General features: G+C 40.4%; 1 protein-coding gene across 1 annotated transcript; it reads right to left on the bottom strand.

The window, feature by feature from the left end:
- Positions 1-29,423: 29,423 nt before the first annotated feature.
- Positions 29,424-33,983, bottom strand: LOC128652324 (methyl-CpG-binding domain protein 5-like). The gene is given in 3 exon segments (XM_053705260.1): positions 29,424-32,255; positions 32,258-32,668; positions 32,670-33,983. Coding segments are annotated over 3 exon segments (3,939 nt in total). The 5' UTR covers positions 33,366-33,983.
- Between the last annotated feature and the right edge of the window lie 38,106 nt (positions 33,984-72,089).

Here is a 72,089-nt window from a genome sequence, read left to right as displayed (position 1 = left end):
TGCTAGAAGTACGTCCTCAGCTCTCAGCTGCTCTCGTGCGATTGGAGGAATCTTGGCCCACGGCTTGCGGCTTGTAGATCGATGGGGTCCATCCTGCAGTGTGTATGTCAGGGATCCAAGAAGAGGAGCAATCTCCTCTCTCAGTGCTCATGCCAATAGGTCAGCGAATAGGCAGGAAAAAGGAGAAGCGGAGCACTGAGAATTTATATAAATATTCTGAATTTTATTAAATCACTTAAAAATACGAATATCAATTAGGATAAGGGTGCTATTCCTCTCATAGGAGTCAGCTCAAACAGCTGCTGACATGTTTCGGCATTCCGCCGTTATCAAAGCTGCTTTGATAACGGCGGAATGCCGAAACATGTCAGCAGCTGTTTGAGCTGACTCCTATGAGAGGAATAGCACCCTTATCCTAATTGATGTTTGTATTTTTAAGTGATTTAATAAAATTCTGAATATTTTTATAAATTCTCAGTGCTCCGCTTCTCCTTTTCCCTGCATCCTCTGCATAAAGCACAGGCACAGATTTCGCCTCAGGTCAGCCGACATCCACATCACGTAACATACTAGTTATATTGCTGCAAAGGAGATAGTAAAAAGCAAGCCTCCTGGACCATTAAAATGTGGTGAAGCTGCCTTGGTGATATCTGTACCCATGGGCTGGGACGCAGTAGGCATTTAGCCCGCAGCTAAATCACAACCAAACGCAATTAACTTGTTTTGAGACATTCTAAGCCTTTTTCTGCTCTATTCTCTAGCGAGCAGTTTTCTACAAGATCTAATTTTGTGCTGTACACTGCTCACTTATAACTGCAGAACCCAGGCAATAGTCCACCCCATAGATAAGTAATGCGTTGCAGCCCTTTGGTATTTAAGGTGCTAATACATTTTGTTTGTTCATGAAGCGTAAATTATATGCAGTTATACCTTTTTATAGGTGCATTGTATTGATTAAATATGTTATGTAGTGCATAAACAAGTCAGACTCACACCAGTCTCCACAATGCTTCAGCTGGAACTGAGCCAGGAGAGTAAGGCATTAACAGCCAGCGACTTAAGCAATATATGGAAATTCATACTATATTCCCAAGCAGTATCCCATAGCAGACTGGAATTTGATTTCAACGATTAATACGTTGGCTGCTAGGAAGAGATGTAATGCATCTCTACAGCAGCCAAGGGGTTAAACATACCAGTTAACACACTTTTGGTACTTTGCTGTATCAAAGTTGGCCGGGCTGGAGGGGGCGGGGCTGGAGGGGGACGGGGCTGGGCCGGTCTATACAAAATTCCAGGGCCGGTCTGATTTCCCAGGCCGGCCCTGACGGGATATGGGATTCCTAGGGGCGGATGGCTCTGCGGACTCTAAGTTCCCTGTTTAGGTAATCTACACTGTGGAAGAGGAACATGGCCCTTCAAGTGTGACAGATAGTAGCCTCGCTTCTGACATGGACTTGAGTGAAGAAAGCAGGCATCAAAACTTATCAACGCTGATTGCTAAGGAGCTGTTAACATGAGTCGGGATGGTTTTGCAGAAAGACTCTTCCTGCATCTCCAGACTCTAACCTTCATCCATGCTCTCACTGAGAGACTGACAGGACTACTTAACACTACAGTCCCATTTCAAAGAGTACTACCCTCCATAAGAGACTATCTTTAATCTTCCAAAATTTCTCTGCCAACCTCCTGTGACGAAAGGCAAAGAATGACTGGGGGATGAGGAAGGTGGGGGAGGTATTTAAGCCTTTGGCTGGGGTGTCTTTGCCTCCTCCTGGTGGCCAGGTTCTGAATTCCTAAAAGTAATGAATGCTGCTGAGGACTCTCCTCGTTTAAGAAGAAAACATGTTTATTTTATTGCATGAAAAATAGGTTAAATTGAAACTGTGTTTATTATGATTTTGCATGTTTATGCAGTAGTGCGCCATAGAATAGAATTCCACACTATTAAAACTATAATACATTTTAAATTGATGCAACAAATTTATATATATACAGGGAGTGCAGAATTATTAGGCAAATGAGTATTTTGACCACATCATCCTCTTTATGCATGTTGTCTTACTCCAAGCTGTATAGGCTCGAAAGCCTACTACCAATTAAGCATATTAGGTGATGTGCATCTCTGTAATGAGAAGGGGTGTGGTCTAATGACATCAACACCCTATATCAGGTGTGCATAATTATTAGGCAACTTCCTTTCCTTTGGCAAAATGGGTCAAAAGAAGGACTTGACAGGCTCAGAAAAGTCAAAAATAGTGAGATATCTTGCAGAGGGATGCAGCACTCTTAAAATTGCAAAGCTTCTGAAGCGTGATCATCGAACAATCAAGCGTTTCATTCAAAATAGTCAACAGGGTCGCAAGAAGCGTGTGGAAAAACCAAGGCGCAAAATAACTGCCCATGAACTGAGAAAAGTCAAGCGTGCAGCTGCCAAGATGCCACTTGCCACCAGTTTGGCCATATTTCAGAGCTGCAACATCACTGGAGTGCCCAAAAGCACAAGTTGTGCAATACTCAGAGACATGGCCAAGGTAAGAAAGGCTGAAAGACGACCACCACTGAACAAGACACACAAGCTGAAACGTCAAGACTGGGCCAAGAAATATCTCAAGACTGATTTTTCTAAGGTTTTATGGACTGATGAAATGAGAGTGAGTCTTGATGGGCCAGATGGATGGGCCCGTGGCTGGATTGGTAGAGAGCTTCAGTCCGACTCAGACGCCAGCAAGGTGGAGGTGGAGTACTGGTTTGGGCTGATATCATCAAAGATGAGCTTGTGGGGCCTTTTCAGGTTGAGGATGGAGTCAAGCTCAACTCCCAGTCCTACTGCCAGTTTCTGGAAGACACCTTCTTCAAGCAGTGGTACAGGAAGAAGTCTGCATCCTTCAAGAAAAACATGATTTTCATGCAGGACAATGCTCCATCACACGCGTCCAAGTACTCCACAGCGTGGCTGGCAAGAAAGGGTATAAAAGAAGAAAATCTAATGACATGGCCTCCTTGTTAACCTGATCTGAACCCCATTGAGAACCTGTGGTCCATCATCAAATGTGAGATTTACAAGGAGGGAAAACAGTACACCTCTCTGAACAGTGTCTGGGAGGCTGTGGTTGCTGCTGCAGCCAATGTTGATGGTGAACAGATCAAAACACTGACAGAATCCATGGATGGCAGGCTTTTGAGTATCCTTGCAAAGAAAGGTGGCTATATTGGTCACTGATTTGTTTTTGTTTTGTTTTTGAATGTCAGAAATGTATATTTGTGAATGTTGAGATGTTATATTGGTTTCACTGGTAAAAATAAATAATTGAAATGGGTATATATTTGTTTTTTGTTAAGTTGCCTAATAATTATGCACAGTAATAGTCACCTGCACACACAGATATCCCCCTAAAATAGCTATAACTAAAAACAAACTAAAAACTACTTCCAAAACTATTCATCTTTGATATTAATGAGTTTTTTGGGTTCTTTGAGAACATGGTTGTTGTTCAATAATAAAATTAATCCTCAAAAATACAACTTGCCTAATAATTCTGCACTCCCTGTATATATATATTTTAATGTCATACAAAACTGATTAATGATGTATAGCCAGAAATGCATACTATGTTTAGTAAGTCTAAACGTCAATTGAATAAATATTTCTCTTGTAAGGTGTATCCAGTCCACGGATCATCCATTACTTATGGGATATTCTCATTCCCAACAGGAAGTTGCAAGAGGACACCCACAGCAGAGCTGTTATATAGCTCCTCCCCTAACTGCCATATCCAGTCATACTCTTGCAACTCTCAACACGCATGGAGGTAGTAAGAGAGAGTGGTGAAATATAGTTAGTTTTTTATCTTCAATCAAAAGTTTGTTATTTTAAATGGTACCAGAGTTGTACTATTTTATCCCAGGCAGTAAATAGAACAAGAATCTGCCTGAGTTTTCTATGATCTTAGCAGGTTGTAACTAAGATCCATTGCTGTTCTCACATATGTCTGAGGAGAGAGGTAACTTCAGCGGGAGAATGGCGTGCAGGTTACTCTGCTATGAGGTATGTGCAGTTACAATTTTTTCTAGAAATGGAAAATGCTAGAAAATGCTGCTGATACCGGATTCATGTAAGTTAAGCCTGAATACAGTGATTTAATAGTGACTGGTGTCATGCTTACTCTCAGGGGTAATACCCTTATAAAATTGCAATATAAAACGTTTGCTGGCATGTTTAATCGTTTTTATATATGCTTTGGTGATAAAACTTTATTGGGGCCTAGTTTTTTCCACATGGCTGGCTTAAATTTTGCCTAGAAACAGTTTCCTGAGGCTTTCCACTGTTGTAGTATGAGTGGGAGGGGCCTATTTTAGCGCTTTTTTGTGCAGTTAAAATTACAGACTGAGAAATCCAGCTTCACTCAGAAGTCCCCTGAATGCTATAGGACATCTCTAAAGGACTCAAAGGCTTTCCAAAGTCCTTTATTGGGGAAGGTAGGGCCACAGCAGAGCTGTGGCAGTTGGTTATGATCCGTTTTTTGAACTAAGGGGTTAGTCATCCATTTGTAAGTGGGTGCAATGCTCTGTTAGATTATTACATACACTGTAAAAATTTCGTTTGATTTACTGCCTTTTTTCACTGTTTTTCAAATTTTGACAAAATTTGTTTCTCTTAAATTTGTTTCTTTTTATATTTGCTTGTTAACTTGATTTAAAGTGTTTTCCAAGCTTGCTAGTTTCATTGCTAGTCTGTACAAACATGTCTGACATAGAGGAAACTCCTTGTTCATTATGTTTAAAAGCCATGGTGGAACCCCCTCTTAGAATGTGTACCAAATGTACTGATTTCACTTTAAGCAATAAAGATCATATTTTGTCTTTAAAAAATTTATCACCAGAGGAATCTGACGAGGGGGATGTTATGCCGACTAACTCTCCCCACGTGTCAGATCCTTTGACTCCCGCTCAAGGGACTCACGCTCAAATGGCGCCAAGTACATCTAGGGCACCCATAGCGATTACTTTACAAGACATGGCGGCAGTCATGGATAATACACTGTCAGCGGTATTAGCCAGACTACCTGAATTTAGAGATAAGCGAGATAGCTCTGGGGTTAGAAGAAATGCAGAGCATACTGACGCTTTAAGAACCATGTCTGATACTGCCTCACAATATGCAGAAGATGAGGAAGGAGAGCTTCAGTCTGTGGGTGATGTTTCTGACTCAGGAAAGATGCCTGATTCTGATATTTCTACATTTAAATTTAAGCTTGAACACCTACGTGTGTTGCTCAGGGAGGTTTTAGCTGCTCTGAATGACTGTGATACAATTGCAGTGCCAGAGAAATTGTGTAGACTGGATAAATACTATGCAGTGCTGGTGTGTACTGATGTTTTTCCAATACCTAAAAGGTTTACAGAAATTATTAATAAGGAATGGGATAGACCAGGTGTGCCGTTCTCTCCCCCTCCTATTTTTAGAAAAATGTTTCCAATAGACGCCACCACACGGGACTTATGGCAGACAGTCCCTAAGGTGGAGGGAGCAGTTTCTACTCTAGCAAAGCGTACTACTACCCCTGCCGAGGACAGTTGTGCTTTTTTAGATCCAATGAATAAAAAATTAGAAGGTTACCTTAAGAAAATGTTTATTCAACAAGGTTTTATCCTACAGCCCCTTGCATGCATTGCTCCTGTCACTGCTGCTGCGGCGTTCTGGTTTGAGTCTCTGGAAGAGGCTTTACAGGTAGCGACTCCATTGGATGACATACTTGGCAAGCTTAGAGCACTTAAGCTAGCCAATTCTTTTGTTTCTGATGCCATTGTTCATGTGACTAAACTAACGGCTAAGAATTCTGGTTTTGCTATACAGGCGTGCAGGGCGCTATGGCTTAAATCATGGTCAGCTGACGTGACTTCAAAATCTAAGCTACTTAACATTCCCTTCAAGGGGCAGACCCTATTCGGGCCTGGTTTGAAGGAGATTATTGCTGATATCACTGGAGGAAAAGGTCATGCCCTTCCTCAGGACAGGTCCAAATCAAGGGCCAAACAGTCTAATTTTCGTGCCTTTCAAAACTTCAAGGCAGGTGCGGCATCAACTTCCTCTAATGCAAAACAAGAGGGAACTTTTGCTCAGTCCAAGACGGTCTGGAGACCAAATCAGACCTGGAACAAAGGTAAGCAGGCCAAAAAGCCTGCTGCTGCCTTTAAGACAGCATGAAGGAACGGCCCCCTATCCGGTAACGGATCTAGTAGGGGGCAGACTTTCACTCTTTGCCCAGGCATGGGCAAGAGATGTCCAGGATCCCTGGGCGTTGGAAATTATATCCCAGGGATATCTTCTGGACTTCAAAGCTTCCCCCCCAAAAGGGAGATTTCACCTTTCACAATTATCTGCAAACCAGATAAAGAGAGAGGCATTCTTACACTGTGTACGAGACCTCCTAGTTATGGGAGTGATCCATCCAGTTCCAAAGGAGGAACAGGGACAGGGTTTTTACTCAAATCTGTTTGTGGTTCCCAAAAAAGAGGGAACCTTCAGACCAATTTTGGATCTAAAGATCTTAAACAAATTCCTCAGAGTTCCATCATTCAAGATGGAAACTATTCGTACCATCCTACCTATGATCCAGGAGGGTCAATATATGACTACAGTGGATTTAAAGGATGCTTATCTTCACATTCCGATACACAAAGATCATCATCGGTTTCTCAGGTTTGCCTTTCTAGACAGACATTACCAGTTTGTAGATCTTCCCTTTGGATTAGCTACAGCCCCAAGAATCTTTACGAAGGTTCTGGGGTCGCTTATGGCGGTCCTAAGGCCGCGGGGCATAGCACTGGCCCCTTATTTAGACGACATCCTGATACAGGCGTCAAACTTCCAAATTGCCAAGTCTCATACGGACGTAGTACTGGCATTTCTGAGATCGCATGGGTGGAAAGTGAACGAGGAAAAGAGTTCTCTATCCCCACTCACAAGAGTTTCCTTCCTAGGGACTCTGATAGATTCTGTAGAAATGAAAATTTACCTGACGGAGTCCAGGTTATCAAAGCTTCTAAATTCCTGCCGTGTTCTTCATTCCATTCCGCGCCCTTCAGTGGCTCAGTGCATGGAAGTAATCGGCTTAATGGTAGCGGCAATGGACATAGTGCTGTTTGCACGCCTACATCTCAGACCTCTGCAACTATGCATGCTCAGTCAGTGGAACGGGGATTACACAGATTTGTCCGCTCTACTAAATCTGGATCAAGAGACCAGGGATTCTCTTCTCTGGTGGCTATCTCGGGTCCATATGTCCAAAGGTATGACCTTTCGCAGGCCAGATTGGACAATTGTAACCACAGATGCCAGCCTTCTAGGTTGGGGTGCAGTCTGGAACTCCCTGAAGGCTCAGGGATCGTGGACTCAGGAGGAGCGATATTCAATGCTCTTCAGGCTTGGCCTCAGTTAGCAACTCTGAGGTACATCAGATTTCAGTCGGACATCACGACTGTGGCTTACATCAACCATCAAGGGGGAACAAGAAGTTCCCTAGTGATGTTAGAAGTCTCAAAGATAATTCGCTGGGCAGAGACTCACTCTTGCCACCTATCAGCTATCCATATCCCAGGTGTAGAGAACTGGGAGGCGGATTTTCTAAGTCGTCAGACTTTTCATCCGGGAGAGTGGGAACTCCATCCGGAGGTGTTTGCACAATTGATTCATCGTTGGGACAAACCAGAACTGGATCTCATGGCGTCTCGCCAGAACGCCAAGCTTCCTTGTTACAGATCCAGGGATCCCAAGGTGACGCTGATAGATGCTCTAGCAGCGCCCTGGTCTTTTAACCTGGCTTATGTGTTTCCACCGTTTCCTCTGCTCCCTCGACTGATTGCCAAGGTCAAGCAGGAGAGAGCATCTGACCTGTTATGCAGATCTGGTGGACATGTCATCCTTTCCACCATGGAATCTGCCTCTGAGACAGGACCTTCTACTTCAGGGTCCTTTCAACCATCCAAATCTAATTTCTCTGAGACTGACTGCCTGGAGATTGAACGCTTGATTTTATCAAAGCGTGGCTTCTCCGAGTCAGTCATTGATACCTTAATACAGGCACGAAAGCCTGTCACCAGGAAAATTTACCATAAAATATGGCGTAAATATCTTTATTGGTGTGAATCCAAGGGTTACTCATGGAGTAAGGTCAGGATTCCCAGGATATTATCTTTTCTCCAAGATGGTTTGGCAAAAGGATTGTCAGCTAGTTCCTTAAAAGGACAGATTTCTGCTCTGTCTATTCTTTTGCACAAGCGTCTGGCAGATGTTCCAGACGTTCAGGCATTTTGTCAGGCTTTGGTTAGAATCAAGCCTGTGTTTAAACCATGGAGCTTAAATTTGGTTCTTAAGGTTCTTCATGGAGTTCCGTTTGAACCTCTTCATTCCATAGATATCAAACTTTTATCTTGGAAAGTTCTTTTTTTGGTAGCTATTTCCTCGGCTCGTAGAGTCTCCGAGTTATCTGCTTTACAATGTGATTCTCCTTATCTGATCTTCCATACGGATAAGGTAGTCCTGCGTACCAAACCTGGGTTTTTACCTAAGGTGGTATCTAACAAGAATATCAATCAAGAGATTGTTGTTCCATCCTTGTGTCCTAATCCTTCTTCAAAGAAGGAACGTCTATTACACAATCTTGACGTGGTTCGTGCTTTAAAGTTTTACTTACAAGCTACTAAAGATTTTCGTCAAACATCTGCTTTGTTTGTTGTCTACTCTGGACAGAGGAGAGGTCAAAAGGCTTCGGCAACCTCTCTTTCTTTTTGGCTAAGAAGCATAATCCGTTTAGCCTATGAGACTGCTGGCCAGCAGCCTCCTGAAAGGATTACAGCTCATTCTACTAGAGCTGTGCCTTCCACTTGGGCCTTTAAAAATGAGGCTTCTGTTGAACAGATTTGCAAGGCGGCGACTTGGTCTTCACTTCATACTTTTTCAAAATTCTACAAATTTGATACTTTTGCTATTTTTGGGAGAAAGGTTTTACAGGCAGTGGTACCTTCCGTTTAAGTACCTGCCTTTTCCCACCCTTCATCCTTGTACTTTAGCTTTGGTATTGGTATCCCACAAGTAATGGATGATACGTGGACTGGATACACCTTACAAGAGAAAACACAATTTATGCTTACCTGATAAATTTATTTCTCTTGTGGTGTATCCAGTCCACGGCCCGCCCTGTCATTTTAAGGCAGGTAATTTTTTCATTTAAACTACAGTCACCACAACACCCTATGGTTTCTCCTTTCTCTGCGTGTTTTCGGTCGAATGACTGGATATGGCAGTTAGGGGAGGAGCTATATAACAGCTCTGCTGTGGGTGTCCTCTTGCAACTTCCTGTTGGGAATGAGAATATCCCACAAGTAATGGATGATCCGTGGACTGGATACACCACAAGAGAAATAAATTTATCAGGTAAGCATAAATTGTGTTTTTTCACATTTTTGGTGCTGCAATTTGTCTGTGACTATAAAAAATAATTACATTATACATATATTTAAAGAGAGAAGAAAAAAAAGGAAAGATTTCCCTGTTTGCACAATGTTTCCCCTACTGCAGTTCACTTACTTTCTTCTCCAGCTCACACACACAACCATCTCCCCTTATGCAACATGTAGAACACCTCTAGTCAGTGGACATATTCCTAATATATCTATGTGGATTCAATATATCTGTTTCTGGTTCAATACCTACCTGCTGATGTGTAGCACTTACTACATATGCTATAAATGTTGGTCATCTCTTGGTTTACATAGAAATAAATGTTTGATTAATGCAAAAAATAAAAAAGTGTCCCTTTGTTTCCAAAGGATAGAGACCCCTGGATAAGTTTATCAAGTAAGAGTATTATATACAGATTGATGGCTGTTTTGTGGGAAGAATTGCTCTGAAACACAGAAAAATTGGGTTTGATAGCAGATATACCCGAAGACACAAAATTTTCTTCAGAAACCTTCTTATGATAGCCATATGCGTATCCCAGGCAATCCCTTATATAATGAGTCCCTATCATCTCTATTGGAAGTCTATTCTATGAATCAACCAACCTTTTTGTAAAGAGGTTCTTATGCAAATTATTCCTGATCCTTCTACCCTTCAATTTTAGATCTTGACCCCTTCTTTTGGTTTTGCTCTTTTTGTAAAAAATGCTTTAGTTCCCAGCTTTGTTAAATCACTTAAACATACATTAAACACAAAGGGCTAGATTACAAGTGGTGCGAAAACTTTCATGCACAAGCGATATTGAAACATCACAGGGCGTGTTAATTTGCACACGTTTTATAAATTGAAAGTAAAGACTTCAGTTGAGTGCAATAGAACTTAAAGTGTGTTGGGTTAGCGCGACTGAAGACCTCACATAAAGGGTTAGGGATAAAATAAAAGTTGAACCAAGCACAATATAAATACTTTAACCCTTTAATGACCACAGCACTTTTCCATTTTCTGTCCGTTTGGGACCAAGGCTATTTTTAAATTTTTGCGGTGTTTGTGTTTAGCTGTAATTTTTCTCTTACTCATTTACTGTACCTACACATATTATATACCATTTTTCTCGCCATGAAATGGACTTTCTAAAGATACCATTATTTTCATCATATCTTATAATTTACTATAAAAAAAATTATAAAATATGAGGAAAAAATGGAAAAAAAAAACACACTTTTTTTTTTTTAACTTTGACCCCCAAAATCTGTTACACATCTACAACCACCAAAAAAAAACCATGCTAAATAGTTTCTAAATTTTGTCCAGAGTTTAGAAATACCCAATGTTTACATGTTCTATGCTTTTTTTGCAAGTTATAGGGCCATAAATACAAGTAGCACTTTGCTATTTCCAAACCACTTTTTTTCAAAATTAGCGCTAGTTTCATTGGAACACTAATATCTTTCAGGAATCCCTGAATATCCATTGACATGTATATATATATTTTTTTTAGAAGACATCCCAAAGTATTGATCTAGGCCAATTTTGGTATAATTCATGCCACCATTTCACCGCCAAATGCGATCAAATAAAAAAAATCGTTCACTTTTTCACAAATTTTTTCACAAACTTTCGGTTTCTCACTGAAATTATTTACAAACAGCTTGTGCAATTATGGCATAAATGGTTGTAAATTCTTCTCTGGGATCCCCTTTGTTCAGAAATAGAAGACACATATGGCTTTGGCGTTGCTTTTTGGTAATTAGAAGGCCGCTAAATGCCACTGTGCACCACACGTGTATTATGCCCAGCAGTGAAGGGGTTAATTAGGGAGCATGTAGGGAGCTTTTTGGGTAATTTTAGCTTTAGTGTAGGGTAGTAGACAACCCCAAGTATTGATCTAGGCCCATTTTGGTATATTTCATGCCACCATTTCACCGCCAAATGCGATCAAATAAAAAAAAACGTTAAATTTTTCACAATTTTAGGTTTCTCACTGAAATCATTTACAAACAGCTTGTGCAATTATGGCACAAATAGTTGTAAATGCTTCTCTGGGATCCCCTTTGTTCAGAAATAGCATACATATATGACTTTGGCGTTGCTTTCTGGTGCCGCTAAATGCTGCTGCGCATCACACGTGTATTATGGCTAGCAGTTATGGCTAGCAGTGAAGGGGTTAATTAGGTAGTTTGTAGGGAGCTTGCAGGGCTCATTTTAGCTTTAGTGTAGTGATCAGCCACCCACCTGACACATCAGACCCCCTGATCCCTCCCAAACAGCTCCCTTCCCTCCCCCACCCCACAATTGTCCCTGCCATCTTAAGTACTGGCAGAAAGTCTGCCAGTACTAAAATAAGTTTTTTTTTTAATTTTTAAGCATATTTACATATGCTGCAGTGTAGCATCCCCCCTTAGCCCCCAACCTCCCTGTTCCCCCCAAAACAGCTGTCTAGCCCTCCCCATCTGCCTTATTGGGAGCCATCTTGGGTACTGGCAGCTGTCTGCCAGTACCCAGTTTGCCAAAAAAAATGGCTTTTTTTGTTAGTTTTTTCTTTTTCTGTAGTGTAGCTTCCCCCCACACACACAGACAAACCCCGACCACCTCACTGATCGTTTTTGTTTTACTTATATTCCCTGGCTCTCTCTGCATCGGATGGCTACCAAATGTTATTGCAGGATACCTCCATATCGAGGCATCACTGCAATAATCGGAAAGCAGCTGGAAGCGAGCAGGATCGCTTCCAGCTGCTTTCTACACCGAGGACGTGCAGGTACATCCTCAGGCGTTAACTGCCTTTTTTTGAGGACGTACCCTGCACGTCCTCGGTCGTTAAGGGGTTAAGATAAACTGTTGCACTCATACACTATCTAATAACAATATTAATATAAATATTAATATTTTTTTTATAAGGTTGCAAAGGTATATGGTATATGTCCATGTATTTTACTGCAAAAGTCTATAATATAAATTGTGTCTCAATAATAATTCTAAAATATTTTTTTTTTTTTTTTTTAAATAAAGTTTTTTTATTGAGGTTTTCAAGATAGACAATGGCAAATAAGGCTTTAGGAACATTAGTGCATAAAAGACATGTCTCTTCAAAACATTATGTAAGGCTAGGTGTCCATCTGAGCTTAAACTGAGAACAGTCGTGGAATAGTTACACAAACAAAGGTACAACCATCATCACATCACATAGAGATAAATGACAAAAACATGGTGCGTAGGCTAATATAAGCATGAAAGTAAAAAGAGACAGTCTATAATACAGCTAAGCCTGTGCTAATTGAACCTCGTTTTCTATATTATACGTTATGTTAGGGTAACTACTGTCTAGGCCTCTTATGGACCCGCTAGCTTAGAGCAATGATATATATTGATAGTTACCCAGGCACCAACTAATGGTCTGAGACATATATATAGGCGTCAGCTTGAAACATCATAATCATTATATGGTGATCTGAAGTATCAACTGGGGTATGGGGTGGGGGGATACAGTGGGCAAGAGCCACTTTGGAAGGGTTATTAGATTATGGTCCTAGGAGAACTGCTAGAAGCTGGCACTTTCAGACAATGAATCAGCTGACTAGAAGGTTTATATCAGAGCTGCTATATTGTACAATAGATCTACAGGTGTGGCTTATTATCTATAAAGAGAGTGTAGCTCCAATGGGGCAGGAATGTAAGTCTTTCTTTAAGTGGGGTTTTTAAGTATGTTGGCATAGGGTACATAAGAGAGTCACTTTACACGGCTATATATGAGATTTTCAGGATCCCCAGGATGTACTCCTCCCTCATTGTGTATTGAGCATTTAATATACTTCCCTCCTCATCCGTTAGATAGAATGCTGCCCCGGCCGCTGACAACACCCCATCCATAATAGCTTGCGTTAAAGTAAGGATGAGGGACTAGGAGGGACCTACAATCAATATATATTATATGGGTACCTGAAAAAGAGCTCAGAGGGGAAAGATTATGTAATTATATGCTAGTCCTGTAGTGACCCTGGGGGTCAAAAATTTATTTTACTCGGTCAGTGAAGAGTGCCCTGTAGTTGCTTTAGTTGAGTATAAACAATTAAAATAGGACATTTTAAACATTGAAAATCTTTGCAAGACAAAGGCATTATATAAACCTTGGAAGTAATTGAACAAAACGCTTTCCCTGTTAACCAACGCTTGAACTGGAAAGGTCTAAAAACACATCTGAAACATAAACATGTTATAAACATTAATCAGCAGGGATTAGGTGAGTAAGAGGACAAGTCCTAAAATATGCAGGTGACCAAATAGCGAGAAGGGAGCAGCAATAAAACTGAGAGTCACTAGTCCTGTAAAAAAAAGACATTCTAGCCAATTCCAGATTCAATCAAGGTCCAATAAAAGGAAATTGAGCTATTGCAGACTCTGTACTGCTTTAGAGTCCGGTGCTGGGGTAGTGAAGAGTTAATCATGGTCGTAATGGAGGAGGATCGCAACCTCCGTGTAACTACTGTGAGGATGAGGCGCCAGTGTGGAGGATTCACTTGTACATTTAGCGTACCTGCTAGTTGGAGATCAGTCCTTAGGCTGCTACGAGAGGTGTTCTCAATCTGACAGGTAGAAACTTGCCCGGCCCTTTGTCTCTTGCTGCAAATGTAAGATGGTTTAGGAATCGGGTGAAAAGATTCATTATCCAGTGTGTCTTCCTCTCTATTTACAGAGTAGTCTGTATTTGTTGATAGGGGAGCTCCATCGCTCCCGCGCCATGGTTCGCGTTGTGAGGGCTGAAGGCTTTGCTGGGCATCACGCTGTGAAGGCTGAAGATACTGCTGGGCGTGGTTTAGTACCGCAAGTAGGCCTCGTTTGAGATCCAAATAACTGGCGTCCATATTTCGGATGATAAGAATCTCCTGAGTGTCTGAGTGTTCCATAGTTTTGAGCACTTGAGAGAGGTGCAGTTAATGGGCAGCAATCCGAGTGGGTTAAAGGGTCCAGCTTCTATTACTATTACTGTCCGTCGCTATAATCTGTTCTCTAGGCAAAATAATAAATAAAAAGAAGTGGGGGGGGAAGGGGGGTTTTCTGCGGCCCTGCCTTGTTACAAAAAGGGAACCAAGTGCATAACACGCCGCTGTGGGATTTGGCTCAAATGATCAATGCGTGTATGCCCGGTTCTATCGGAGGGCTGTCCATCTTATTTCCCCTCTCTGAGGGACACGAGTATGTCAACAGTAGTCACTTACTGCCTTTTCTAAAGCAGGGCCGCGTCATATAGGAGCGTTGCATCACAGTTCCCCTTTCTCAAAGCTGTTTAAATTCTCAATCTCTCACATCTCAAGTGTTTCCAGCTGAAGTGGAAGCATTTTGGTGTAAAACATTTGGGTGATTATTCATGGAATGGAGATATAATGTGAGAGTAAGCGGGAGCTTCTGAATGCTGTGTCTGCTCTTCTCGATGGCTAGCTCCGCCCCCCCTAAAATATTATTTAATAATGTTTTACTGTATATTTACCGTAAATATTTAGCATTCCAATATTTTTTACTTGGGGAAAACTGTCCTTTGTATTTTTAAATTGACGTTTTTATAGATCTCTGTATTTATCTATACCTGTATATATTCATATAGATTTATATTTTACATTAACATTTTCATATATATATATTGAAATATATATTTAAAAATAAAAAAATATATATTTTTTCTATGAGTAGAATATTGGAATGTAAAACACGCGCAACGCACTACACGTGCAATTTAGGTCTAACACAGTTTTGGGTTAGCGCACGTGAAGAATTTATCTTAGGGCATATTATGTAAATATTAAATGTAAAATATTGTAATAATATTAATAATACAGTTACTGTAATCTATTTATATATATTAAATATATTATACATATTTATTAAATATAAAATATTGAAAAATAATAACAATCTAAATAATTATTATAGATGTACTAAATTATTCTAAAGAAATCCATTGAATATATATATATATATATATATATATATATATATATATATATATATACACAGTATATTTTACACTAACTATAACTATTAATAATTATTAATATTTTTTACAATATTTTATATTTACATAACGTGCGTTAATGTGACAGTAAAGTCAAAATTAAACTTTCATGATTCGTTCTCTTGGTATCTTTTATTGAGGAGTAAAACTAGGTAGGTTGATAAGCGCTCAGGATTGTGCACGTGTCTTTAGTACTCTATAGCAGCAGTGATTTGCAACATTATTTGTAGCTTTGTTATGCAAAACACTGCTGCCATAGAGTACTAAAGACACGTTCACACTCCTGAGCTCTTATAAGCCTACCTAGTTTTACTCTTTAATAAAAGATATCAAGAGAATGAAGCAAATTCGATAACAGAAGTTAATTTGAAAGTTGTCTAAAATTGCATGCTCAGCCTGAATCATGAAAGTTTAATTTTTGCTTTACTGTCCCTTTAACATAACATTTTTTTCATGTGCACAAATCTGACACCGCGTTAGACCAAAAACACCCAACCCGAAGCATATTACGCATATTTAACATTCCTATGTTCTTTTTATTTTTTAATATATATTTCTATATATATCTAATCAAGTTCATGAAAATATATATATATATATATACAGATATATCTATTTGAATAGATATATAGAAATATTTATTTAAGGTGTTAAGTTTAGTTATCCTGCGCTCTCCTTTAAAGTCTATGAGGAGAAGAAGTCCTGAAGTCCTGAAGTAAGCAGAAGTTGGGTTTTGCTCAGGTATAAAATGTTTGCATTCAGCTTGTAATGTGTGCGCTAATCTGCACAAAATGTTTATTACTGACAATGTGTTAATGCTCAAACAAAATCGCTAAATAGTGCACCACTTGTAATCTGGCTCTAAATGAATTTTATAAGCATATTGTTGAGGTAATCTTCCCCCCATGGGTGCATACATGTTGAAATCTAGATTTTACTGCAATCCAGTGTTGATGCGTTTGCACATGTGTAACAACTCTCCTTCCGATACTTACAGTGTACCTTAGGTTCCAAAATGGCAGCACTCATAATTATAAGGGGATGCAGGAAATGTGTTTCATGTTTATTCAATAAACTTGAAGGTTTACATCATACCACTCTCTCCCCTCTCTCTTCATATTCATATGTCAGTTAGTATTCCCTTGTTATTTTATTAGATTGTATATCATTTTATCTCTGCAACACTTTCTTGTTCATTTATAGCCTTTTTTCCAGCAGGGTACAAAACATTTTTTTCATTCATTTGCAAAATTAATCATTTTAATTATTTGTCCAAAATTAGATAATTAAATAAACAAATAATTTGTTTATTCTTTCATTTCATTTGAAATATTTCGCCTGTAAAATGTATTTATTCATTGATGAATCCAATAATACATTAATTAATACGTTCATTTAGTTAATGAATGAATTTTAGACAAAATGTTTCAATTTCATTATTCATTTTTCAAAAAAGTAACAAAAAAATTGATGCTTCCACATTTCTAGATTCCAGAATGGTATACAATAAACATGAGGCCTAACTATTATGATCTATAAAGTGACATCACTTTTTCAGCTGCTAATAACTCTTCCTACACAAGCAAGTATCCTACTGGCCTTACCTGCTGCGCTGCTGCATTGTTATGCTAAATAATAGCCCCTTAGTCCTGTTACTCTTTTGTTACTGTCATAAAAACCAGTCTGTAATTAACCTTTTTTCATTCTAAACATACAACTGTACTTTGTGCTTTTACATTTTAGATCCCACACATCCTTGTTTTTTTTTCAACATCACTACTCATTTATTCACAAATCTTGTACAAAACTGCTTTTGGCACGTTCTAATTTACTTCTATTAGCAATGTTTCTTTGTTCTCTTGGTATCTTTTGTTGAAAAGCAGGGACTTATTATTAGGACCTGGCCTATTTCTGGAGCACTAAATGGCAGCAGTTTTGCAAGAATGTTATCCATTTACAAGAGCACTAGATAGAAACACTATTTCCTGTCATGTAGCACTCCAGATGCCTACCTAGGTATCTCTTCAACACAGAATAATCATTGGAACAACAAAGCAAACTTAATATTAGAAGTGAAATGGAGACTTTTTAAACATGGTATGTTCTGTCTGAAATACAAAAGAAAATGTTTGGGGTTCGTATCCCTTCAACTGAACTGCACATTCTGTTTGGCATTGTATTAATATTCTAATGAGTATCAAACTTGCTGAAGTCACACTGCAATCTTACTCACCTTCCACAGCTAACAAGTGAGAGTTTTGAGCTTTAAACACTTGCCTTGTAGCCTCTCTTTCCCATGCTTTGCTGCAGTAAAGCCCTTCTCTTTTTCTTCATCTCAACAGCAATCAGGTTAGAGATCAAGCTGATGTCAAGGGTCAGGAATTCAGCTGTTCTCATCCTTTGACATTATTTAGATGATGGGACTAATGCTTTGCTAGCGACCTCTGACCTCACAGTAAGCCTGCTAAAGTCAATGTTTGTCTTCAGTAGCACAAGTAGCAATCACATAGTAAAGGACCCCTTTGATTTTTACCTGAATAAAATGACTGAAATGCTCCATCCACAAAACAATTTAAGATAAACGTTAGGCTCTGTTGCTTTTTCACTGTGATCCAGTTGCATAGTAATTTAGTATTCTATCTAAATGATGTCATCAGAAACTGCATATAACTTTATCAAATTCGTTTTTACTCTAGGCACCTGCTGCTGTGATAAATATCAACTTAAAAATACAGTATTTAGTAATGTGGCTATAGCGTTTTCATTTTTTTACATTTTTTTGAGGAAGCAGGGTGATGCTACAGTGTATTTTTTTATTAATTCATTACATTTCTTTTATACATCACTGTAGTGTTTGTATACACAATCAAATGGGTGGATAAATAGCAAATCATACATTAGGTAAATGTTAGGTAATGCTAGTTATTTTTTACCTTTATTGAAGAAACAGTACACAAAATGTAATTCCCTGTAAAATGTTTTAAGTGCAAAAGTACATAAACGTGTAAAAATGCTCTAAAATGTAAGAAGATTTTATTATTGCTCTCTTGCTTACAAAATGGTTAAACACATAGTTAAAGTCAGCTCCATAGCGGCAATGCATTACTAGTAGGTAGCTGAATACCTCTGGTGATCCCAATACAGTGTGTAGCCAACAATTACAACTATCTCCCAGTAACACACTACTGCTCCTAAACCTACCTTTGTATGCTTTTCAACAAATGATAACAAGAGAATAAAGTAAATTTGAGAACAGAGGTAAAATTAAAAGTCTATTAACATTGCATAATAATGAAAGTTTAATTTTGATTTTCATGCCCCTTATAGAAATGTAATGTACTTTTGTTAACTATTTCTGCTTGTTCTAGTAATTTATGAGTGAAAATTGTTGTTTTACACAACATTGACACATTAAATCAAATTAAATAAAATTGAAAAAAAAAATCTCTCTTAAAGAGACAGTAAAATTAAAGTTAAACTTCAGAAGAACATGCAATTTAAAAAACAACTTTCCAACGTATTTCTATTATCTAATTTGCTTCTTCCTCTTGGTATCCTTTGTTGAAAAGCATGCCTAGGTAGACTCAGGAGCAACAATGCACTAATGGAACCTAGCTTCTGATTGGTGGCTGCACATATATGCCTCTTAGCTCCCAGTAATGCATCACTACTCCCTCAACAAAGGATACCAAGATAATGAAGCAAACTTAATAGTTGAAGTAAATTGGAAAGTTGTATGTAATTGTATCCTCTATCTGATTCATAAAATAAATATTTTGGATTTCATGTCCCTTTAATTTAATGGATATTTTATGGGGCAGTTACACGTAAAGAGCTATAGTCTGGCAGTAAAAACAGACTCCAGAGGGTGTGCATACAAAATTGTCTGCAAGTTACCCTATTATAAACATATTTAAATTGCATTATACATTATTTTTCTGAGGTCAATTTTTATTAAAGGGACACTGTACCCAATTTTTTTCTTTTGTGATTCAGATTGAGCATGAAATTTTAAGAAACTTTCTTATTTACTCCTATTATCAAATTTTCTTCATTCTCTTGGTATCTTTATTTGAAATGCACGAATGTAAGTTTAGATGCCGGCCCATTTTTGGTGAACAACCTGGGTTGTCCTTGCTGATTGGTGGATAAATTAATCCACCAATAAAAAAGTGCTGTCCAGAGTACTGAAACCAAAAAAAGCTTAGATGCCTTCTTTTTCAAATAAAGATAGCAAGAGAATGAAGAAAAATTGATAATAGGAGCAAATTAGAAAGTTACTTAAAATTGCATGCTCTTTCTGAATTACAAAAGAAAAAAATTGGGTTCAGTATCCCTTTAAGGAAGAGAACACTTTTGCAAATAAATTGGCAAACACATTTGTAGGATACAATGTTTCCTTTTTCAAGCAAATATTGGCACAAATAATTAGATTTTTTTTATGTATTACATTTACTGATGCTTGTTTAATTATTGGGATTCTGTTATCACATTTCAGTGTCTGCCACAGAAAATGTCACCAACCGGAGGGCATTAAGAAGTAGCCAGATGCGGGCAGATTAATACTTTGAAATATTATAACATTTTTCTGTATTTTATAACTCTTACTTAATCTAGCCAAAGTAGAAAATAATTGCATAATTTAACATAAATTGGTTTAATGACGGTTTGTGTAACAAACACTGAAAAAAAAGTATAATTTGCTAAATTTAGCTTAAAGAGACACTGAACCCAATTTTTTTCTTTCGTGATTTAGATAGAGCATGTAATTTTAAGCGACTTTCTAATTTACTCCTTTTATCAATTTGTCTTCGTTCTCTTGCTATCTTTATTTGAAAAAGAAGGCATCTAAGTTTTTTTTTTTATTCAGTACTCTAGACAGCACTTTTTTATTGGTGGATGAATGTATCCACCAATCATCAAGGACAACCCAGGTTGTTCACCAAAAATGGGCCGGCATCTAAACTTACATTCTTGCATTTCAAATAAAGATACCAAGAGAATGAAGAACATTTGATAATAGGAGTAAATTAGAAAGTTGCTTAAAATTTCATTCTCTATCTGAATCACGAAAGAAATAATTTGGGTTCAGTGTCCCTTTAATCTTGAGTGGCCAGTAAAGGGCCAGATTATAAGTGGAGAGCATTTGCGCTAACTCGACATGAAAATATATATAAATATATATATATATATATATATACACATAATTATATATATATATATATATATTTATATTTATTTATGTAGCCCTCTAACGGTTCTCAGCTGTTGTTAAATGGCTTTTTGTTGTCTGTCTGTTACTAATAGGAATGTTTTCAGAAGTAAACGAGCAAGCCTTACAACATGTTGCTTCTTTCAGGATGGTATATTTCCCTTGTAGAAAAATGTACCCTTTCTACAGGAATGAATTTATACACTCCATCACAGGGCCATTACATTTGACATTTCAACAATGCATGCAATGTTTCATTACTGCAAGTAGTTTTTACAGCCTATTGCTATAAAATTCATCTACAAATTGTGCTTGTTTGACTTTCTCCCAGGGAGGCTTGGGTTAATACTTTTATGAAATTTATGTAAGCTTTTGTTTACTTTTCTCTCCCTCCTTAAAGGGACAGTCTAGGCCAAAATAAACTTTCATGATTCAGATAGAGCATGTCATTTTAAACCATTTTCCAATTTACTTTTATCACCAATTTTGCTTTGTTCTCTTGGTATTCTTAGTTGAAAGCTTAACCTAGGATGTTCATATGCTAATTTCTTAGACCTTGAAGCCCACCTCTTTTCAGATTGCATTTTAACAGTTTTTCACCACTAGAGGGTGTTAGTTTACATATTTCATATAGATAACACTGTGCTCGTGCACGTGAAGTTATCTGGGAGCAGGCACTGATTGGCTAGATTGCAAGTCTGTCAAAAGAACTGAAAAAATGGGCAGTTTGCAGAGGCTTTGATGCAAGATAATCACAGAAGTTAAAAGTATATTATTATAACTGTGTTGGTTATGCAAAACTGGGGAATGGGTAATAAAGGGATTATCTATCTTTTAAAACAATAAAAATTCTGGTGTAGACTGTCCCTTTAAGCTTTTATGGTGTCAAAAGATGGATTACCAGTTTTGCATCAACAATTATGATTGGAAAATCATTCTTTGCAATAGTAAACTATGTTGAATCAATATGAAGAGAAAGGAAAAGGCTCCCATATGGTGTAGTATTGTAATGAAATTCATTAGATATTTGTAGATAAAATATTACACACAAGTCTTCTAGCACTACCAAAGTGCTATATACACATTCTGGATCTTATAGCCGTCCAGCAAGCTCACTCCTCGATATGCTTTAAAATGTTGATTGTGTATCCTCTGTGTGAATCCTCCGGCACTGTAGGATCTCACTAGATAAATGCTTAGTTATTAACCTCTTAAGGACATATGACGGAATTTTTCCGTCATAAAACAATTGAGCAAACTGAAAGCTGTGTCCTTAAAGGGTTAATCTCAAAGTGGTGTTAACTGAGAAATCATAAAGGTGCTCCCATGAACCTAAAAACCGTATACCGAGATAAATAGGAACAAGGGATATGTGCAGCCAGATTCCAATATAACAAACCACAAGACCGAGATATAATTGTAACAACACTGTATTAAAAAACATACAATTAAAATCACAACACTTTTCTCAGTATCAGTAGCTACAGTGCTGTTACAATTATATCTCGGTCTTGTGGTTTGTTATATTGGAATCTGGCTGCACATATCCCTTGTTCCTATTTATCTCGGTATACGGTTTTTAGGTTCATCGGAGCACCTTTATGATTTCTCAGTTAACATCACTTTGAGATTAATAACTAAGCACTTATCTAGTGAGATCCTACAGTGCCGGAGGATTCACACAGAGGATACACAATCAACATTTTAAAGCATATCGAGGGTGAGCTTGCTGGATGGCTATAAGATCCAGAATGTGTATATAGCACTTTGGTAGTGCTAGAAGACTTGTGAGTAATATTTTATCTACAGATATCTAACTAATTTTATTACAATACTACACAATATGGGCGCCTTTTCCTTTCTCTTCATATAGATCTTCGTTTGTGGATGTGACGCCACAACCCTTTTGGAAACTAGGCTGCCGGACGACCCCCCACTTTATTTGGGACGGACTGTCTGTGTAGTATAATGCCAAGAGACGTTAACTTTGTCCTGATTTGATTATTCCCCAGCTGGGAGCGCACCTATAACAAACTTTTTGAGCTTGTACCTTGTTTGTAGTATGTTGAATCAATGCTACACCTCCTTAATGGAATAAAAGTGAGCACGCTACCCCAATATGCACACGTGAAAACAGAGTTTGGGCTATATCTGAATATTAGTTTGTGATTGGTAAGCAGGGGTTCTTTTGTTCTGGGGGACAAGGAAATCAGTGAAACGGATGAACATAAAACAATATACTCATTTGACAAAATAAAGCTGCAGTTTTCATTGCAAAATATTCTTATATATGAAGGTTCATAATCAAGTAGTTTACAGTTTTTGTTTAATGTCCATTTAAAGGGCTATTATGATCAAAAAATAAAATGCTATAATCCATTAGAGCATATAATTTAAGACTATCGACCCTAGACTATTGTGTGTTTAACCCCTACAAATACCGCTCAGGACTCGTAGAGTCCTGCTGGTCAGCAGCGCTAGTTCCACATTTGAGTTGTGTGAATAGTGCTGCTGAATAGATCAGCTGTATTTTCCGCTTGGACTAGCAGTGCTCTGCGAGTCCCTAGCAGTTGCTGGGGTAAAATACACAGTAGTCTTGGGTCAATAGTTTTAAAATTACATGCTCTAAAGGATTTGAGCCTGACTAAAATGGCCCTTTAAGGTTGCTACAATGTTTGTTAATGCTTTCCCTATGTTTAGTGGAATTATTTTTGGTGTGAGAACCAATGGTTGGCCCTGTGCCTTTGATCAACGAGAAAATTAAGGTGTATTGTGGTTATGATATTGTTATATTGGCCTACATACAATAAAGTCGGTTTGTGAAACTATTATCTTATGGAAAAATCCAACCAAAAATTTGACAGTTTTCACCTTTCAGCCCATAGAATGAGGTCCACTATGAAGGATACAGACATATACCTGTGAGGAAAATCTTACATAACAAGCAAATTAAATTGCGGAAAAAACACCCTCAATGAAACAGTACACTCTAATATATGCAAAATGAAATAATAAAAGCCAAAAATATTAAAGACAACTTTATCATAAATGAGATACCTTATTGGGCAAAACAGTCTTTATTAATTCCTTATGCTTGGCATTAGTATATATGAAAAATACCAACCACTCCCCTAGGACACTAACAGTCAGCCCCTGCTCTGTGTCTGCCAGGTCTCTGAGACACTGCTTTATCCAGCAAAACTACTGTTGTATAACAATGTAAATATTTGACACTTACAATTATATTTACACAGTGGCATGTCCAGAAATTACTTAAAGGGGGGCACTTCCCAGAGGCCCTCCTGCATTTTGTGGTTGTGGCTGTGATGAAAAGGATGGGAAGGGGCAGCATGTGGGGGGCGCCAGATAATCAGTTTGTCCGGCGTGGCGTTTGCCACGTAGTGGGCAGACGGGGCTGAGGAGCCTGCACAGATTGTTAGTGGCAAAACAAGGGAAAATCACAGCTGGAGGGGGCACATGGAAGGGTTAGCCGTTATGCTGGGGGGCTAGCCCCCCTCACCCCTGGAGACTCCACTGCATTTGCAGAATGTTTTCAAAGTTGTTTTAACTGATTAGCAATATGTTCTCATTTCATGTACATTTTATGTATTAGGCACCTCAAACAATTAATGCATAGCTTAATTTCTGTATGCACCTAATAATGTCCAGAAAACATTCATAGAGACATTAATTCCCCCATTCTCTTCCATCCACTTCTCTATCCTTTTTCTCCCTCTCTCCTTTTTTTTTTTCTTCTCTATCATCCCCTTAGGATTGGATTTACTGGTGTATAAAGCACTTGCTTGAAGAGATTTCTGTCCAACTTGCTTCACAACCTGACATAACAAAATCGACCAAAAAACAGCCTGGTTTAGACCCATGTGAAGCAAGATTTCTATTAGGAGAAATGTTGCACTATGGTATTGATAATATGCTGTATCTTTTTTTTTTATGGGGGGACTGCAATAATGCAGTACATTTTTTTTACCATCATTTCCTTATTGTACCAAAATGTTATGGCTTTTATAGTTATTTTTGTTGTGTAAAAATTCTAATGTATAACCTTACCCAAGACCAACCTGTACTATATCTGTTACAAAAAAAAAAATTAAAGGGACATAAAACTCAATTTTTTTCTTTTGTGATTAAGAAAGAGCATGCAATTTTAAACAACTTTCCAATTTACTTCTATAATCTAATTTGCTTCATTCCCTTGATACCTTTGTTGAAAAGCGTATCCAAATATGCTCAGTAGCTGCTGATTGGTGGCTGCACATAGATGCCTCGTGTGATTGACTCACCTATGTGCATTGCTATTTATTTAACAAAGGATATCTAAAGAATGAAGCAAAATAGATAATAGAAGTAAATTTGAATATTGTTTAAAATTGTATTCTCAATCTTAATCATGACAGAAAAAAATTGGGTTTCATGTCCGTTTAAGTAGACATGATATATTTTTTTTAAAAAAAAGACAGATTAAATTATTTTTCTTTTGTGGCTTTCCACTTTATATTTGTCTTTCTCTTACAGTAATTTATATGCAGCAAGGTCTAATTTATGCAAAAACATCTCAACTAATCTATATTATAATTGCGTTTGTAATGTCCGTCGCCGTCTGCAGTTGCGCACGCATCCTCAATGGAATGTTGGCAGTGCGAGGTCAAAAGAATCCACCGGGATGCAGGGAAGGCAAACGGAGCATTACAAAAAAAAAACTAGCCGCCCACAATAAATATATATATAAAAAAAACCTAACCGCCCACAATAAGTATATAAAAAAAAACTAACCGCTCGCAATAAGTATTTACATTTTTTTAACCGCCCGCACATAAAAATAATAAAATTATTAACCCCTAAATCCACCAACCCTAACATCGCAAACTACCATATACATCTATTAACCACTAAACCGCCATCCACCACAACTCAATAAACGAATTTAACTATTAACTCCTACACCGCCAACCCCAGAATGCAAATAAATAAGTTAAAGACTAAACCTCTTAACCTATTATTATTATTAATATTATCAGGTATTTGTAGACCGCCAACAGATTCCTAACAACCCCTTAATTAACCCCTTCATTATATAAAATAATAAAAAACTACCACCTAGATTACGAGTCTTGCGTTAGCCTTAAAAAGCAGCATTGAGAGGTCCCAACGCTGCTTTTTTCCTCCCGCTGGTATTACGAGTCTTGCAGGTACAGGTGTACTGCTCACTTTTTTGGTCAGACTCGAAAATACCGCAAATCCACTTATGTCAATTGCGTATCCTATATTTTCAAAGGGACTTGCATAACGCCGGTATTAAAGGTTAAAGGGCCATAATATCCAAATGTTTAAACACTTGAAAGTGATGCAGTATAGCTGTAAAAAGCTGACTAGAAAATATCACCTGAACATCTCTATGTAAAAAAAAAAAGATATTTTACCTCAAAAGTTCCTCAGTAGCCACCTCCCATTGTAAAGGATTTCTAAGCAGCCGAAGGGATGAGCCTCGTGCACTCTCATGTTATTTCCCTATTCAGTGTAAGGAAGTTTAAATGAAATCTCATGAGAGTTAAGTCAAATCTCATGAGATCACAGTAAAAGAGTGCATGACCTCAGCACTGCTGATGCTGATTGGCTGCAGTTCATTTCTTCATTTTTTTTTTTTTTTACCTGCAGCTGAGTATAACTTTTTACACAGAACTTACTCTGCTGAGCTGAGGAGAATGTGAGGTAAAATATCTTCCTTCTTTACATAGAGATGCTCAGGTGATATTTTCCTGTCAGCTTTTTACAGTTATACTGCATCAGTTTCAAGTGATTTAGCATATGAGTATTATGTCCCTTTAAGAGTTTTATGGGCTAACGCCGTAGCATAAAACTCTTAACTAAAGTGCTAAAAAATACACTAACACCCATAAACTACCTATTAACCCCTAAACCGAGCCCCCCCCCAACATTACAAACACTAAAAAAATATTTTTAACCCCTAATCTGCCGAACCGGACACCAACGCCACTTTAATAAATATATTAACCCCTAAACCACCGCACTCCCGCATCGCAAACACTAGTTAAATTTTATTAACCCCTAATCTGCCGTCCCTAACATCGCTGACACCTACCTACATTTATTAACCCCTAATCTGCCGCCCCCAACGTCACCGTAACTATATTAAGGTTATTAACCCCTAAATCTAAGTCTAACCCTAACACCCCTCTAACTTAAATATAATTTAAATAAATCTAAATAAAATAACTATCATTAACTAAATTATTCCTATTTAAAACTAAATACTTACCTATAAAATAAACCCTAAGATAGCTACAATATATCTAATAGTTAAATTGTAGCTATCTTAGGGTTTATTTTTATTTTACAGGCAACTTTGTATTTATTTTAACTAGGTAGAATAGTTATTAAATAGTTATTAACTATTTAATAACTTCCTAGTTAAAATAAATACAAATTTACCTGTAAAATAAATACTAACCTAAGTTACAATTACACCTAACACTACACTATAATTAAATTAATAACCTAAACTAAATACAATTAAATACAATTTAAAAAAATGATCTAAAGTATGAAACCCCCCCACTAAATTACAGAAAATAATAAAATAATTACAATCTTTTTAAACTAATTACACCTAATCTAATCCCCCTAATAAAATAAAAAAGCCCCCCAAAATAATAAAAAGCCCTACCCTATACTAAATTACAAATAGGGCCTTTTGTGGGGCATTGCCCCAAAGTAATCAGCTCTATTACCTGTAAAAAAAGTACAATACCAAAAATACAATACAACATTAAACCCCACCACCCACACACCCAACCCTATTCTAAAACCCACCCAATACCCCCTTAATAAAACCTAACACTAACCCCTTGAAGATCACCCTACCTTGAGAAGTCTTCACCCAGCCGGGCCGAAGTCCTCAACGAAGCCAGGCGAAGTGATCCTCCAGACGGGCAGAAGTCTTCATCCAAGCCGGCCAGAAGAGGTCCTCCAGATGGGCAGAAGTCTTCATCCAGGCGGCATCTTTTATCTTCATCCATCCGGCACAGAGCGGCTCCATCTTCAAGACATCAGACGCTGAGCATCCTCTTCCAACGAGGTCCAACTGAAGAATGAACGTTCCTTTAAATGACGTCATCCAAGATGGCGTCCCTTGAATTCCGATTGGCTGATAGAATTCTGTCAGCCAATCGGAATTAAGGTAGAAAAAATCCTATTGGCTGATGCATTGGCTGGCATTCTTTTTTTTTTTTTTTTTTTCTTAATTGTTATTAGAATGCACACCGTGATATAGGGTGTTGCTCTACTAAGGCCACACCCTCTCTCATTACACAAATACACATCACACGATATGCTTAAATCCAATAATCATTCAAGTTTATACAGCTTGGAGTTGGACAATATGCATACAAAAGATGATTTGGTCAAAATACTCACTTGCCTAATAACTGTGCACACAGTGTAGTGTACTGTATATATATATATATATATATATATACATACACATACATATATATATATATACATATATATATATATATATATATACACACACACATACACACACACACACATACACTTTAAAAAAAAGGCCCTGTCCTTAATGCAAGTGACTTTAATTTTCTTTTACTTCAAGGCACCATTTATAGCTCTCCTTGTAAGTTTATTTATGCACCTTGGTAGTTATGCTCTACAAAACTGCACATAGTATTTAAGGTTAATATCTCACTAGTGATCTGGAGAAGGTAATATTTTCTTCATAACCTCATATTGGTTTTTCTTGGTTTGTTACTGCATTGTTCACCTTTAACAGTAAAAGTTTGGATTTTCTCTGAGTAGTGAGATCCTTTTCATAAAAAAGTAACAGGATTTAATGGCAAGCATCATCTAACAGGGGACTGCACTGATTAACACAAAAGAATACAGCACTGATATTAAAGCTCAGTTTAAAACAAATACAAACTGCAATTGTTTTAGAGTGGGTATACTTTCACTTCTAATTTTATATACAGTACAATCATTTTTCATATCAAACAGTGACATTCCATGGCAGATTAGAGAGTTCTAGAAATGGATTTCTGAATATGCTGTGTGCTGCAAAAAACACTATAAGCACACTCAAAGTACTGCCCAATTGCTAACACTGCAATATACGGTACAATAAAGTATTCAATGAAATAAGAGTATTATACACTTTATGCTATTGGGATAGTAAAAAACAAACATGTTTTACATTTGTAATCCTGTATGCTGCTTATTGATATAAAATATATAGGTGTAAAATAAATAAAATTCACATACCGAGAGTGATATATTGTACTGCATTAGGTTATCCCCTCCAATGGAATATTAATATGTTTTTTTTCAGTAAAGAGTGTATATCCATTGTCCCATTCTCAAGTCAAGCTCAATGGCCTGTATTTTTTTTAAAATTTTCTCTATTGCCTTTTAATGTAGTGATGCTACATAATCAACTCATCCATCACCTGAAGCAACTCCTAAAAACACTGAGTGGTCAGATAGGTCTGCTATGTTGAAAAGGTTCAGCTAAATCAAAGTGCCATTAAAACTTGTGGATAATTCAATACAAAAATTAAACATATATACATATAGTGTGTACATTGATCACACTGTGCTATGACATAAAAACTCTATTCAATAAAAATAATATAATACTTACAATTCTTCACATACCTATACCCAAATGATTATGAAAAAGATTCTGGGATCTAAAGTACAAAGAGGATATACAGCAAACTCACCTCCACCTCCTGCCCCCTTAGCTGCCCACCCTCTTCCTGCCAGTGAGAAGTAAAGGGAGGGATTCCAAGCACCGATTGTGTCAGTTCTTGTCTGTGTTCCATTATTTCCCCTTCAATCTGTACTGTATCCCCTCCGTTGTACCTCCAGTATGAAGAGTGACGGGAGTTGGAAAGCCTATCCCCTCGAGGCCGACGACTATAGTACCTTTCCCCCCGTGCCCGACCATTAAACCTGAATCCTTGCTCCTTGCCTTTGGTAAGCTCCATTTCAGGAAAACTTAAGGCATTGGAAGGATGGTGAGAGCCCATCCATGATAAAAGGTTTGTAGTAGCTCCATTGGGCACCTCAGAAGAGAGTACAGAATCAGTTAGCAGCCGGCACCTTTTAAGTGGAGATGCTTCTGATTCTGTCTCTGAGGAAAGAGTATCTAATGACTGGGGCAAGGTATCTGTTCTTGGGGGGTCAGATGGTGTATCAGGGGGGATGTCAGCACGGGATGGTCCCTGAAAAGTAGGGCCTTTGGGAGCAGGTCCAGTTTCAAAGGCACTTGAGGTGTTGGAAGCAAAAGAAGAACCAGGTCGCAAGGGAGGAAGCGGTAAAGTTTGAGACCTCCCGACCACGTCCAACTTCTGAGAGGGCAGAGAGTCAGGAGTCTGCTGATAAGCTGACTGTGTTTGAGCTGTGAGAGTAGTGGAACCTTCAGGTTGTGAAGATAGGTGGACATCTTTCTCACATAATGATGCAGTATTGGCCTGGTGGTTTGTGCGTTGACTTTGCATAACCGACTAACCCTGCAACATCTGCATCCCTAGGACTCCTGGTAGTGAGGGGGAAAATGACTGCTGGTTTGGGAGTAGGGTCTGTGCTCCCAAAAGAGTTTGGAGACTCTGCATCTGGGCATTAGCATTTGTATTCAGTGCTGCAAGGTCTCCTAACAGTCCAGCAGTAAGCAGAGGGTTAAGCAGAGGTGGCATCAGAGAGTTAAGCCGGCCAGTGGGAGCCTGTGATTGCTGGAGATGGAATGGGCTGTGTGGATCGGATGTAGATTTCCCCTCTGGTAAGGCAGAGTTAGTGGTTGTGGTAATGAAGGCAGATGCAGCAGAGGTTGTACTGATGGCGTTCTGTCCTTGGCAGGTGGATGAGTCAACAGCCCCAAGACTGGCAGCCAGAAGCGCTGAGTTTAGTGCCAAAAGAGCAGATGAGGCAGAGACAGGAGGGAAGAGTAGTGACTGGAGCGAATTGTCCGTGAAATTCTCAGGCACGGCTAAGGGAGCTTCGGTTTTCTCAGTTGTGTCAGTTGGTGCTGTGGATAGAGAGTCCAACAGTGGAGCTAAAGATGACAGGAGGTTGCTTTGTTGTTGGTTCTGCTGTGATATGTCAAGTTGTGGAAGTCCAAGCCCCCCCAATGGTAATAGGGGGTTATGTAAAAGAGATGCCATTAGCAAAGTCTGAAGAGCGTTGCTCTCTGGGTCTCCCACAGCTGAAGGCAAGGCTAGAGGTGGGTTCTGGAGCCCCAGGAGGCCAAGGTCTGCATTACCCAGCAAAGATGAAGATAGCAAATTGAACAGACCTTGATTCAGAAGCTGTTGGTGCTGGTTCAAGCTGAGGGAGAGTGGCAATGACCCCAGCAGTGCTAAGTTCAACAGAGCAGGGGAAGCAGCAAATGGCAGGACCTGTTCCTGGCCCAAGAAGGAAAAGCCGTCTCCAGCAGGGCCCAGTGGGCACTGTAACTCACTGCTGCCTTCACTGTTGTTGCTCGGAGCCAGGCTGGGAGCAGGTGAGGCCTTTGCAACCGGGGATTGGTTGGGTCGAAAAGTTGAAGAAGCAGGATTTGTTACAATGGGGGTTGAAGGTAACTTCAGTGGTAATGTAGTCCCTGAGTTCTGCTCTGTAGCTGTCTGGACTAGCTGTCCTACAAGGCCAAGAAGATGGCTGCTGAGGTCCTGGGAAGCAGGAGAGAGGCTGGGATTTTTGCTTTGGCTTGGGGATTCCACAACTGATGGGTTAGATGTTTGAGTAGATAAGAGGGTATGACCAGCAGCTAAGTGTGAATGAAAAACTTTGGATTTTCCCACATCATCTTCAAGCAGTACCCCAATCCCTGCCAGTTTAGATATGCCAGGGTTAAATTTAGCATGTCCACTAGGACTAGTGGGTGGAAGTAACTGCCCACTAGTATAATGTGGACTAATATTAAGGCCTGGAGAGTTCCTCTGTCTTTTACGCTTCATCATTACATCTTTTCTCTGGGAGGAAGTCCTGCTGGGGATTCCCCGACATTCGTGTGTGCCAGCAGTGGAAAGCAAGGTGTTTGGGTTCAGCAGCCGACTTGGTAAAGTGCTTGGGGCGGTGGCTTCTGGTTTGGTTTGATTTGCCATTTGAGCCTTGGCGGCTGCTGTAAGAAGGCTACTGGCTGGAAAGGAGGCATTGTTTTGCTGGCCTAAAATGCATCCAAGGGGAAAACCCAATAATCCTTGTGCTGCTCCCAAAGACACAGGTGGTGTTGTTTTATTGCTTTGGTGGGTTAAGGCATGGCTGGCATTTGAGGAGGATCCCAGGTGACCCTGACCTAATGGAGGAAGGCCTTCAAGTATTGCTTTTGGACTAGGGGGAACAGAGCATTTAGGAGAGTCAACAGGCCGTGGAGATCTAGAACTTGACCTACAAGGGCCAGGGAAGTGCTCAGATGAAGCAGAGGAGTGGCGAGAACGCTGAGGGGATGGTTCAACACTGCCAGCTGGAGAGGAAATGGAGGACACTGATGACCTAGTAGTGGAAGGAGATGTCAGAACTCCCCCCCCCTAGAGAATGCAGAGTAGTGTGTAGAAACCACTGGAGAACAGCGATTTCCAGGATTATGATCAGAAAGTGGGTATGGGTTCATTATAGGAACCTGAGAATGGATGGGTGGTGGAGAGTTCAGTGGGTGATGCTTTGGACTAGGTGGCCTGCAATTGCTGGAGTCCAAAATGCCAAGTGGATCCTTTTCAGGGAAGGCAAATGGCCGTCGTGGACCCTGAGAAGATTCATCTAGTGTCCTGGGGAAGGTGCCACCTGGCACAAAACTACAAGAGCTTAGAGGCAAGGACTTGGGGGACAAATTTTGAAGTTCCTGACTGCACGAAGGGTATGTTAATCGGTTTTTGGAAGACTTAGGTTGTGTAAAAGAGATAGAGCACAGCTCATGGGATATGGCTTGTTGAGTCCTAGGGATACATCTCATAACTACCATTTGATGGTATTTGACAGTTCCTTAAAGCATGGGGCTCACCCAGGGATGTCCCTTGCTGCTTGGGAACAGCAGTTCGATTACTGGGACGGTGTCCAGAGTACCTTTCTCCTGGACTGGTAGCAAAGGGGTCTGGCTTGTGATCTAAGCCTTTATCCACAGGGTGGTGTGCAGGCAAACTGTGAGTTTTTTCCATCATAAGTTTGGTGAAAATGTCAGGATCCAGATAATAGGGATGCTGTCCCATCTTTGGGCTAGTGGACGTTCCATGAAAGTTTTGAGTGGAGGCACATCCAGTAGCTTGGTTTTGTAGTGCAAGGGGAGTACTTTCAATGCTCTTGTACAGAGTGGCAAGGGCCACAATTTTCCTACGATGGTTGCACAGTTTGGTCATGTCTTCCTCAGCCTTAACATCCTCAGCACTGCGCTTCTTAACAACTGCCTTGGGGTCAAAGTTAAAAACCTTGTAGATGTTAAGAGGACACTCTAACCCACACTTACAGGTTCCATCAGTCACAAGGTAAGTTCTTATTTGATCCATAGAGGTAAGAAATGTACCACTCGGACTGACATACACCACAGTGCCAGGCTCCACCCTCCTCTGCCAGCCAATTGGCACTTGGACCGCTGAGGTCCCTCCATAGTTATCTCCTCCTCCACTCTCATTGCCGCCATTCATTTTGCTCTCTCTTCTCTCTTGTACCTGCTCATCGCGGCACAGAATGAGTGTTAAGTCTGCATGTGATCCTCGCTGCCCACCATAGTGCAGTCACAGTATCGGGTCCCCGTGGAGGGAAGCTGGACAGAGTCTAAATCAAGTTTGTTCCACAAGGCCTCTCTTGGCACTGAAAAACACCAGCCAATTTGGCCTGCTAAGGATCCATGTTGTATGACTCATCCATGCAGCTGACTGGTGGTTGTTGATATTCTTCAGTCGGATACTTTCTACTGGGAGGATCCAATGAATAGGTTTCTTTGTCTATGTATCTTTAGCAGAACAGCTTATTCTTGCTTTGACAACCAGGCAGTCTGCTCAGTTCTTCTCACAGCCTCCAAGTCTTTCCCTGAAGGTCTTTTGTAGCAGTGGGGGGAAATAAATAGAACAACAAAGGGCAATAAATATTTCCCCTTTTTTATTGCTCCCCCTTCATTGTTGTTGTTGTGTTTGCTGTCTGTTGGTTGTTGTTCTTGCAGCAGCCCCTCCTTAGGCTCCTCTGGGCAGGCAATGGGGGGTTGCTGTTTTACTAGAGGCTGGATGTCTGGGTTCATAGGAAGGAGGTTGATCACAAGGTGCACTGAATACCTGTTTCCATCCTTAGGGGTCTTTTCGCTACGAGGAAAAGGGGCAGGTTATATGTTTGTCTGGTTCAGGCCTGTGGTTCCTGCTGGATTTCCCAGCTTCACCTGTCTCTCTCTCTTTTCAGTGGCTGTTTTCTGAGCTGGCATTCTATTGGCTGATTGGATCAGCCAATAGAATGCAAGCTCAATCCTATTGGCTGATCCCTGCTTTTTTGCAGGTGTTAGGTTTTTTTTCAGCCGGCTCTCCCCCATTGATTCCTATGGGGAAATCGTGCACGAGCACGTTTTGCCAGCTCACTGCTACCGTAAGCAGCGCTGGTATTGAGGTGAGATATGGAGCTAAATTTTGCTCTACGCTCACTTTTTTGCGGCTAACGCCGGGTTTCTAAAAGCCCGTAATACCAGCGTTGTCTGTAGGTGAGCGGTGAGGGAAAACTGCTTGTTAGCACCGCACAGCCTTATCGACAAAACTCATAATCTAGGCGTACATTACTTTAAAAAAAAGATTACATTAGATTAATCTATAATTACAAAAAATAAAAAAGGCTAACATTACAGAAAGTAATAAACCAAATTATCAAACATTAAAAAAGTAAACCTAATCCCTATGAAAATAAAAAAGCCCCCCCAAAATCTAAACCCCCTAATCTAAGAATAAACTACCAATAGCCCTTAAAAGGTACTTTTGCAGGGCATTGCCCTAGTTAAGATTAAAAAAATATTAAGTCCCCCCTAACAGTAAAGCTCCCCCCACCCACCAAGCCCCCCAAAATAAAAAAAAACTAACACTAAAGAAACCTAATCTACCCATTGCCCTGAAAAGGGCATTTGTATGGGCATTGCCCTTAAAAGGGCATTTAGCTCTTTTTCACTGCCCCCCCCCCCAAATTTAAAAAAATACCTAACACTAAAGCCCCAAATAGGTACTCACGTTTTTTGAAGTTCAGCAAAGGCGGCGCCACAGCAAAGGCGGCACGGAGCAGAGGTCCGGAGCGGTCTTCCCAGAAGTTGCGATCCTCGGCGGCAGTCATCGGCAGCGGTGGCGCTCCTTGGCAGTGGCTGCGCTCCTCCACGAAGGTGTGGAGGTTCCTCTTCATGCGATCGTCCGCAGCACACTAAAGAAAGAATTCAAGGTACCCCATATTTATTTATTCCTATTGGCTGAAATTTTCAAAATCAGAAAATAGGGTTAGAGCTACTGAAATCTTATTGGCTGAGTTGAACAGCCAGTAGGATTTCAGTAGCTCTCATTCTATTGGCTGCTATGAAACATTCAGCAGCCAATAGAATGAGAGCTACTGAAATCTTATTGGCTGATTTGAACAGCCAATAGGATTTTAGTAGCTCTAATCCTATTGGCTGTTTTGAAAACTTCAGCCAATAGGAATGCAATGTAGCCCAAACTGATGGTGGTACCTTGCATTCAATATTCAGTATACCACGGACATCGGATGAAGAGGAGCCTCCATTTCGCCGAGGACCGCCGCTGCTGAGGACCGCCACCACTGCCGAGGACCACCAACGCCGCCACAGATGACCACCGCCGAGGATCGCCACATCTGGGAAGACCGCTCCGGACCTCCGCTCCGCGCCGCCTTCACTGTGGATGAAGATGATGGACCCGCCTGGAAGAAGACCTTCTCTGCTGGACTTCTGAAACTGTGAGTACCTATTTGGGGCTTTAGTGTTAGGTTTTTTAAATTTTTGGGGGGGTTTGTTTTTTTAGATTAGGGTTTTTTTGGACAAATTTCAAAAGAGCTGAATGCCCTTTTAAGGGTAGTGAAAAAGAGCTATGAATGCCCTTTTAAGGGCAATGGCCATACAAATGCCATTTTCAGGGCAATGGGTAGATTAGGTTTATTAGTGTGTTTTTTTATTTTATTTTGGGGGGTTTGGTGGGTGGGGGGTTTTACTGTTAGGGGGGACTTTATTTATTTTTAAAGTAAAAGAGCTGTTAAACTTAGGGCAATGCCCTACAAAAAGCCCTTTTAAGGGCTATTGGTAGTTTAGTATTAGATAAGGGGGTATTTTTATTTTTATAGGGGTATTAGTTTAGGTTTCATTTTATTATTTTTGATAGCTTTGTTTATTTTTTCTGTATTTCTATTTTTTGTAGCTTGGGGGGTTGTATTTTCAACACATAGACTGCCCTCTGGGCAAGCTTATCGACTAGTTTATAAATAAATCTCTTATATGGATCAGTCAACCTAACTTTAAAACATAATGTGTTCAATCACAATCCCTTAGAAAAACGTATCAAACGTATCAGCAGAAAATCACCATTAAAGTCTTGGGGATTTTCGTAGATAAATAATTTGATAATTTTTTCAAGGATTGTGATTGAACCTGAAGTTATTAAAATTAAAGTATATAATATCTTAACAATGGTGCTGCATCTAATAATTCCACAGCATGACTCAGGAATGTTAGGATTCCTGTAGGAACATCACTGGAAGAAATTTCAACAATAGGATCGCTAAGGTTTAGAATGCTACACAAGCTCAAATCAAATAAAAACAAGTGCAGACTGGAGATGCATTAAAGAATCAGCCATTTCTGATGTAGTTTTCTTTTTAAAAGTTATTTTCAAGGCATTCCTTATGTAAACAGCTCTGCGGTTTCACAAGAATCCAGGCAGTTTTACATACGTGCCCACAGTCTATTTGTTTTTTGGGTCTCAGCTTAGAAAATAAGGGTATGTACAGATATGTGTAATTGGTTTAGAGCTTTTTCTTTATGGAAAAAATACAAAAAGCATTTCTTCATTTATGTTAGTCTACAGATTCTTTTAATGTTTATGCTGGGTTACACAATATTTGATTGAAAAGGCTTCAAAAAGAAAAGGATCTGGAGAGTTTTCTCTTGTGTTTGAAAAAGATTTTCTACACATAAATATAATGCACTTTAAGAATTAAATCCTGGAGCCAATATAAATGACATTACGCTGCTTTCTGCGTATAGCATCTTACAATCACCTATATTTGTGTTTTTCTGTTAGCGTAATTAGTATTTTGAGTGTTTTGAGAAAAGCTTGCTACATTTTAATTTGTGAGAAAAAACTGTGAGATCTGTAGTGCGAAAATCTTTAAAGAATTACGCTGAGATTAGAGAGGCAATTTCATATATGCCCATGGGATACCTATGTTCAACCCATTCTTGGAAAAAATAATTACGGTTTTTATTTTGTACTTATAACTAGTGATGTTGCGAACAGTTCGCCGGAGAACAGTTCCCGGCGTCATAGCTTGTTCGCGTTCGCCGCAGCGGGCAAACATATGCGATGTTCGATCCGCCCCCTATTCGTCATCATTGAGTAAACTTTGACCCTGTATCTCACAGTCTGCAGACACATTTCAGCCAATCAGCAGCAGACACTCCCTCCCAGTCCCTCCCAGCTCCTGGGCAGCAGCCATTTTAGATTCATTATGATCCTGCATTCTTAATGAGAGGAGTGATAGTGCTGCTGCTGGTGATTTTATAGGGAAATTTATAGCTAGGCTAGTGTATTCAGTGTCCACTACAGTCCTGAAGGACTCATCTGATCTCTGCTGTAAGGACAGCACCCCAAAAAGCCCTTTTTAGGGCTAGAACTTCAGCCCAAAAAGCCCTTTTTAGGGCTAGAACTTCAGTCTTTTTTGTTTTGTTTTTTTTTGTTATCTAATTGCATTTTCCTGCCTGTCAGCCTGTGTGTGAGGCTCACAGCATATACTGTGCCTACTTGCTCACTGCCACCACTTATATCTGGTGTAACATTAGTGTAAATTTAAAAAAAAAAAACTTTTGCATCACAATTTCTTTGCACAAAAGGCAATCCCGGACCCCAACCTGTACTCGATTGTGCAAAAGGAAGTAACCTTACCATGGGTCCTAGACTGCACGTCTTTGTAATTCTCTGTCTGGGAAATTATATATCTATCAAATTATCTATTTATCTATCAAATCTATCTAACTATCAATCAATATTGCATCTATTGATCTATGCAATTCGTATCTATCAAATGTATATTGCATCTATTGATCTATGTAATTCGTATCTATCAAATGTATATTGCATCTTTTGATCTATGTAATTCGTATCTATCAAATGTATATTGCATCTATTGATCTATGTAATTCGTATCTATCAAATGTATATTGCATCTATTGAGCTATGTAATTCGTATCTATCAAATGCATATTGCATCTATTGATCGATGTAATTCGTATCTATCAAATGTATATTGCATCTATTGATCTATGTAATTTGTATCTATCAAATGTATATTGCATCTATTGAGCTATGTAATCTATGTATCAATCTATGTATCAAATCTATCTATCTCGTGGTTGTGCAAATGGACTGTTTGCAGTTGTTTGCGGTGCGTTACACGGGGAGTTTGGTCTGTCACTGTCAAGCGGGCGTAACCCTTACACTACCTGATCGATACAACATCATACCTGATGTTTTAAAGCACATTATTCCAAACAATTTAGGAATGTTAGGTGATTTAGGCCCTTTATGGCTTAAAACCAGACTCTGCATCAACTATGCAATTTTCCGTGGGAGTTTTGCCATGGATCCCCCTCCGGCATGCCACAGTCCAGGTGTTAGTCCCCTTGAAACAACTTTTCCATCACTATTGTGGCCAGTAAGAGTCCCTGTGGGTTTTAAAGTTCGCCTGCCTATTGAAGTCAATGAAGTCAAATTTTTAGGTTCGCGACATCACTACTTATAACTACAAGTTTCTAAGGGATTTTTGCACATACAGTGAACTAAAATTGCGATTTTCACTGTGCATATGTAATATGATTTATTCCTGTTTCACTTACATACAAATGTAATTTTTTTGCTAAAATATGATTTTTAGTGTAATACAATTTTTCCCATCTTATTTTTGTGTGAATGGTTAAATGATTCATTTTGTATAATGTTTAAAATACACATTTTATTGTGCACTTTTCATACAAGAATGCAGTATATGCCCCTTAGCAAGACATCCTGTTTTCAGGGTAAAAAAAATAATTTATGCTTACCTGATAAATGTATTAATTTCCGGATATGGTGAGTCCACGGCTTGAGTAATAACTGTTGGGAATATCACTCCTGGCCAGCAGGACGAGACAAAGAGCACCACTGTTAAACTGTTAAGTATCATTCCCTTACCCACAACCCCCAGTCATTCGACTGAAGGGAAATGGAGAAAAAGGAGTAACACAAGGTGTAGAGGTGCCTGAGGTTATAGTCAGAAAACCAACTGTCTTTAAATAAAGGGTGGGGCTGTGGACCCACCATATCTGGAAATAAATAAATTTATCAGGTAAGCATAAATTTAGTTTTTCTTTCCTAAGATATGGTGAGTCTACGGCTTGAGTAATTACTGTTGGGAACCAATACCCAAGATAGAGGACACGGATAAATAGGGAGGGTCAAGACAGGCAGTCCTAAACAGAAGGCACCACCGCTTAAAGAACCTTTCTCCCAAAAGAAGCCTCAGCCGAGGCAAAAGTATCAAATTAGTAAAATTTGTAAAAAGTATGTAGAGAAGACCAACTTGCAGCCTTGCAAACTTGTTCCACAGAAGCTTAATTTCTGAAAGCCCAAGAAGAGGAAACAGCTCTTGTGGAATGAGCCATAATTCTCTCAGGAGGCTGCTGTCCAGCAGTCTCATAAGCCAAACGAATTATACTTCGTAACCAAAAAGTAAGACTAGTAACAGTAGCTTTCTGACCTTTACATTTCCCAGAGAAACAGACAAAGAGGGCAGAGGACTGGTGAAAAAATCCTTATTAGCCTGTAAGTAAAATTGAAGAGTACCTACAACATCTAAATTGTGCAACAAACGTTCTTTGGAAGAAGAAGGATTAGGACACAGAGAGGGAACAACATTTTCCTGGTTGATATTTCTATTAGAAACAACCTTAGGGAAGAGGCGGAGCGTGCGGTCTCCTAAGATGGCCGCAACAAACTAAAGCTCTTCCGACGGACCGGGAACTATACAAAATAAAACTATTCTAATCAGCACTGTTGAGATCCTAAAGTTGCAGTTTACTGGGGGAGGCAAGCCGGATCACAAAGACACCACTTGGTATGGCTTTTTTTGTCCCCACGGAGTATTGTCATAGGGACTGACTGTCGGCACTAACGGAGGCCTACAAGACGCAAGGTGTTGTACGGGAGCTTGACCGCCACAAGGCAGGATGAAACCCTAGCTACGTATAAGATCGAAAAGATATTACGGGCAATATCTGCCTAAAGCCCTTAATGATTTGTGGAGCGAGCACCAGTTAGATCAAACTCCAACTCGAGACGGTTTGCAAATGCTCCGGAACACCAATACATCGTTTAGAAGGGTGAGAGAAACTGACTAGCGATAAGTATGCTACGACATTGCCTGACACCAGCACCTATTTTATTCCGGTAAGAAGATAGAAGTAGCTCTAACTATATTTGTACGAGCTATGCAAAGACTTATGTGTAATATTGGCCGCAGAAACTACGTAATGGCTTTACCTCATTGCTGTGCCGCAGGGAACCATAAATGATCTGTAAGACCAAGAAATCTTTAATCTTTGGAAAAAGGGGCCTCCTAGTACATGTTTTGCTATAACTTTTCCCATGCAAGATACTTATAAATGTTACCACAAGATTATAACAACCCCTGCACAGAGAATTTGTCCATTGGTTTGTACTAGACATTAATTCTGATATCCTTGTTAGAGTTGTGACGCAGTTACACAGAAACGTAAATTAAACCCTGAACGATCAGTGCACCACTGTTATAGAGCTTGAAACTTTGTTTACTCCAATTTTATAAAGAGGTCAGATTACTTTGGATTCCTTGCTGTAATGGTGAACTTTATATACCTTCCCCAACCAGCTTCTCTTTACCTCGTAATTTAGGATAATAGACCAAGGGACCAAATAACGCCTAGACTGTATTGCTGCACTCCAACACCTATAATTCTACACTAGGTATTTCAGCGCACCCCACAATAGAAGAAAATTTGTGGCCATATCTTGATTTTTGGGTCAGTGACACGAAGAACTCCTTAACAACACAATAAATACAGCCTATTCCCCCCCCTTTCCCGCTGTCCCGTGTGTCAGTGGGTCATATCCACCTTCCCTTGCCCGCGATCGCTCTGTGAGAGCAAAGCCCTGGGGACTTAAGGCTCATTCAATACGCTACAAAGTCACTCCTGCCATACCATCATACAAATATTTCATAATGTCACAGAGAAGGGCAGGAAAGGCAGACAAACATCTAAAAACTCCCCAAAAATCTCAGGAGACAGTGAATGCCTTCTTTAAACAGGCCGATAAGAACAAAAATAAAAACGAATCCACTATTCCGCACCCTCCAGTCTCAGAAGAAAAAATGGATGACTCTGAGGATTCCAGGTGCACGACGCCAGAAGCCACTGACTCAATAGATGAACCACCTATCACTTATAGAGCCATGGAGGCGCTAATAGATCAAGTTAAAACATGCATCAAAAGTGAATGTGCTGAATTAAAAAAAGATATAACAGATCTTAGTCGCAGAGTTGATTCACTAGAGGAACATGAGTTTGTTTTTTCTCAGAAAATGGCAGATCTATCTTCCAAGGTATCACATCAACAACATAACTATACAGATTTAGAAGAAAAACTGGACGAACTTGAAAATCGCACCAGGCGAAACAATCTACGATTCCGAGGGATCCCTGAAACAGTGCAAAACAACGAAATAAAAGAATTCCTAAGGGGTCTATTCTCAGAAATGGCTAATGGTGAGGAGGGTATAATGCTAACAGATGTGGCCCTAGACAGAGCACACAGGGCCCTTCGACCAAAACCTGATGCTGATTCACCGCCGAGGGATATTATTGTCAGATTTCAAAGCTACCCACAAAGGGAAGACATCTACAACTTGGCCAGAAAGAAACAAGCAGTGATATATCAAGGAAGCAGAATACAGATCTTCCAAGACCTTTCCTCGAGGACTCTGCAAAAACGGAGGGACTTTTCAATCTTAACCCTTCACCTAAGACGACTAAACATTCCATATAGATGGGGTTTTCCCACCTCTGTAATCATCTCGAGAAACGGCAATAGACTTGAATGCAGATCCATATCTGATATTGGCAAATTCTGTAATATGGCAGGAATACCTACACCCACACTGGACGCAGAGCTGTCATCTCATAATACCTTGCCGGACCAATTGGCCCCAAAACAGCAGAGGAAAGCATGGTCCATCAATACCAGTACACAACTTAAAAGGAAACAAGACAACACAGTGAATACGGACTCAATACAACCAGGTTGAACTAAATATATTGACTTGTTGCCAAAGACCGTTGTTTACTATACATGTCCCAGTGTCTGTCCACGCTTATTTTTTAGGCTGATGAGTCATCATCAGAAATTCTTACAATAATATGAAGAAATATTGAGTGAGAATAATGACTGAAGGAATTGGGCAAGTATATCAGTTATTAAGTTCTACTGTTCCAGTTATTGGTTTAGTTAAAATGAACGAAAGTTAAATGTAAACAGGGTTATTACATTAGAAGTCTACTATATACTACATGTAATAGGCATGCGTTAACAGCTCAGGTTAGATGACAATGTTCATGTTTCAATGTAGTAACTATTATAAGGGATTTGTTTAGTACATAAGGGCTCCCGAAAGAAAATGAGATGTATCCCCCATAGTATTCACTCCAAAATAACTACCCCCAATATAGATAAATCTAAAATATAACTTAGTATTCTGTAACTTCAAAGACCGATTTTCAAGGTTGGCAATGTTCATAGGGCTGGTTACACAGGGGTGTCCAGGATTAAAATTAGAGAAAAAAATTAGGTGAGTTGGATATCTTATATACTATGTTGATTAGCATGGATTTCTATAGCTAAGGATATTAACAGCTGTAACATTGGCAGAAAAGTGTGTAGTTACCCGGTCTGTTATTCTGCCTCATTTGTTGAAAGTTTTTCAAGATTTAAAATATTTGCATTGTATTTGTTAATTAAAATACTGTTTACTGTATCTCTTCACAATACGACGAGATTTGCTCTATCTAAAAGGTAATAGTTCACTTACCCCCTGCTATATCTTTCCTTCCCTTCTCTCCCCATCTTTGTTTATCTCCTCTTCTCTAGACAACAGGCACACAAGACTAATAAGGTAAATTACTAACCTAGTGATCTCTCCAGCTAAAACTAGGGCTGAAAATGAATACAATTAGAGTAGCAAGCCAGAATGTAAAGGGTTTCTTATCAGCGGGCAAACGATCAATTGCCTTTTTTGATTTTTATAAAAAGGGGATTGATGTTATCATGCTGCAGGAGACTCACTTTAAGAAAAGAAATGAACCTCAGTTAGCCACACGACATTTTGACAAGCACTTCCTCAGCTCAAACACAAGTAGACATAATGGTGTTTGTATTTCGTTCAAACGGGGCACCCCCTTTGAATTGACACAGAAATATACCGACAAAGAGGGTAGACTATTGATCCTCGTAGGGCTATATTACGGTAACTTGGTCACCTTTGTCAATGTATATGCCCCGAACCGGCCCACTCCCCATTTTTTTAAAACGGTTATCAATGCTATTCTTGACGTCTCCAAAGGTCCAATTATAATGGGAGGGGACTTCAACTTTACCATGCACCCCTCTCTAGACAATTCCACAGGGAAATCATATCTCAGTAATAAAGCCCTGAAAGCCAATTGTGAAGTCATACACTCCATCTCACTTTTTGATACCTGGAGAGTCGCACACCCTACACAGAAAGATTACACCTTTTTTTCTCACCCCCAACATTCCTACTCCAGACTGGATTATATCATGTGTAGCCAAACACTCTTAACTAGCCTGACCCAGTCTATCATATCACACACACCTTGGTCAGACCACAGCATGGTCGTGTCCACCTTTCTCTGGACAACTAAACCGACAAACACACTGACTTGGAGATTAGACGAGACTATTCTGGCAAATCAAGAAACAGTAAAGGAAGTAACTAAAGCGACTGAGGAGTTTTTTTTACATAACAAACCAGAAGACACATCAGTAGGCAATAATTGGGAGGCGTATAAATGCTTCATAAGAGGACACTTAATCAAATATACCGCTAGACAACGGAAATTGGGGAAAGCTCAATTCACCTCACTGACTGACACTTTGAACGCAGCTGATAAAGCACACAAGGCAGACCCAACTTCAGACCAAAAGCTGACTGACCTTAAGCTAGCACGGGAAGGTCTCAACAATTATTTAACCCAAAAAGCCCACTTGAGGGCGTTAACAACCAAAGCCAAGTTTTTTGTAGAAAGTAATAAAGCGGGGCGTTTGTTAGCAAGATCCCTTAAAAGAAGACAGATTAATTTGTTTATTAGGACTATTATACATCCCGCTAGAGGACCGGTCAGCAAACACGAAGAAATAGCAGACACGTTTGTTTCCTATTATACAAAGCTCTATAATATCAATCCCAACATCACCAAGGAGACTACTAAAAATATTTCTCATTATCTTGCTTCTCTGGAGACCCCTTGTATCTCAGAGGAAGATTGCCAGGTTTTAGACGCCCCAATAACAATCCAAGACATAGTAAACACCATTAAGGCACTCCCAAATGGTAAATCTCCTGGACCCGACGGGTTACCTGCCAAATTTTACCAACTATTCCAGGCTCATCTCTGCTCCCCACTACACGCATTATTCACATCTGTAGATAGCGGAGGGACATTCTCTACCTCTTTACTAGACGCCATAATTACAGTGATACCGAAGGCAGACAGAGCGGGGACCCTGGCGGGTAACTATAGACCCATCTCCCTTCTAAATACTGATATAAAGATCTATGCTAAAATTCTCTCTAACCGCCTTAATGTAATTCTACCTAAGATCATACATCCGGATCAAGTTGGCTTTGTAAGGGGCAGAGAGGCAAAGGACAACACAATTAGAGTGTTGCAATCTCTGCAGTGTACATCAGATAACAGGACCCCTCTAGCGCTTCTGTCATCTGACGCTGAGAAGGCCTTCGACAGGGTCAACTGGCAGTTTATGTGGGGGGCTCTGTCGAAGTTCGGCTTCTCGGAAGCTTTTATAACAAGAATTCAGGCATTGTATTCAAACCCCCAAGCTAGAGTCCGAGTGAATGGAACCCTTTCACCGTCTTTTCATATAACGAATGGAACCCGCCAGGGTTGTCCCCTGTCGCCTTTATTATTTGCAATAACTATCGAAATTCTAGCAATAAAAATTAGAGAAAACAAAGATATACTAGGCTTGCAATATAATCAAGTAAACCAAAAGTGCCTATTGTTTGCGGATGATGTGATCTTCACTCTCCAGTCACCTTCTACTTCCCTCCCTGCCCTGGTAAACACCCTAGAGGAGTATGGGCAGGTCTCTAACTTTTCTATAAACATGGAAAAATCAGGCATAATGTTATTGAATCTCCCTCAGCAAGATATTGACTTTATACGGATACACACGCCATTTCGTGTTACAGACAAGCTCAAATACTTAGGTCTAAATCTTCCCCAGAATAACACAGACCTCTTTCGGTGTAATTATATCAGTCTACAAAAAACAATCAAAAACCTTTTGGAGGGATGGCATAGGCAGGGTCATCTTTCCTGGTTCGGGCGGGTGAACACCATTAAAATGATGATAATACCTAAATACCTATTTCTCTTCCGGACACTACCGATGGCCCTGCCTATATCATATTTAAGGTCGCAACAGAAAATTATCAACTCATTCATATGGTCCTATAAAAAACCTAGAGTTTCCCAGCACACACTATACATGCATAAAGAGGATGGAGGTCTTAGTGCGCCAAACTTCTTAAACTACTACAAGGCGGTACACTTGTCCAAAGTGATCTCCTGGACACATTCTCGACAATCAGACCTATGGGTGCAGGTAGAGAGCTCCCTTATTGGAACAAACCAAATGAGAGATATAGCATGGTTGCCTAAAACTCACAGACCACCACAGGCATACCAGAACGCCTATGTCAAGGCCACTCTAGACATATGGGACTCGGTTTTAGCCAATAATACTGAAATCTCCACCCCGGTTTCGCCTCTCACTCCCTTACTAGGCAACCGGCTATTCTTAGATAAGGTCTCCTTTACCCACTGGAACTCCGAGAAACATTTATGTAATTTGCCAATATATCTCTTACTGGAATCAGGAAAATTTAGGGACAGGACTGAATTAAACGACAAGCTGGGAGCACCCTTTCATGGTTGGTTCTCATACCTACAGATAAGACATGCGCTTCATAACAACACACACAAAGCTCACATATTTAGACCACTGACTGTATTCGAAAAGATATGTATTAATCCCGACTACAAAAGATCACTTCTTTCTTCGACATATAGACTTTTGAGAGGGTCTTTTCCTGACCGTAGCCCTACTTTTCTAAAGAAGTGGGAGACTGAGGGACTGGAGGGGATCACGAACGAGGACTGGAAAACCAGTTTTAAAGTTACACATTCTGCTTCCACCTCGGTGCTCTTAACCGAGCTGAATTATAAAATACTCTCTCGCTGGTATCTGACACCACAGCGTCTTAGATACATTTTTCCGACTACTTCCTCAGCATGCTGGAGGCGCTGTGGGGGGATAGGTAGCCTGACTCACATATGGTGGGATTGCCCACTTCTGGTGGAATTCTGGTCACATATAGAAAGATGTATTAATAAAATACTAGGAACAAATTTTTCTCTCAATAGTAAACATATTATGCTCAACATCCTTCCACCAACACATTGTATCTACCGCACAAAACTTCTCCAATTGATGCTAACAAGCGCAAAAAGACTAATTCCGCGACTATGGAAGAGCCAAGACATCCCCACTCATACACAATGGCTAGCTGAGATGGACCATATTATAACACTAGAAAAATATCATTATAACTATATCGGCAAACACGACTTTATCAATGATATACTCTTTATCTGGGAACAGGGTATATCTACCCTAGTTTAACACACAATCAGTGCAGACGAACATTTAGGAGAACTGGATACACTCTCTTACTCTCTCCCCTTTCCTCCCTCCCCAACCTTCCCCTTATACTATTGCCTTTTTGTATAACCTCCAAAGATAGAAAACTATAGATAGAAGATAATCATGTGGTGGCATAAAAACTTTGTGATATAAAGGATCTAGAGAACCTAGAGATACTATTTTAATGATTGCCATCTACTTCGGATGTTTTCTGTTATTTGTGTGAATTGTATTTTTCCATTTGTTGTATTGCTTTGAAAAAATTGAAAACGAATAAAAATTATTGGAATTAGAAACAACCTTAGGAAGGAAACCTAACTTAATACGAACAACCGCCTTATTGGCATGAAAAATAAGATAATGTGAATCACACTGTAGAGCTGAGAGTTCCGAGACTCTTCGAGCAGAAGAGATAGCAACAAGAAACAAAACCTTCCAAGATAACAACTTAATGTCTATGGAATGCAACGGCTGAAACGGAGCCAGCTGTAAAACTTTAAGAACAAGGTTAAGGCTCCAAGGACGAGCAACAGACTTAAAGACAGGTCTGATTTTGACCAAGGCCTGACAAAAAGTTTGCACATCTGTCAAACGTTTATGTAGTAAAACTGATAAAGCAAAAATCTGAACCTTCAGGGTACTGACTGACAATCCCTTCTCCAGGTCTTCCTGAAGAGAAATTCTAGGAATTCTAATTCTACACCAAGAGTAGCCCTTGGATTCACACCAATAAAGATATTTACACCATATCTTATGGTAAATATTTCTAGTAACAGGCTTGCGAGCCTGAATCATGGTCTCAATGACCGACTCACGCTTAGACAGAATTAGGCAATCTCCAAGCAGCCAGCTTCAGAGAAACGAGATTTGGATGAAGGAAGGGACCCTGAATCAGGAGGTCCTTCCTCAGAGGTAGTTTCGAAGGTGGGAGAGATGACATCTCCACTAGGTCTGCAAACCAGATCCTGCGAGGCCACGCAGGGGCTATTAGAATCACCAATGCCCTCTCCTGGTTGACACGAGCAATGGCTCGTGGAAGGAGAGCAAACTGAGGAAACAGGTATACCAACCTGAAAACCCAAGGAACAGCCAGAGCATCTATCAGAAGGGGCTGCGGATCTATTGACCTTGAACCGTACCTTGAAAGCTTGGAGTTCTGATGGGACGCCATCAGATCTAACTCCAGCACCCCCCATTTGAGGACTAAGCTGGAAAACACCTCTGGATGGCGTTCCCACTCCCCGGGATGAAAAGTCTGTCTGCTCAGAAAATCCGCTTCCCAGTTGTCTACTCCTGGAATATGGAAGGCAAATAGACAGCAATTGTGGGTCTCTACCCACTGAAGAATCCAAGTAACCTCCTTCATGGCTAAGGAACTCAGAGTTCCTCCCTGGTGATTGATGTAAGCCACAGAGGTTATGTTGTCTGACTGGAACCTGATAAACTGGGCTGAGGACAACTGAGGCCAAGCCAATAGACCTTGGTAAATAGCACTCAACTCCAAGATGTTGATGGGAAGAGCCGACTCCTCCCGAGTCCAAAGGCCCTGTGCTTTTTTTTTTTTTGCAACTTCATTTTTATTAGTTTTCTTAGGCATACAGTTCAACTGGTATGGGTACAGTTACAAACAAAAAGCATAACATTAGGAGCTCATACATACTGTGGTGTAACAATACAAAAAAATCTAGCGTAGCTTTAAGTACTCCAGTTCTATTCAAAACAGTATAAAGTCCAGCATGCTAGATTGTCTTTGGACTGGTGGTGTTTTCCGGTGACAAACCAGTTCAGAAGTTTTCATAGTATGCCTTCCAGCTTCGAGTGATCACTAGTAGTAGAGTGAGGAGGTAATGTAATAAAACGAAAACATGAAGCTATGCTTCTAACAGTAACCTTAACAGCAGGTGAGTGGTAAAACATAACAGTACATTTCAGATCAGAAAGTCTTAAGTAACTAGCATAACATCTATTATGAAAAACATGTAATATGTGTGTGGTGGTTTCTGGTCTAGCTGATGAAAGTAGTTATATAAGGAAGACCAACTTAATTAGTGGTGATATAAGGGTGTTAGCTGGGGTTTACTCTATTTAGTGTTTCCCAGTAGAACGTTACGTCCAGGAAAATTGGTAGTTTATTCCGTTTATAGAAACCATATTGTTCCATTGGAAGAATTTCATTTGTTTTTAGTTTCCACAATTGGTGAGTGGAGATGTAAGTAGACTTCCAGTGTTGCGCTATGAGTAGTTTAGCGCTATTAAGACATATTTGTGTGAGCAAGGAGCGTATTTTACATCTACAGGTTATAGTTTTATTCAATAGTGCAATTTCAGGTGTCAGAGTAAAGTCCTGTCCCAGTAGTGATTTTAGTATTTGGTCTATTGATGTCCAGTATGCTTCAAGCTTGGGGCAGCTCCACCACATGTGGACCATGTTCCCAGTCTCACTACAACCTCTCCAACACAGCGGGGAGGATGAAGGGTAAATTCTGTGCAATATGGCAGGTGTCAAGTACCAACGAAGTAATACTTTGAAATTTAGTTCTATCAAACAAGTAGATGAGGAGGATCTACATGTATTGCTGGAGATTTTTGCCCAATCAGATTCTTCTAAATGGATACCTAATTCGGTTTGCCATTGTATTGTGTATGGTGGGAGTGAGGGCTGGCTCGCTGTATCCAGCATTAGTTTGGATAATGATAAGGAACCTCTAGGTGGGATAGCTGTTAAACATAATTGTTCAAAGGAGGTTGGGGTTCAGGTGAGGTTCTGTCTAAGGGTGTTGTTATGCAAAAAATGGCTCAATTGGGAATATTTAAGCCAAGAAGTGAAAGCGCCATTCAACAAGTCATTTAATTCTAATTGTGGCTTTAGCCTTCCTCGTGCTAGAGTCTTGATAATGGGAATAGTTTCTGGTATTTCCCTTGCTATAGGTGTTTTCCCTACCGTTTATAGCCTCCCATAAATTCCATGTTGGGGGATATTGGGGTCATAGGGGAGCATGGTGTAGATAGTTTTGGCATGCTTATTATCAAGTGGTCCCAGTGGCCAAAGATATGTTTGTATAATGACAACTTATAGCATAAAGTGGGTCTGAGGTTTTTAGGGAGCCAATAAATGGTTCCGGGGTTAGGGGTTCTGAGAATCTGAGAGTCCAGAGAAACCCAAGCCTTAGCTTCTTTTTTATTGTGCCAATCTAGTATGTGTTGTAGTATAGTGGCTCGATAAAATAAATCTAGCTTAGGGACTCCCAGGCCTCCATTCTTCAGTGACCTATACATAGTTGTCACATTTATACGAGGGCTAATCTTGCCCCATACAAATGTATTAATAAGTTTTTGTAGTTGGGGAACGTAGCACCTGGGTAAAGTGATCGGTATTGTTTGAAATATGTATATTATTTTAGGGAGTAGCGTTATCTTGACAGCCTGTATTCTGCCCCACCAAGATAGGAGCAGAATACAGTAAGTAGGGTATGTTGCGTATTGTTAAGTAGCACCTTGTAATTAGAGTTGTAAAGCTGTGAAAGCCTGGGGGTCAAATGGATCCCCAAGTATTTTAATATAGATGATTGAAGTTTATATGGGCATATACTCCAAAGGCGCTCAAATTCAGTACTTGGTAGTGAGATGTTACGTACTTCAGACTTTTGCTTATTAATCGAGAAGTTGGAGAGGTTTCAAAAATATCAAATTCCAAATAGAGGGGGTATGGAAGTCATGGGTGATGTTAGTGTCAGCAGAACGTCATCTGCAGACATTGATACCTTATAGTTATTTGGTCCTTCTTTGAGTCCAGAGATTTCTAGATTATGTTGAATGTGGGAGGCCAGGGCCTCCATCGTCAGGACAAATAAAAGAGGGGAAAGAGGACAACCCTGCCTGGTACCGTTGCGTATGGGAAACCTCTGTGACAGGACTCTATTAACTGTAACTCTGGCTGATGGTGAGGAGTAAAGGTGAAATATTCTTTTAATCATAAGCTCCCCAAATCCGAAAAATGTAGGGTTCTCTTCAGAAAGGGCCAACTTAATCGATCAACGGCCTTCTCTGCATAATTCAAGACCAGGACAATTGGTAAATTAGAGTTTTGAGCATACTTTATCAGAAGAAATGTTCTGATAGTGTTGTCTCTGGTCTCTCTGAGCGGTACAAAGCCCACCTGATCTGCGTGAACAATTAAAGGCAGAAAAGAGTTAAGTCTTCTAGCTATGATTTTGGCGTACATTTTGATTTCCCCATTTAGTAATGAAATTGGATAATAATTACCTGGGTTATTTACCGGTTTCCCCTGCTTATGAATAACTGAAATGTGGGCCTCAAGCTGTTGTAGAGAAAAGAGACCTTTGTGGTCCAATGTGTTGAACATGTTTGCTAGGTGTGGCGTTAATATCTGGTTGAACTGTTTGTAGTAAAAGTTTGTGAGGCTGTCTGGTCCTGAGTTTTTGTGTGTGAGGTATGTGCTGGATTGCTTATAATATTTCTTTGGAGCTAATCAAGTTCTTTAGATATTTGATAATGGTTCAGGTAGTGTTGGGAGATGAGCATCTTCCAAGTATTGATCAATTAAGGTAATATCCGTGGGGGACCCTGTAGGTGTAGTTGAAAGTTTTTGCTATTTCTTTGCAATCATATGTCTCTGAACCGTCCGAAGTGGTCATTTTATGAATATAACTTGTAAGTCCGTTTTTTAAGTGATCTAGCTAGCAATGTTCCATCTCTATTCCCTTCAGTGAAATAAAGTTTTTTGAGATTATAGGCTTTCCTAAGGGCTTCTTTATTGAGTAGGTTATTCAAATTTTTCCTCGCTATGATTAGGTTGCTGGCGTCAGTAACATTGGAGGGGTTGAGTATATGCTAGTAAGTAGTAAGCTCAGTATTCTGTTGTACTCTATCTTATAGGATTTGACTAAGATAGCGTTTTTTTTAAGGAATTCTCCCCTAATCACCGCTTTGTGCACATCCCAGAGAATTTGTGGCGTGGTCTGTGTGGCATCGTTGTGATGAAAGTAATCCCTTAGTGTACGTGTTATTTTATCAGCTATTAGTGGTTGGAGTAAGAGTGTATTGTCTAACCTCCGGACAAAATCCGATGTGGGACGATCCGGCCATTCCAAATTTATTGAGACTGAGGAATGATCTGACCAAGGCGTTGTGTCTATATCAGAGGCTCGCACTAATGGGAGACCCAATTGGTCAATACAGATATAATCAAGACTAGAGTGTGTTTTGTTAGGGCCAGAGTAGAAAGTATATGATTTTTAGGACGGGTGCTGGATTCTCCATGTGTCGAGAAGTGTAAGAGAGCGTAAACCTTGCGTAATTGTTGTGAGAGATTTAAGGGGGTGTGAACATTTTGTCCCAGAGTGGTCCAGTGTTGGGTTAAGAGTAACATTAAAGTCCCCCGCAATAACAATGGTTCCTTTGGCTACCCCTAGTATTTCTTTGGTGATATTTTTAAAGAAACAGACTTGGAGACCTATCTATCAAGCCGTCAACTTTCTTGCATTCAGCGGCACCAATACGCTTGCCTAACATCGTGGCTGCGGACCTGAATACGAACTCCATATTTATTAAAAAAGACGGCAAAAAGCCACGCACCAAGTACGAGGCGATGAGCATCGGACTGTTGTTAACTAGCAGTCATCGATCTCACTGCTATTCAACTTTTTACCAACTTTATTTATACCATGTCACTAAACAACACCATATTAAAATGTTTAACCCCTATCCCGCCGCTCCCGGACCCCGACGCAGCCGCTTCCGGACCCCACTGCAACTTTATTAAAGTTATTAACCCCTATCCCGCTGCTCCCGGACCCCGACGCAACTTTAATAAAGTTATTAACCCCTATCCTGCCGCTCCTGGACCCCACCGCAACTTTATTAAAGTTATTAACCCCTATCCCGCTGCTCCTGGACCCCACCGCAACTAAATAAAAGTATTAACCCCCATTCCACTGCTCCCAGACCCCACTGCAACTAAATAAAAGTATTAACCCCTATTCTGCTGCTCCCAGACCCCACCACAACTAAATAAATGTATTAACCCCTAAACCCCTGGCCTCCCACATCCCTACCACTTACTAAACCTATTAACCACTAAACCGCCTGCCCCCCACATCGCCATAAACTAAATTACGCTATTAACCCCTTAACCTAACAACCCGCTAACTTTACATTAAAATTACAACATCCCTATCTTATAATAAATTAAACTATTACTTAACCTACCCTAACTATTATACTAAAATTAAATTAAACTATATTAAACTATTAATTAACCTACCCTAACTATAATACTAAAATTACATTAAACTACCAATTAAATTAACTATATTACATATTTAAAAATCTAACCCTACTCAAATTATTTAAATCTACAATTAAAAATTACTAAATTACAAAAAAAATAAACGCTAAGTTACAAAAAATAAAAAACACTAAGTTACAAAAAATAAAAAAAAAACACAGTATCAAAAATAAAAAAAGAATTACACCTAATCTAATAGCCCAATCAAAATAAAAAAGCCCCCCAAAATAAAAAAAACCCTAGCCTACAATAAACTACCAATGGCCCTTAAAAGGGCCTTTTGCAGAGCATTGCCCCAAAGAAATCAGCTCTTTTACCTGTAAAAAAAAATGCGAACACCCCCCAACAGAAACCCCCCCCCCACCCACACAACCAACCCCGCCAAATAAAAACCCTATCTAAAAAACCAAGCTCCCCATTGCCCTGAAAAGGGCATTTGTATGGGCATTGCCCTTAAAAGGGTATTTAGCTCTTTTACTGCCCAGACCCTACTCTAAAAATAAAACCCACCCAAAAAAACCTTAAATAAACCTAACACTAACCCCCGACGATCCACTTACAGTTTTTCCAGTTCTGCTTGAAGGATCCATCCAGCCGGCAAGAAGTCTTCATCCGGGCTGCCTCTTCCATCTTCATCCAGCCGGCGAAGTCTTCATCCATGCGGCCTCTTCTATCTTCGTCAATCCGGCGAGTAGCAGGTCCATCCTGAAGACATCCGGCGCGGAGCGGGTCCATCCTGAAGACATCCGACGAGGAGCTCCTCTTCAATACGGTCTCCGCTGATTTGAGCAGCTCTCATCCTATTGGCTGTTCCAATCAGCCAATAGGATGAAAGCTCAATCCTATAGGCTGATTGGAACAGTCTTCAAGCGGAACTTCAAAAACTGTAAGTGGATCGTCGGGGTTAGTGTTAGGTTTATTTAAGTTTTTTTTGCGTGGGTTTTATTTTTAGAGTAGGGTCTGGGCAGTAAAAGCGCTAAATGCCCTTTTAAAGGCAATGCCCATACAAATGCCCTTTTCAGGGCAATGGTGAGCTTAGGTGTTTTAGATAGGGTTTTTATTTGGGGGGGGTGGGTTGTGTGGGTGGTGGGTTTTACTGTTGGGGGGTTTGTATTTTTTTTTTACAGGTAGAAGAGCTGATTTCTTTGGGGCAATGCCCCGCAAAAGGCCCTTTTAAGGGCCATTGGTAGTTTATTGTAGGCTAGGGTTTTTTTTTGGGGGGGGGGCTTTTTATTTTGATAGGGCTATTAGATTACGTGTAATTATTTTTTATTTTTGATACTGTGGTTTTTAATTTTTTTGTAACTTAGTGTTTTTTATTTTTTGTAACTTAGTTTTTTATTTTTTGTAACTTAGCGTTTATATTTTTTGTAATTTAGTAATTTTGAATTGTAGATTTAAATAATTTGAGTAGGGTTAGGTTTTTTTAATATGTAATATAGTTAATTTAATTGGTAGTTTAATGTATTTTTAGGATAATAGTTAGGGTAGGTTAATTAATAGTTTAATATAGTTTAATTTAATTCTACAGGTAAGTTTAAATTTATTACAAGATAGGGATGTTGTAATTTTCATGTAAAGTTAGCGTGTTGTTAGGCTAAGGGGTTAATAGCTTAATTTAGTTTATGGTGATGTGGGGGCTGGCGGTTTAGGGGTTAATAGGTTTAGTTAGTGGTAGTGATGTGGGAGGCCAGGGGTTTAGGGCTAATACATTTATTTAGCTGCGGTGGGGTCCGGGAGCAGCGGGATAGGGGTTAATACTTTTATTTAGTTGCGGTTGGGTCCGGGAGTGGCGGGATAGGGGTTAATGCTTTTATTTAGTTGCGGTGGGGTCCGGGAGTGGCGGGATAGGGGTTAATGCTTTTATTTAGCGGCGGCGTGGTCCAGGAGCAGTGGAATAGGGGTTAATAACTTTATTTAGTGGTGGCGGGGTCCGGGAATGGCGGAATAGGGGTTAATAACATTATGTAGGTGGCGGCGATGTCGGGCGGCAGATTAGGGGTGTTTAGACTCATGTTAGGGTGTTAGGTGTAAACGTAACTGGTTTTCTACCATAGAAATCAATGGGATATCTGGCAGCATCGAACATAAGCTTTCGCTGCTTTCAGACTCCCATTGATTCCTATGGCATCCACGGCCTCCAGGGTGGCGGATTTAAAACCAGGTACGCTGGGCCGGAATAGCCGCAAGCGTAATGGTTAACTATTTGATAACTTTTAAAAAGTGTCAAATAGTGCCGAATGTGTATTTGGAATATCTGTAATGACGTAAGCATCGATCTGTGTCGGATTGAGACTGGCGGATCTTATGTTACGTCACAGATTTCAACTTTTGCCGGTCTGTAGGCTTTGATAACTAGATCGGATCAAGCTCACCACAATTACGATGCGGAATTCCAGTGTATTTCAGGTTGACGGATTGATAAATATCCCCCTTGGCCTGTATTTGGAGCATAAATATTTGCCAGCGTTATGGGTTTGTTAAGTGGTCGCCTACTAATATTAAATACCTGCCATCTTTATCAATGTGTTTGGAATGCATATGGAAGGATAGTGACTTATGGAATAGTATCCCTACTCCATTTATCTTTTTCTCTGCATGTGAGTTAAAGTAGCCTGTCGGGTAGTGTCTAGAGGTAAACTTCGGCTCAGAAAATGGGTTTCCTGCCAAAAAATGATTTCTTGTTTATAGTTGTGAAACCAATTAAGGGCTATCGACCGCTTCATTGGCGAACTGAGTCCCTTAGTGTTTTGAGTTGTAATTTGGAATTTGCAGCTAGCCATTGTTAGTTATACAATAGGCATCAGCTGACTTTGTGTGTTTTCTAGGGGGTCTTAAAAGCGTTCCCGCGTAACTTAAGTGTATTGGGTCTGTGAGAGAGTGTTGGCATAATAAGTGCTTTAAAGAGGTCAACGATTTGGGGGACAATCCCCGACTACCTAAAACCGGAAAAAAAACATATTGTGTACAAAAGTAAGCCTGCTGCATATAAAAATAAAATTCAAACAGTTTAAACCATAACGAAGAACAAGTAAATAAAAACCAAAATAACAGATCAATGCAATTGCATATAATAATATACAATATAATAATATTCGGGGAGGGGGAGGTACTTCGTAGTTTACAACTCATGGTAAACTGTTAAGTACAGGAAGCTTCCTTTGAAGTTATGAACAAATATGGGTACATTTTTTTGATCCCAGTTGAATAAAGTTAAGTCAATGACCCAGCCTTTGAAGACTGAGAATAGTAAGGTGGTTATCAGTCACATATACTCCAGGGAGGTAAAGTAAAGTACTTACATCTTCAGATGGGTAGATGTGAACTATGTCATTCTATAAACTCTTCTCATTTGATAGTATATATTCTCTCTCTCTCTTCATCCCAACGGATCTTTTGAAACAGTTGAATAGTTTGAAGGCAAAGCTAGTTCTCTTCCTGTTGATTTTTATAAAAGCAGATCTCTGCAGCTTAGGGTCTCCTGACCGCGGACCAGCCCCTGATTCCTCAGATTGATTGATCAAAGGTGGTTTTGGTTGCGGTATATTTAGTTGTTTACAGAAGGGTTCCAAATCCTCTGGCGATCTGTATATAGCTACTTGAGAGCCCGTAAGGACCTTTATGTAAAATGGAATCCCCATCTGTAGGGAATTTTGAGGTCTTGTAGATGAGTTGTGAGATATTTAGCTTCTCTCCTTTTTTCTAATGTTATCGGGCTGAGATCTGCATAAACCTGAAGGTTATCATCTTCGTATAAAATCTGATGGATTTTCCTTGCTGCATCCATTAATTTCTCCTTTATCGGTGTAGAGCTGAAATTTAAGGATAACATCCCTGGGGGGGGTTTGTCATCTTGAGGCTTCGGTCTAAGAGCTCTGTGAGCCCGTTTAAGGGGTAGGGTTGTGTCTGCTATCATTTTAAGAAGGTGGCAGAAGAGGCCCTGGAGGTGAAGAGGTAGTTGAGTCGGTGTTATTATTTCTGAAATACCCCTGACTCTAACATTGCTTCTGCTCCCTCTATTGTCGAGGTCTTCTTTATGAAGTTGCATTTGGTATATCATAGAATCATGGGTAGTTGCAGGCGCAGCGCGGTTTTGTAACTCAGCATCATTATTAATTTGTTCAACACTTTCCTTCAAATAAGCAACTCTGTCACCCAACTGACAGATCTTTTTAACTTCTGACAGACCCTCTTTTATAATTTTACCCACCGTGGTCAAAAAAGAGGTAAAATCTGCTTTAGTCGGCAGGTTATCTATATCAGCTTTGGTGAGTGGGGTATGTCCTTGGTGAGAAGGTATGTCAGTGTCTGTGTCTTGGGACGCCATTTCCGGATCCTGTGAGTTTGCTTGACTTAATTCAAGTGTTTCCAGAGCTTTAAAAAGTTGTTTAATTTTATACCAGAAGTGAAGTCCCCCCTTGCAGCTAGAGGCCACCAACCATAGTAGTTGGTTATGTATGTGTTAAGTAATCCTGATAGAGAGATTCCACAGCGGTATGTTTTAGTTTATCCTAGTAGAGGTCTGTTCGTTATTTATTTATAGATGTGGCCAAAGGTGATAGTGCTATAGGCAATCTGAATTCTAACAATTATTGAGGCGATTTTTATTTAGTTGCATCCAACTCCTTGTGTGTTCCAGTCCATCTTATGTGGCATAAGTGCAGTGGCTGATGATGCTCTAACACAGAGCCTTTTGCTGCGATGTAGTTCTAGAACGGCCTGTATAAACAAAATGGGGTGTTTTCCCGCCTTGTGATTCTTAGGTGCGTCAGGGACAGTTTTTTCATGGGTACGGTATAGGTTCAGTAAGGCTGAGTGATGGCCCTCAATGTAATGTAGACCGCAATAAAAATAAAAATGACAACAAAAGAGACCGCTTAAACCCAGTCTTACTTACAGCTACTTAGTATGTGCTCTCTGAGTTACAATGTTGTCAGCTAGCCAGAAAACGCTCCGACAGCTCCGGCAGCTCTCAGCAGCCTCCTCCTCGTTATACGGCCATTATATGGTGTATGCTATATACATGGGTATTTCCCCCACTGTTGCTGTTGCTGGGTTTGCCTCCAGATAATCCCGCAGCTACGGGGCAGTCACCACACCTAGTGATTTTAGCACTCATCAATGTCTTCTCTGTTTGATGTCTCCTGCGGAACCCCGCAGGCAACTCAGGCAGCATGTTTACTAGTGCTATTTGGTGGTGATTTCACGCCGTCTGAGCCAAGTTCGGGTACATCCAGTCACAACTTCTATATTCTCCGCACAATCCACTGGGTACTTTAAAATGGCGACTCTTCATACTTGCTTGTCATCGCTGTATCTCCTTAGTGCTGCACCGCTGCTAATTTTTCAAGACAGCACCAGGTCGCCTGAAGTTTAGGGAATCAAAAGCATAAATTTATCCCTGGGCTTGCGGCTATACTGTTGGGATCTAGCATGGAAGCTCTCTGAGCATCGGAGCACTAAAGTTGTGCGGCCATTTTAGTCAATGGCCAGCTCCGCCCCCTAGGCCCTGTGCTTTTAATGAGTTCCAGACTGCTCCCCAGCCCAGCTGGCTGGTGTCCGTGGTCACGATCACCCAGACTGATCTAAGTCTATTCTCTGAGATAGATCTGCATGGTCGCCATTCCATTGTCTGAGCATGCACAACTGGAGAGCTCTCAAATAGAATCAAGCCAAATGAATTATGTCCATGGAAGCCACCATCAGACTGATTACCTCCATACATTGAGCCACTGAAGGATGAGCAGTAGCCCGAAGAGAGAGGCAAGAGGAAATGATTTTGTTTTTCCTGACCTCTGTCAGAAAAATCTTTATCAATAGAGAATCTATTATGGTCCCTAAGAACACTACTCTTGTAGCAGGGGAAAGGGAGCTCTGAACCAGTATGTCATCCAGGAGGGATGCCACAGCAATTCCACAAGAACAGATCACTGTCAAAAGAGCCCCCAGAACCCGAAAAATTCTAGGAGCCATGGCTAGACCAAATGGAAGGGCCACAAACTGAAATTTTTTGTCTAGAAAGGCAAATCTCAGGAATCTGTGATGCTCCCTGTGAATAGGAACATGAAGATATGCATCCTTTAGGTCTATGGTTGTCATGAACTGACCCTATTGTACTAAAGGAAGAATGGAGCGTATAGTCTCCATCTTGCAGGATGGAACTTTGAGAAACTTGTTTAGACACTTCAAGTCTAGAATGGGACAGAAAGTTCCCTCTTTTTTGGGAACCACAAATAGGTTGGAGTAGAACCCGAGACCCTGTTCCTGCACTGGAACTTTCACTCCCAGGGAGGAAAAATGTTGTATACATTTCAAGAACGCCTCTCTCTATATCTGGTCTGCAGATAATCTTGAGAGAAGGAATCTGCCTCTGGGAGGAAAAGTCTTGAATTCCAATTTGTAACCCTGGGATACTATGTCCACAGACCAGGGATCTGGGACATCTCGTATCCAGGCTTGAGAGAACGGAGAAAGTCCCCCCCCCCACCTGATCCGATCCCAGATCGGGGGGCAAACCCTTCATGCTGATTTGGAATCAGCTGTGGGTTTCTTGATTGTTTCCCCTTGTTCCAAGACTGATTGGGTTTCCAAGAAGACTTGAATTGTACCTGCTTGGAAGAAGAAGGGGAAGGCTTTTCTTCTGAAGTTAAGAAAGGAACGAAAATTACTGATGTCCTTAAGGCCTATTCTTCTTATTTTGAGGTAGAAAAGACCTTTTTCCACCCGTAATATCAGAGAAAATTTCTGTCAAACCGGTTCCAAACAAGGTTTTGCCCTTGTAAGGAATCGCCAGAAGCTCGACTTTAGAGGAAACGTCCACAGACCAGGATTTCAACCATAATGCACTGCGGGCTAGGACAGCAAAACTAAAAGTTTTAGCTTCTAGTCTAACAACCTGTAGAAATGGCATCTGCAATAAAGGAATTGGCCAATGTAGGAGCTTTAATCCTATATTGAATTTAATCCAAGGAAGTCTCTACTTGAAGAGAATCAGACATGGCGTAGAACCAATAAGATGCCACACTAGTCACGGTGGCAATACACACTGCAGATTGCCATTGGAGACCTTGATGAAAATATATCTTTTTCAAATAAGCCACCAGCTTCTTGTCCATTGGATCATTAAAAGAGCAGCTATCCTCAATAGGAATAGTGGTTCTCTTAGCCAGAGTGGAAATGGCCCCTTCAACTTTGGGTACAGTATACTAATGGTCTTTAATGGAGTCCTTGACAGGAAACATTTTCTTAAAAATGGGAGATGGGGAAAAAGACACCCCTGGTTTCTCCCATTCCTGTGAGAAAATCTCCCTAGCACAGTCCAGCACAGGAAAAACCTCCAAAGTGGAAGGTTCATCAAAGAAACTATTAAAGGGACACTGTACCCAAAACATTTTTTCATGATTCAGATTGAGCATGAAATTTTAAGCAGCTTTCTAATTTACTCCTATTATCAAATTTTCTTCATTCTCTTGGTATCTTTATTTGAAATGCAAGAATGTAAGTTTAGATGCCGGCCCATTTTTGGTGAACAACCTGGGTTGTCCTTGCTGATTGGTGGATAAATTCATCCACCAATAAAAAAGTGCTGTCCAGAGTACTAAAACCAAAAAAAAGCTTAGATGCCTTCTTTTTCAAATAATGATAGCAAGAGAACGAAGAAAAAACAGAATTTATGTTTACCTGATAAATTACTTTCTCCAACGGTGTGTCCGGTCCACGGCGTCATCCTTACTTGTGGGATATTCTCTTCCCCAACAGGAAATGGCAAAGAGCCCAGCAAAGCTGGTCACATGATCCCTCCTAGGCTCCGCCTACCCCAGTCATTCGACCGACGTTAAGGAGGAATATTTGCATAGGAGAAACCATATGATACCGTGGTGACTGTAGTTAAAGAAAATAAATTATCAGACCTGATTAAAAAACCAGGGCGGGCCGTGGACCGGACACACCGTTGGAGAAAGTAATTTATCAGGTAAACATAAATTCTGTTTTCTCCAACATTGGTGTGTCCGGTCCACGGCGTCATCCTTACTTGTGGGAACCAATACCAAAGCTTTAGGACACGGATGATGGGAGGGAGCAAATCAGGTCACCTAGATGGAAGGCACCACGGCTTGCAAAACCTTTCTCCCAAAAATAGCCTCAGAAGAAGCAAAAGTATCAAACTTGTAAAATTTGGTAAAAGTGTGCAGTGAAGACCAAGTCGCTGCCCTACATATCTGATCAACAGAAGCCTCGTTCTTGAAGGCCCATGTGGAAGCCACAGCCCTAGTGGAATGAGCTGTGATTCTTTCGGGAGGCTGCCGTCCGGCAGTCTCGTAAGCCAATCTGATGATGCTTTTAATCCAAAAAGAGAGAGAGGTAGAAGTTGCTTTTTGACCTCTCCTTTTACCGGAATAAACAACAAACAAGGAAGATGTTTGTCTAAAATCCTTTGTAGCATCTAAATAGAATTTTAGAGCGCGAACAACATCCAAATTGTGCAACAAACGTTCCTTCTTCGAAACTGGTTTCGGACACAGAGAAGGTACGATAATCTCCTGGTTAATGTTTTTGTTAGAAACAACTTTTGGAAGAAAACCAGGTTTAGTACGTAAAACCACCTTATCTGCATGGAACACCAGATAAGGAGGAGAACACTGCAGAGCAGATAATTCTGAAACTCTTCTAGCAGAAGAAATTGCAACCAAAAACAAAACTTTCCAAGATAATAACTTAATATCAACGGAATGTAAGGGTTCAAACGGAACCCCCTGAAGAACTGAAAGAACTAAGTTGAGACTCCAAGGAGGAGTCAAAGGTTTGTAAACAGGCTTGATTCTAACCAGAGCCTGAACAAAGGCTTGAACATCTGGCACAGCTGCCAGCTTTTTGTGAAGTAACACAGACAAGGCAGAAATCTGTCCCTTCAGGGAACTTGCAGATAATCCTTTTTCCAATCCTTCTTGAAGGAAGGATAGAATCTTAGGAATCTTAACCTTGTCCCAAGGGAATCCTTTAGATTCACACCAACAGATATATTTTTTCCAAATTTTGTGGTAAATCTTTCTAGTTACAGGCTTTCTGGCCTGAACAAGAGTATCGATAACAGAATCTGAGAACCCTCGCTTCGATAAGATCAAGCGTTCAATCTCCAAGCAGTCAGCTGGAGTGAGACCAGATTCGGATGTTCGAACGGACCTTGAACAAGAAGGTCTCGTCTCAAAGGTAGCTTCCATGGTGGAGCCGATGACATATTCACCAGATCTGCATACCAAGTCCTGCGTGGCCACGCAGGAGCTATCAAGATCACCGACGCCCTTTCCTGATTGATCCTGGCTACCAGCCTGGGGATGAGAGGAAACGGCGGGAATACATAAGCTAGTTTGAAGGTCCAAGGTGCTACTAGTGCATCCACTAGAGCCGCCTTGGGATCCCTGGATCTGGACCCGTAGCAAGGAACTTTGAAGTTCTGACGAGAGGCCATCAGATCCATGTCTGGAATGCCCCACAGTTGAGTGACTTGGGCAAAGATTTCCGGATGGAGTTCCCACTCCCCCGGATGCAATGTCTGACGACTCAGAAAATCCGCTTCCCAATTTTCCACTCCTGGGATGTGGATAGCAGACAGGTGGCAGGAGTGAGACTCCGCCCATAGAATGATTTTGGTCACTTCTTCCATCGCCAGGGAACTCCTTGTTCCCCCCTGATGGTTGATGTACGCAACAGTTGTCATGTTGTCTGATTGAAACCGTATGAACTTGGCCCTCGCTAGCTGAGGCCAAGCCTTGAGAGCATTGAATATCGCTCTCAGTTCCAGAATATTTATCGGTAGAAGAGATTCTTCCCGAGACCAAAGACCCTGAGCTTTCAGGGATCCCCAGACCGCGCCCCAGCCCATCAGACTGGCGTCGGTCGTGACAATGACCCACTCTGGTCTGCGGAAGGTCATCCCTTGTGACAGGTTGTCCAGGGACAGCCACCAACGGAGTGAGTCCCTGGTCCTCTGATTTACTTGTATCCTCGGAGACAAGTTTGTATAGTCCCCATTCCACTGACTGAGCATGCACAGTTGTAATGGTCTTAGATGAATGCGCGCAAAAGGAACTATGTCCATTGCCGCTACCATCAAACCTATCACTTCCATGCACTGCGCTATGGAAGGAAGAGGAACGGAATGAAGTATCCGACAAGAGTCTAGAAGTTTTGTTTTTCTGGCCTCTGTCAGAAAAATCCTCATTTCTAAGGAGTCTATTATTGTTCCCAAGAAGGGAACCCTTGTTGACGGAGATAGAGAACTCTTTTCCACGTTCACTTTCCATCCATGAGATCTGAGAAAGGCCAGGACGATGTCCGTGTGAGCCTTTGCTTGAGGAAGGGACGACGCTTGAATCAGAATGTCGTCCAAGTAAGGTACTACAGCAATGCCCCTTGGTCTTAGCACAGCTAGAAGGGACCCTAGTACCTTTGTGAAAATCCTTGGAGCAGTGGCTAATCCGAAAGGAAGCGCCACGAACTGGTAATGCTTGTCCAGGAATGCGAACCTTAGGAACCGATGATGTTCCTTGTGGATAGAAATATGTAGATACGCATCCTTTAAATCCACCGTGGTCATGAATTGACCTTCCTGGATGGAAGGAAGAATTGTTCGAATGGTTTCCATTTTGAACGATGGAACCTTGAGAAACTTGTTTAAGATCTTGAGATCTAAGATTGGTCTGAACGTTCCCTCTTTTTTGGGAACTATGAACAGATTGGAGTAGAACCCCATCCCTTGTTCTCCTAATGGAACAGGATGAATCACTCCCATTTTTAACAGGTCTTCTACACAACGTAAGAATGCCTGTCTTTTTATGTGGTCTGAAGACAACTGAGACCTGTGGAACCTCCCCCTTGGGGGAAGCCCCTTGAATTCCAGAAGATAACCTTGGGAGACTATTTCTAGCGCCCAAGGATCCAGAACATCTCTTGCCCAAGCCTGAGCGAAGAGAGAGAGTCTGCCCCCCACCAGATCCGGTCCCGGATCGGGGGCCAACATTTCATGCTGTCTTGGTAGCAGTGGCAGGTTTCTTGGCCTGCTTTCCCTTGTTCCAGCCTTGCATTGGTCTCCAAGCTGGCTTGGCTTGAGAAGTATTACCCTCTTGCTTAGAGGACGTAGCACTTTGGGCTGGTCCGTTTCTACGAAAGGGACGAAAATTAGGTTTATTTTTGGCCTTGAAAGGCCGATCCTGAGGAAGGGCGTGGCCCTTACCCCCAGTGATATCAGAGATAATCTCTTTCAAGTCAGGGCCAAACAGCGTTTTCCCCTTGAAAGGAATGTTAAGTAGCTTGTTCTTGGAAGACGCATCAGCTGACCAAGATTTCAACCAAAGCGCTCTGCGCGCCACAATAGCAAACCCAGAATTCTTAGCCGCTAACCTAGCCAATTGCAAAGTGGCGTCTAGGGTGAAAGAATTAGCCAATTTGAGAGCATTGATTCTGTCCATAATCTCCTCATAAGGAGGAGAATCACTATCGACCGCCTTTACCAGCTCATCGAACCAGAAACACGCGGCTGTAGCGACAGGGACAATGCATGAAATTGGTTGTAGAAGGTAACCCTGCTGAACAAACATCTTTTTAAGTAAACCTTCTAATTTTTTATCCATAGGATCTTTGAAAGCACAACTATCTTCTATGGGTATAGTGGTGCGTTTGTTTAAAGTGGAAACCGCTCCCTCGACCTTGGGGACTGTCTGCCATAAGTCCTTTCTGGGGTCGACCATAGGAAACAATTTTTTAAATATGGGGGGAGGGACGAAAGGAATACCGGGCCTTTCCCATTCTTTATTTACAATGTCCGCCACCCGCTTGGGTATAGGAAAAGCTTCTGGGAGCCCCGGGACCTCTAGGAACTTGTCCATTTTACATAGTTTCTCTGGGATGACCAACTTGTCACAATCATCCAGAGTGGATAATACCTCCTTAAGCAGAATGCGGAGATGTTCCAACTTAAATTTAAACGTAATCACATCAGGTTCAGCTTGTTGAGAAATGTTCCCTGAATCAGTAATTTCTCCCTCAGACAAAACCTCCCTGGCCCCATCAGACTGGTTTAGGGGCCCTTCAGAACCATTATTATCAGCGTCGTCATGCTCTTCAGTATCTAAAACAGAGCAGTCGCGCTTACGCTGATAAGTGTGCATTTTGGCTAAAATGTTTTTGACAGAATTATCCATTACAGCCGTTAATTGTTGCATAGTAAGGAGTATTGGCGCGCTAGATGTACTAGGGGCCTCCTGAGTGGGCAAGACTCGTGTAGACGAAGGAGGGAATGATGCAGTACCATGCTTACTCCCCTCACTTGAGGAATCATCTTGGGCATCATTGTCATTGTCACATAAATCACATTTATTTAAATGAGAAGGAACTCTGGCTTCCCCACATTCAGAACACAGTCTATCTGGTAGTTCAGACATGTTAAACAGGCATAAACTTGATAACAAAGTACAAAAAACGTTTTAAAATAAAACCGTTACTGTCACTTTAAATTTTAAACTGAACACACTTTATTACTGCAATTGCGAAAAAATATGAAGGAATTGTTCAAAATTCACCAAAATTTCACCACAGTGTCTTAAAGCCTTAAAAGTATTGCACACCAAATTTGGAAGCTTTAACCCTTAAAATAACGGAACCGGAGCCGTTTTTAACTTTAACCCCTTTACAGTCCCTGGTATCTGCTTTGCTGAGACCCAACCAAGCCCAAAGGGGAATACGATACCAAATGACGCCTTCAGAAAGTCTTTTCTATATATCAGAGCTCCTCACACATGCGACTGCATGTCATGCCTCTCAAAAACAAGTGCGCAACACCGGCGCGAAAATGAGGCTCTGCCTATGATTTGGGAAAGCCCCTAAGAATAAGGTGTCTAAAACAGTGCCTGCCGATATAATCTTATCAAAATACCCAGATTAAATGATTCCTCAAGGCTAAATATGTGTTAATAATGAATCGATTTAGCCCAGAAAAAGTCTACAGTCTTAATAAGCCCTTGTGAAGCCCTTATTTACTATCTTAATAAACATGGCTTACCGGATCCCATAGGGAAAATGACAGCTTCCAGAATTACATCGTCTTGTTAGAATGTGTCATACCTCAAGCAGCAAGAGACTGCTCACTGTTCCCCCAACTGAAGTTAATTCCTCTCAACAGTCCTGTGTGGAACAGCCATGGATTTTAGTAACGGTTGCTAAAATCATTTTCCTCATACAAACAGAAATCTTCATCTCTTTTCTGTTTCTGAGTAAATAGTACATACCAGCACTATTTTAAAATAACAAACTCTTGATTGAATAATAAAAACTACAGTTAAACACTAAAAAACTCTAAGCCATCTCCGTGGAGATGTTGCCTGTACAACGGCAAAGAGAATGACTGGGGTAGGCGGAGCCTAGGAGGGATCATGTGACCAGCTTTGCTGGGCTCTTTGCCATTTCCTGTTGGGGAAGAGAATATCCCACAAGTAAGGATGACGCCGTGGACCGGACACACCTATGTTGGAGAAATTGATAATAGGAGTAAATTAGAAAGTTGCTTAAAATTTCATGCTCTTTCTGAATTACAAAAGAAAAAATTTGGGTTCAGTGTCCCTTTAAGTTTACTAGATTTTTAAGGGTAACAACGGCAGGGGTATCGGAGTCATCTAAAGTAGCTAAAACCTCCTTTAACAATAGACAAAAGTGTTCAAGCTTAAATCTGAAGGATACCACCTCCATCTCAGAAGAAGGAATTATACTGTCCGAATCTGATATTTGCGCCGCTGCTAATTTTTCAAGACAGCACCAGGTCGCCTGAAGTTTAGGGAATCAAAAGCATAAATTTATCCCTGGGCTTGCGGCTATACTGTTGGGATCTAGCACGGAAGCTCTCTGAGCATCAGAGCACTAAAGTTGTGCGGCCATATTAGTCAACGGCCGGCTCCGCCCCCTCAGCCCTTTGCTTTTAACGAGTTCCAGACTACTCCCCAGCCCAGCAGGCTGGTGTCCGTGGTCATGATCACCCAGAAAGGTCTCTAAAAGCATCTGCCCTGAGACAGATGTTCCTGAGAAATCCACCACGGGAGAGAATCCCTTGACGACTGATCTAAGTCTATTCTCTGAGATAGATCTGCATGGTCGCCATTCCATTGTCTGAGCATGCACAACTGGAGAGCTCTCAAATAGAATCAAGCAAAATGAAGTATGTCCATGGAAGCCACCATCAGACTGATTACCTCCATACATTGAGCCACTGAAGGATGAGCAGTAGCCTGAAGAGAGTGGCAAGAGGAAATGATTTTGTTTTTCCTGACCTCTGTCAGAAAAATCTTTATCAATAGATAATATATTATGTTCCCTAAGAACACTACTCTTGTAGCAGGGGAAAGGGAGCTTTTTTCCAGATTCACATTCCATCCGTGGGAACGAAGAAAAGACAACAATATCTCTGTGTGAGATTTTGCTTGTTGAAAAGATGGCGCCTAAACCAATATGTCATCCAGGTAGGGGGCCACAGCAATTCCACAAGAACGGATGACTGCCAAAAGAGCCCACAGAACCCGAAAAATTCTAGGAGCCATGGCTAGACCAAATGGAAGGGCCACGAACTAAAAATGTTTGTCCAGAAAGGCAAATCTCAGGAATCTGTGATGCTCCCTGTGAATAGGAACATGAATATATGCATCCTTTAGGTCTATGGTTGTCATGAACTGACCCTATTGTACTAAAGGAAGAATGGAGCGTATAGTCTCCATCTTGCAGGATGGAACTTTGAGAAACTTGTTTAGACACTTCAAGTCTAGAATTGGACGGGAAGTTCCCTCTTTTTTGGGAACCACAAATAGGTTGGCGTAGAACCTGAGACCCTGTTCCTGCACTGGAACTTTCACTCCCAGGGAGGAAAGATGTTGTATACATTTCAAGAATGCCTCTCTCTTTATCTGGTCTGCAGATAATCTTGAGAGAAGGAATCTGCCTCTGGGAGGAAAAGTCTTGAATTCCAATTTGTAACCCTGGGATACTATGTCCACAGTCCAGGGATCTGGGACATCTCATATCCAGGCTTGAGAGAACGGAGAAAGTCTGCCCCCCCACCTGATCCGATCCCGGATCGGGGGCAAACCCTTCATGCTGATTTGGAATCAGCTGCGGGTTTCTTGATTGTTTCTCCTTGTTCCAAGGCTGATTGGGTTTCCAAGAAGACTTGGATTGTTCCTGCTTGGGGAAGGCTTTTCTTCTGAAGTTAAGAAAGGAATGAAAATTACTCTGCCTATTCTTCTTATCTTGAGGTAGAAAAGACCCTTTTCCATCCGTAATATCAGAGGTAATTTCTGCCAAACCGGGTCCAAACAAGGTTTTGCCCTTGTAAGGAATTGCCAGAAGCTTGACTTTAGAGGAAAAGTCCACAGACCAGGATTTCAACCATAATGCCCTGCGGGCTAGGACAGCGAAACTAAAAGTTTTAACTCCTAGTCTAACAACCTGTAAAATGGCATCTGCAATAAAGGAATTGGCCAATTTAGGAGCTTTAATTCTATCTTTAATTTAATCCAAGAAAGTCTCTACTTGAAGAGAATCAGACATGGCGTCAAACTAATAAGATGCCGCACTAGTCACGGTGGCAATACACACTGCAGGTTGCCATTGGAGACTTTGATGAATATATATCTTTTTCAAATAAGCCTCCAGCTTCTTGTCCATTGGATCCTTAAAAGAGCAGCTATCCTCAATAGGAATAGTGGTTCTCTTAGCCAGAGTGGAAATGGCACCTTCAACTTTGGGTACAGTATACCAAGGGTCTTTAATGGAGTCCTTGACAGGAAACATTTTCTTAAAAATGGGAGAAGGGGAAAAAGACACACCTGGTTTCTCCCATTCCTGTGAGATAATCTCCCTAGCACAGTCCAGCACAGGAAAAACCTCCAAAGTGGAAGGTTCATCAAAGAAACTATTAAGTTTACTAGATTTCTTAGGAGTGACAACGGCAGGGGTATCAGAGTCATCTAAAGTAGCTAAAACCTCCTTTAACAATACACAAAAGTGTTCAAGCTTAAATCTGATGGATACCACCTCAGTCTCAGAAGAAGGAATTATACTGTCCGAATCTGATATTTCACCCTCAGAAAGTCCCAGTGTATCTTCCTCATCAGACTTATGAGAAAGGGCAACTTGGGAAGCAGAACTGAGGACAGACACCTTACTTTCTGAATTTTTAGATTTCCTCTTGCGTTTTCCCTGTTATCTGGGAATGGCAGCTAATGCCGCAGATACCGCTGAAGATACCTGGGCAGCAATTCCTGCTTTTAAATAAACTCCACTAGGAGTTAAAGAGGAACAGCAGGGCACTGCATGTGACACCATTGAGGCTTGAGACGTAGCAGGAGAAGCTGAGGTATTATTTTAACAGCATCATCCTGAGAGACATTAGGCTACAAAAATGTACCTTTATTTTGCAAGGTTTTCTTGACACATGAAGAACAACATTGCATAGGAGCTGCAATTTGTGCATCTAAACATAATAAGCATGAATTCATGAGAGCAGACTCTTGCTCCATATCAGACATGTTGTGAATAAACTTGTACAGATAAGTTTCAAAGATTTTAATATTCAATTAGAATAAGCCAGGGAAGAAATACACTTTACATTAGGATCAATCCCCAGCTAAAATTATGTGAGAAAAGTTACGAAAAAAATATTTAATAAACATCAAATAAACTTCTAAAATACCCCTCAGTCAACTCCACACCTCAATTATTGAGGTGCCTTTCTGCTACCAATTAAGACCGATCATCCAGAAATGGAGAAAAAACTAAATGTATGCTTACCTGCTAAATTTCTTTCTTTACGGATATGGTGAGTCCACGGCATCATCAATTACTGTTGGAAAATTTCACTCCTGGCCAGCAGGTGGAGGCACCACAGCAAAGCTGCTAAGTATCACTTCCCTTCCCACAAGCCACAGTCATTTGAGCAAAGGTAAATGGAGAAAAAAGAACTAACACAAGTCGTAGAGGTGTCTGAGGTCTAGTAAAAAAGAACTGTCTTAAAATAAAGGGCGGGGCCGTGGATTCACCATATGCGGAAAGAAAGAAATTGATCAGGTAAGCATAAATTTTGTTTTCTTTCCTAAGATATGGTGAGTCCACAGCAGCATCAATTACTGTTGGGAGCCAATAACCAAGCTAGAGGACACAGATAATTAGGGGGCAAGACAGGTAACCTAAACAGAAGGCACCACTGCTTGAAAAACCTTTCTCCCAAAAGAAGCCTCAGCCGAGGCAAAAGTATAAAAATTTGGAAAAAGTATGCAGAGAAGACCAAGTTGCAGCCTTGCAAATCTGTTCTACAACAGCTTCATTCTTGAAAGCCCAAGAAGAAGAGACAGCCCTAGTGGAATAAACTGTAATCCTCTCAGGAGGTTGCTGTCCAGCAGTCCTGCAAGCCAAACGAATTGAACTTCTCAACCAGAGAGAAAGAAAAGTAGCATTAGCTTTCTGAACCTACATTTCTACCTGAGAATAAAACAAACAGGGCAGAGAACTGGCGAAAATCCTTAGTCGCCTGTAGTTAGAATTTCAGAGCACGCACAACAGATTGTACAGCAAACGTTCCTTATGAAAAGAAGGATTAGGAAATAGAAAAAGAACAATAATTTTCTAACTGAAACACTGAAGGAAGAAAACCCAACTTTGCACAAAAAGATAAGGCGAATCACACTGCAGAGCAGAAGAAATAACAAAAAGAAACAAAACCTTAAGAACAAGGTTAAGACTCCAAGGAGGAGCAACAGACTTAAACACAGGCCTGAATCTGATTAAGCATACAAAGAGAGAAGCGCTCTACCAGGAACGAACAACAGCTCAGTGGCTTGTTCTATGGCTAGTTATCACAGAGGAGCCGCCTCTTTAAGCCCAGTTGTGCTTGAAGATAGAACAAGGAAACTCTTTTCCAGATTCACTTCCCATTCATGGGAATATAAAATAGACAAGATCTCTTGAAAGAGAGACTGCTCGAAGGAAGGATGACACCTGAACCATATATTGCCCAGGAGGACACCCTTGAAATACCCCAAGACCTAACAAGTCTTTCTAGGATGACGAATCTCAGAAACCCAATAATGGGGACAATAAGATATACATCCTTCAGGGCTATGTTTGTTATGAACAGAGCCTCTTGAACCAAAGGAGAATGGATACTACTTTGTAAGACAGTAACTGAGAAACTTAAAGGGACACTGAACCCAAATTTTTTCTTCTGTGATTCAGATAGAGCATGCAATTTTAAGCAACTTTCTAATTTACTCCTATTATCACTTTTTCTTCGTTCTCTTGCTATCTTTATTTGAAAAAGAAGGCATCTAAGCTTTTTGTTTGGTTCAGTACTCTGGACAGCATTATTTTATTGGTGGATGAATTTATCCACCAATCAGCAAGGACAACCCAGGTTGTTCACAGAAAATGGGCCGGCATCTAAACTTACATTCTTGCATTTCAAATAAAGATACCAAGAGAATGAAAAAAATTGATAATAGGAGTTAATTAGAAAGTTGCTTAAAATTTCATGCTCTATCTGAATCACGAAAGAAAAAATTTGGGTTCAGTGTACCTTTAAGGAAAACACCTAGATCCCATTCCCTGACTGGAACTGGAATTATCACTCCCAGAGAGGAAGGTCCTAAACCCAGTGCAAGAATACCTCTCATCATACCTAGACAGCAGATACTCAGAAAGGAGAAATCTGCCCCGGGAGGAAATCTTAGATTGCTGCTCCCTGGACTAAGACTGTG

Source organism: Bombina bombina, chromosome 3, assembly GCF_027579735.1.
Source record: "Bombina bombina isolate aBomBom1 chromosome 3, aBomBom1.pri, whole genome shotgun sequence".
NCBI lineage: Eukaryota > Metazoa > Chordata > Amphibia > Anura > Bombinatoridae > Bombina > Bombina bombina.
This window is presented reverse-complemented; position numbering and strand designations above follow the sequence as displayed.